A 64,583-nucleotide genomic window follows, 5' to 3' on the forward strand; every position below is an offset into this window, starting at 1 on the left:
TTAATGACAGCGTAAATATTCAGCCTGACTCTGAATAGGTAATTAAAGCTGACTCTTGGCCAGATGTTTTCCTTTGTTGCCTGGCGTGGAGCTGAGGGAAGAGCAGGAAGCAGCAGTGCCCGCTGTCCCACTGCCGGCTGTTCTTGGCTTTGTTAATTGTATGAGGGATCCCCATGTACTCAGTGTCCCCAAGAAGAGAAGGTGACTCCGATGTGAGCAGTGGAATGAGCTGCTGTCCCACCAGCCCAGCGTGCTCCTTCCCTCCCTCCTCCTCAACAGTTTAGAAAATCCCCTTGTGCAGCTGATTTTGGGAGGTGGGAGAAATGAGCTCTGCATTTTCCCTGGATGAGACAGTGGATTTCAGGGGGAGACAGTCTTTTAAGTGTGTACAGGGTGGGTGAAGGCTTTTGACATGAGTCAGGTGTGCAGATGTGCTTTAACTTTTGTGCCACACCTTCCGTCCTCAGAGGCGATGAAGCCCACAGGGAACAGAGCAAATGCCATGAGAGCAAGAAACCAGGGATCAGAGCTGAGTAAGCACCTGCAGTGCTGGGGGCTTTGCTTCACAATTCCCTGGTCTTCAGGGGTTTCACGGGGATCCCACCTTGTGTGAGCGGACTTGGGAGAACCTTGGGTGCATTTTAGACTGTCCTGAATATCAGTGACCTCCTGAGCTCAGGAGTCAGCAAGATACCAAGGCTGTGCTTGGTGTTAATGCCTTTATTTATTTCACATGAAATGTTAGCACTGCTTTCAAAATATGAATGGCTGCTGAGGGTGGCAAGTAAAGGAGAATTACACCATGAAGCACGGGTGGACAAGAGGAAAAACCTTTTCTGGCTTCAGGATTGTTCATGGGAGGGTACCAGCCTTATTTTTACTGTCTTGTGTTTGTAATGGCTTCTTACGTAGTTTGGAAAACTCTTAAACTTCATCACGGATCAAGTGACAGTAGGGGTGTCTCTCTCCCAGGTCCTGGAGACAAGTAGCTGAAAATCACTGGAAACAAGAAGTTCTTGATCTGACAGCACTGCAGACCCGTGTGGGAGAGTTCACTCCGAAGACAAATATAAAGAATCCCATGCCGTACAAACCATCCCGTAATGCATGATGTCGGGGGACCCGTCCGTGATTCCTGAATGGGTTAGCTGGACCTGCACTCCCCTGCCAACCCGGGGGACAGCTGGGGTGACCTCCGCGCCTTCTCACGCTCCGTCTCCGCGGGACTCCAGCACCCCTTCCTGGCGCACAGGGCGGAGCCGGGGTGTCACCTCCGGCCAAGGAGAGGGGTCTCTTTCTGTGGCTGTCACCGCGGAGGGGTTTCCGCTTCAGTGGCCGTGAAATCCGCATCTGTGGCCGGGCCGCCCCTCGCAGGCGGCCCCCCCGCCGGTGCCTTCCTTGTGCGGCTGCGGGAGCGGGCGGGGAGGGGCGGCGCAGCCCCGCAGCCGGCGCGGGCAGCCCGTCAGCGCCGGCCCGGGCGCGCAGCCTCTTCCCCTCGGCTCCGCACCGGCCGCAGGAAGGCGCAGCGGGGCGGGGACTGGAGGAAGCAGCGGAGCCTCCCCCGGGGTGGGCAGCGCAGCTCCGCCGCCGGCCCGTGCCCCGGCGAGCGCGGCGGGAGCGGGCCATGCCGGAGGCGGAGAGCGGTGCCGCAGGTGAGGGGGCCCCGCCGCAATGCAGGAGCGCCGCCGGAGGCGGGCGCGGCGCGGCCCGGCGGGGCGGCCGCGGCTTACGGAGGGAAGCGGTCTGGAGCCGGAGGGAGCCCCGTCCGGAGCGGCGGGAGGCGGGAGGCGGCAGACAATGTCCCGGCTGTGGCCGCGCAGGCGGGGCAGGGCAGGGCCGGTGCGGCGGCGGGAGGCGGCGGCGCGGAGCGGAGCCCCCTCAGCGCCCCGCGGAGCCCCCGCCCCGGGCAGCGCCGCCGCTCCTCCGGCACCTGGGTCCCCGGGGAGCCGCTGCCGCACCGCGGGGGGACCCAGGTGACAAAACAATGCGGCGGCTCGGCCGGGCGGGGGCGAGGCGCGGCGGCCGCCCTGCCCGGCGCCGGGGCGCTGCGGCGGGCGCGGCATCCCCGCCGGACGGGCCTTTGTGGCTCCCCGCGGGTCGGGATCTCTCCCTTTCCCAGCAGCGGCCAGAGGGAGGAGGGCGCGGACTGGAGCTCAGGGGCTGCTGCTGACATAGAGGCAGCACCCCTGTATAGCGGGAAGCCTGGTGCACTGGAAAAGAAAGACCTGGCAGCCGGGTGGGAGAGACAGCGCTGTGTGGGCTGAGCATCCTGGCGCAGCCCCGGGCACAGGGAGCTCCCGGCGAGGTGCAGGGCTGGGGGAAACCCCACCCGTGCCGCTCTACCGCGGTAAGGGGGCCACATGTCCCCGATTCTGCAAACTTGACTCGGGCTGCGCTGAGTCTTCTTTTGCCTGAAACAAGGATGCTGTGGGTTTGATCCCTTTGGGGTTACACTGTGCCTGATAGAAACAGCAGAGCCTTTGCAGGACGCGGTGGTCTCTCCTTGTGTGGGAACGGAGCTGGGGGAGGGAAGAGGGTTCCTAGGATACAAATGGTATGGGTGAATAACCCTAAGGGAAATGCAGACTCAGCCTGATTGCATTCGATCTCTCCATGCCTTCTTCCTCACTGTATGCTGCAAAGGCTTGAGGAAACTGTAATGCTGAGCCAACGCTGCTGGCAGAAATGTATGGGGAAACTTAAAAGATTAAGTTTGATTATAGTAGGATTCAGGGAACATTTTGAATGACATACCTCAATTTCAGTGTAAGTGGAATAAAAGAGTCATAAAGTGACCATTAATAAAACCCAAACTAAATCAGAATATGCTACTTAGAAACTAGTTGAGTGTTCAAGATGCCCTGCTGGGTTCTTCCCTGTCCCTGCATCTAAATGTTCTCTCAGTGCTTCCTAAATGAAGTCTCTATTGTGTGTTTGGTTTGAAATAACCTGTAACAATTTTCTAGCATGCAGCTGACAAAGGGAAGAATAGACTGACAGATTCATTTGTCTATCTGATGACAGGGTATCACGTTTTGTTTTCTGCCAAGTTGCAAGGTTGGTGCAATGCAATACTGGGATGAAGTAACTTGTGACATAGGGAGAATCTGTGCAGGAGGGATTTGGTTAGAAGACAGAAGAGCAGGTAGTAAAGCAATGATTTGTGATGCCAGGAATCTTTATGTTCTTTCCATGCGCTGGAATGCTGAGGCTGTCAGAGGGAAAAAAGGCTTCAGGGATAAACTGTGATTTAGTGTGTGTTATATTGACAGTATGGAAGCTGCAGCCACTTCTTGCAGCACAGTACAATGCGTAGAAGAAATGCCTGTTTGTAAAATAGCAGAGTGCTGTATGCAGTGCCTGCCCATCATCCTTATAGCCTCACTTAGCACAGCACTGCGGTAGCTGCAGCTTGCTTAGTGAGGTTGTTCCTACCCAGGAGCTATTGCATGGAAAGCATCTAATTATACTGAGTTTTGGCATTTTTAAAGCTTTTGCCTTGTAATTGGGTAATGCTGGCTGAGCTGACAAGTTTTCCTTTATGACAGGCACCCTGTAAGCTTTCAGGCTGAATGTTTGGTTCATTCCCATGGGGACAGCAGTTGGTGTTCAACACATCTGCCCTGCTCTGTACCTGCAAAGTCTCCCCAAAGCTTCAGTCAGCTGTACAGAGGCCCCAAGGGGTTCTGTCCAGAGGCATTTTCAGCCGATGCATTTCTGGGTAAAGGGGCTTTATCCTGGTCCCCAGGGAGTGATCAGGATTTCTGCCAAATGCAAGTGTCACCAGGAGCTGGAAGAGGATGCTGCAGCCTTGGATGTCAGCTCAAGTTAAAGCAGCCTCTGGGAGGCCAGTTCAGTGCAGCAAGACCAGAATGCTGCCTCAGCTATAAAAGACCTGATCCCTTCATGAACATGTCGGGGGTTAGGATATGTTTTGCTTTTTAACTCTGTCACTGGTGGTTGGGGTTTTATGGGACTTGACTGGTGTCTCATCTTGTGCTCTTTTCTGCCAAATGCTTCTTTTGTTGGTTGAGTTGATGTGACCTGCCGTGGCCAACTTCTCCCACTTTCATGGCAATGCTTTTGAAATTTTTTAGGCCCCTTCTGGACATCATATCTGCTGTTGCAATTAAGTCTGGATTTCTTTTCTTTTTCCTTTTAAAGTTACATCTGGTCAAATATTTTAAAATTTCTAGTTATTCTTCTAAGCTGTTCCAGGGGATTAATTCCTTTTTGCTCCCCTCTACTATGATTTCACCTGTTCTCTCTACAAATGCACAAAGCAACCATCTCTTTCTTAAAAAAAATCTTAAGAATATACTTTTTACTTTAAAACAATAATATTAAAAGATCCCATTGTGTCAGTTTTTTGTACCTGAATTGGTTCTGCCTTTTGACGATGTGTCAGATGGGATTTCACAAGTATTTGACTTCAAAGAGCACACCATTTATGGTTTTAGAAACTTCTCCCTGTGGCTGTTTTAGTCTATAGGTATTGTGAAGAAGCAAATTGGCTTTTTTTAATATTTAAAAAAGCTGTGCTGGCTCCCAGTAAATGATAATGGGAAATGTGAAAGGAATAAAAAGCAACACACGCAAACTACGCTACTTTTGATTAGGAGAATGAGAATAGTCATGACCTTAATTTGGTATGAAGCAACATGACCTTTTTGGGGAGTTTGCATCTGTTCCTTTTTTAGATTTTCCTTAAGTGAACTAGCTGTTGATATTTTCCTTATACAACTTTAGTGAAATCTTTGTCTATCCATAGATGGCTTTTTACATCATTACTCAGCTTCTGTATGGCACTTGTCACGTTTCTGTTAAACAGCCTGGCTGGTTGAAAACAAGGATGGGGTGAAGCTGCAGGCTGCATCAAATTGGTGTTTCTGCAGTGGAGGGAGAGGTGCCAGGAGGGTTTGGAGTCTGTTTCAGGGCTGAGCTCTGAAGTCCATCGGCCGTGGCTGTAAGTGGTACACTTGCTTCACACATGTTCCACTGCAGAGTGTGCAGCTGTTTGGTGCTGTAAGGTCACAGATGTTGGTGTTGCTCTGAGGGAATGCTGCTGCCAAGGCTGAGCCTGGGTGATCTGGAATGCCTGTGACAGCTCTGCAGGCTTCACCTTCCTCACTGTGACAAGTGTCCTGGCTCCTGGGTCGTTACACCCAGTCTGCCTTTTCTCAGTGACCAGGCACATTTTTGGTATTGAGAGAACATTCCATGGCTCTCATTATTCAAAATGTGTCAGCTTTGGCCCATTGTGCTGTGCTGTTAAGAATCATAGTGATAGACATTTAAAATAAACAAATGCAAGTTTAAAATTTTGCCGTAACTGCTATTAAAGCAGTGACTTTGCAGTGTTTTAACATTAGTATGGCAGTGGTGATCTGTGTCAGTAATCAGTATTAAAACAGGAAATTCCTTCAAAGGCTGTCTCAGAGGGATTTGAGAAACGTTTTCATGTAAATGAACAGGAAAATGCAGTCAGTTCTAAGAAGTAAGCAAATAAATAAACGAAACTCCTCAGAATATGATGGCCAGAAAGCCTAGAATGCCTTTGTTCTTCGCTCAGGACTGCACGAGGGTGTGTCAAGGACACCAGTGTGGCTTTGTGAGCTGTGTTGGTGCTCCCTGGCCTTGGCTCACTGCTCTCTACTGAGGCACTGGGTGCTCCCTGGCCCAGACAGGAGCTCTGTTGTACAGATTTGCAGGCTCTGGGCACAGGGATCAGTTCCAAGGGCACCTGAATTTACAAGAATGGGAGACCTGGAGAGGATTTTGCTTTTAGCTTTTAACTCAACACTCTAAAACTGTGCTCTGCAGATGCAGTTTCTGAGGAATATTGAGAGAGATTTCTAGTAATCGTCATCAGTTGGAGTCCAGAAAAGTGTGGATGTGAGTGTAGTTCAATAATAGTAATTCCATGTCATCTGAGGGAGTTAATCCACATTTTCTCTCTGAAGAAAATCAGCTCCTATTGCAGGAGCCTGCCCAACCTGCACTAGTTTCCTTGGGGAAGGAAGCAGAGATAAATTATTCTCTCTTTGCTACTTCCTTCTCCCGGAGGGAATGGTCTGGGAACACAACTTCACTTTGTCCATTTCTGCATACATCTTTAGCACATGTCAGTGCTATTCAGGACTGGTCTCTAGGGTTGAAGCAGCTTCTCTCAAAGGGTTTTACACTCTTGAGTACTCTATGTTCCCTGTCCCGACGAGGTTCTGTGCATTTGTATCCATGCGTTGTTTTTTTTTCCTGTTCCCTGTGAGGCTGGAAGAGTGAATATTTGGGTGTGTCTTTCCTCATTACAGGGATTAGGCTATTTCTCTCTCAAGAGATAATCACACTATTAAAACAACAATTCTTCAGTGTATCCTTGCCTCCTGCTTTTGTCATTGTTTGGGAAATGTGACCATTTGGTGGGTTTCATTATAATTTGAGCACTCTTGGTGCCTTCTCTATGATTAAAGATTAAAATACCTGTGGTTAGACTGGCAACTAGTCCCATCCCTTAGTGCCAAACAGAGCCAACAAATTTAACATCTATTTCTCAAGTTTCCATGGATACCTGAGTAGAGCACTGGCAGTAATCAGAACGGCAGGGCATGCCATTTACAAAAGCTTTCAGTATTGTCACTATGGAAGTGCTGCATTCAAAAATCCACCTTTTGTAGGAGCTCTCTTGCTTACTCAGCTACACTTCTGTTATGATTTCAGCCACAGGAACTCCTTTGAAGGTTGTGCCAGGGGCTTGTCACCGTGACAGTGTAAATTTGCAGTTAGTTTTCTGCTGGTCACTGTGGTCTCTGTGGATGCACTGTCATGGGACTTGAACATAACCTGATGGCTGTTAGTATAAAAACCTTTGGAGGTGGATTTTGGTTGGTGACTGCGTGATCTTGTGATCTACTCTACAAATACTAATCAGGTAATTTCTTCTTATAAGGTATTTTTTCTTTAAGCTTTCCTTTAAGCCTGGTAACTATGTATTTTCAAGACCATCAAATAAAAAGAAAGAAAATCTTTTTTTTGATATAGCACTGAAATGTTGCTCAGAATAAATAGCCATAGACTATGGTTTCATAGATGACTTTGCTAATGACTTGTCAAATGTGATACCAATTTTTGCAGTTATGTCACAGTTACTATTCTTTTATTTTTCCATCTTTGGACAAAATTGGTTTAATAGGCTTGAAGAATATGAAGGGATTTAAATACAGCATCACTCATGCTGACTACTATAAATAATGTCTATTCTAGTTTGGCTTTTCTTTTTACCCTGCCCCCTGCTTATCCTTTTTTTTTTTTTGGTGAATTGATGAGGGTGGTTGGTTTTCTCTTGTCAAGACTCTATAAATGTGTGAATCATGTTAAGCCTTCCAGAAGATTGTCAAAATGAAGACAAACATATTCAAATTTTTTCCCAATTCATGTTTTAAGAAAAAGGTGTCACTACATTCATCCAGCTTGATGCATTGCGAGATACTGTTTGAATCTAGGAATGTTTGAAAAGTAAATAACCTTTTTTGCCTGCTAAGTAAACAAATGCCCCCGAAAGTGTTCTTATTCCTGTGTGCTGGATGCACAGTCTGAAAAGCTGAACAGGGATTCTTGTTCTTTGTAATATTCCTTTGAATATCTTGATTTAGAAGGGTGGGATTGCATTCTTTTCAGGATACAATTGCATCTTGAGATGTTTCTTAAATAGAAACTTGTAGTAAAACAGGGGTTTATAACTTTAATATTTTGATCTTGTTTTTTACAAAGAAAAAGCAGAGAACCAGACCAGTTTGAGCTGGAAAATGGTGTTTTTCACAAGGAGAGTGATTAACATCACAAATGTTCTCTTCTATGAGTATGGTCCCGGGAATTAGAGCATCATCTTGGTAGTGCCATTCCTGACAACCTAGCAGTGAACCAAGCAGAGGAGGCAGATGAGGACAGACGTGATGATGAAGAAGCAGCAGGAAGCTTTTTCCAAGAAGGTGTCTTTTCACCCAAGTTCTGTACAGCTCGTGTTTTGTTTTCTGTTCCTTACATGTTCCTGGAAGCAGCGAGGGAGGAGGTGAGAGATACAGGCAGACAGTGCAAGGAAGTGTGAAGGAAGCAAGATCAAAGGAGAGCTTGTTGAAGGAAGAGAGGTTTGGTTAGCGTGCACTGAAGGTGTCTCTTACAGAACTGTCTTGGGGAATATTTGGGAAGATCATGGTCTTTTTACCACTCTGAGCTGCCAAATCTGTTGTTAACCCACCTTTATCACAACATGTAGCCTGCATTTTGCAACAGATAAATCAGGACAAGTGTTGTCTCTCCTGGCAGTAGTGCATGGCTGTGCAGAGCTGGAATGTGGGAAGAGAGGGATCACTGCAGGGCTCTGCTGGTGAATTCCCCTAACCCTGAGCTCTGGGGCAGGAGCAGGTTTGGAGCATCCTGGAATCACATCAGGGCAGGAAATGCTGGAAATTCCCATCCTGGAATCACATCAGGGCATGGGGAAGGAAATGGGAGGGAAAAGGGAGCTGACTGATCACAGAAGCTGGAAAGCTCTCAGGTCATTCTGGGTGGAGCTGGATTTGAGACCTTATGGTATAGATGCTGTTTGAGTTTGGGTTTGAGTGGAAGGCAGCTTGAGGGCAGACTTTGCTGTTGGTGAGGACGTGCTGGGGCATTACAGACCCAGTGTGCAGGGAGGTGTGAGTGCTCAGCTTTAGCCCATCTTACCAAGCATTAGTGAGGTCACATCAAATGTAGGTAAAGTAGTTTTGCCTATGTCCTGTCAGATAGAGGAGAAGTGAACATAACCCATGTGGCATTTTCAGAAGGTTATTGCGAGTTCTTGCGTGTTTCTTTCATCTCAAATTAAGCTCACAGAAAATTGGTGGCGTCTTTTGGCCTCCCTTTGGTGCTGTGGCTCAGGAAAATGAATATTGTCCACAGAGTGAGTGACGGGATGAAACTGGGGTTGGTTTTTGATACTCTTAACAATAATGGTAAAATCTTAAAATTACTTTAGAAAGCATTCATAGTGTAGTAAAAATGTAATTCCTTGAGTCAAAGCATAATCATGATGGGAGACAATATAAAAGCAATAAATGGGAAAGGTCAAAGTTGTAATGACAAACATGTCTTATTTTTAGAATTCTATGCAAAATATTGGGAGATAATTTCTTTTACTTAGGAAATCCTTGGGCTCTATTTGGTATCAGAGCAATGAATTCCAGTTTTTTGGGGGACCAGATATTATGAAAGGGTATCAGGAAACTTGGATTTGTATCAGGGATTAGCTATGGCTGTATTCATGGAGGAGAAGTGTATTGCAGTCTTCAGGAAACCAGCTGGATGCCTACTGGCATTTTAAAACAAAGAACTCTAACTCCATTTCAGTCATAACAGTGGTGCCATTGGTTTCAGCAGAAACAGAAGGTTCTTACTTCTGATATGAAAAATGGGATCTTTTTATTATGCATAAGAACATTTTAAGTGGATTTTTTTTATTTGCTTCTCTCCGTCTTTTTTTTATTGTTCAGTAATTGTTTTAAAAGGCCATCTTTGTGTTTACAGTAAAATGCTCTAGGTTGTCACGTTACATTTGGAAGCTCTGACATTTTGTGCTTAATGCAAAGGAAAATCTCAGCAACGGGGAAAGCTGAATAAGGTTTTCTTCATCAGTGCAGCAATTACCATCTAATAGCAATATGGTGAACCCTTCTTTTCTTGTGCAAACATCATTAGGAAGGTTTGCTTGTGTCAAAATTATTTTGATGCTCAAAAGGTTATAATCTTTTGAATGAAAAATAAAGGGTTTATTCCATTCTTTTGTTGCCTGATGGCTCCTCTATACCCATGTTGGTTCAGTACATCCTTCTTTTTCCGTTTTTTTCCCCTTCTATTTTCCTAAATTTTAAATCCATATATAGTGCCTGAATGGGAAATAAAGAATTTGGCTAAGATTTTGGTATTACTAACAACCTGACTGAGAGCAGAGCAGTGTATATACACATAGCAGCAGTCACCTTTACCACGTGCTGGATGACTGGAAATTCCAGATAAATGGCCTTGAGATATGTGCAGGTGTTTGATTTGTGAAATGTTCAGTGTGTCCATGGTGAATTCAGTTAACATGGATTTATTGGAGCCACAAGATCAGCTGCATCAGTGACATTTTTAGTGGGTCTAATGCATCCCAGCTTCCCTTGTGCACCTGGTTCATCAGCCTACAAATATCTGAGTGCTTGGATGATTTGGCATTTGGAACGGTGGATGTGCATTATACAAATCAAAATGAGTTATTGCAGCTTTCCTTTGGAGCCAGGGTGGTGTCCTGCAGCCATTCTCACTGGGGGTTTGGGAGAGCTGGAAAAGGCTGTGCTGGGACCCACTGGTGCCTGTATGGTGAAAGCACTTAGTGAAATACTGGGGAATGGTATTGATCCTGTTGTTGATTCAGAAAATTGTGGGAAGAGTTGGTGTTGGGTTTGTGACCACTCTGCCAGGATAGAAACATAAATTAACTTGTGTTGATTGGGATGTAACACACACTGGTGTTGTGTTCTTACAGAGGTGATAGGAGTGTGTGGCAGGGGCTCTCAAATATTCAGAAGAGAGTGATGACCTTCCAGCTGCCATTAACTGATCTTTCTAATTAAATAATAAGCTTGGGCCTGTTCTCCCGATCTATCAGAAAATCTGATTCAGCTGAACATGAAATCAGTGAAATATCCACGCTGCATCAGCAAAGTTGTTATAAATGTTCTGGACTTTGCTCTTAGTCTGCATTCTTTGACACTTAAAGGTTAATCGTTCGTTGCATTTTGTCAAAATCTACAATGTTGCTGATCATTTACTGAAAAACAGAAAGAGCTAAACAGATTAGGCATTGCAGGAAACCACAGAAAATAAACTCTTGCATCTGTTTAGATGAAAAGAAGGAATAATTTAAATTAAATCTGCTAAACCAGCAATTGGAGCTAATGTGATAATGGACATGATTTCATTATTAATACAATATCTTCTGATCTCATAATTTTACCAATTCTGTAAATGTTTGGGAATCTGCAAATGAGGGCCCTTTGAATTGTTAAATAAAACTCCAAAGTCTGAGAATGAGAGCCTTCTCTGTTTTCCCTTCAGCTTCTGATCGCCTTAAAAATACACAAGGTGTTCTTTGGCAATTGCTTAGGTTAGGACTAAAGTTAGAAATCCTAATGTGTTCAAATTTAGTCTATACAAATTGATTGAAATTATCCAAGCCATATTCCAGGTTAATGTTCATATCAGGAGTAAATATAAGAACTTTTATTCAAGAAATTTGAAGAATTTATTCAAGAATCACATTTAGAGAAATATTATTTTAAATACTGGTTTGTTTGAGGAGTTATTTTATTTGGATTCTAAATCAGATTCCTCCATTCAATTTGGTGTGTAAATTGGCAAGAATTTCAGTGTTTATTTAATGCATGCTGTTTAGCTGTGTTTTTGTCATATCATGTAGTTTGACAGAGTCAAAGATCCTTAGTAAACATGGAGATAAAGCTGGAACTTGAGCTATGTAGAACATGACTTGATTATGGTTTTTTGTTGCAGAAGCCATAATAAGTCATTCTAAGTCATTCTGCTTTTAAGGACTGTTCCAAATACCCAGTTCCTATCCAGGACAGTCTAGGCATCATTTTTCAGTTTCGTGATTGCAAATCAGGTTCCTTGCAACCCTTTTCCCATTCTCTGGCTTGCTTTTGTTTCTGTCAGATCAACCAATCACAGTGCTTTAGAGATAAGAATTTTTAAATATTCTGGAATATCCATGCATTTACTGCTCTTCAGAACACAGCTGTAAAAATTGTTACACATGCACATTTTTTTTCACCAAGGAAACACTAGCTCAACGAAATATGAAAGCTCCTACATGGACAAATATATTTTAACACTGTGCAGTTCAGATGGGTTAGATAGTATAATGTTGCAAATATCCTAATTTCATTTGCTTTTAACAGTAATTTCACTGCATGTTGAGAAGTTTTGGCATTAGATCCAGGATGCACTGTATAATTATTTTATTTAGCTGGGTGTTTGCAGGAGGAGCCGTGAATGCAGTGCAGGATGGTCATGGGTTTGGAAGGGTCTTTTTTATTAACTTGAATCAATTTTTGGTAGGACACTACCCAAGTTAGTGGTTTCATTGGATTAATGTGAATATTGCTCTGCATATTTATTCACTGCTCTCTGAGATATGAAAATGTGTATCCTGTCACACAGAGTTTTCTGACTTGCACACAGAGATATAAATAGCTTTTCAAGGCTGATAGCTGAAGACAGGTTGGCAAATGCATCTCAGAAACACAGAATAGTTTGGGGGGTTGGAAAGGACCTTTAAGATCATCTTGTTTCAACCCCCCTGCCATGGGCAGGGACATGTTCTTCTATCCCAGGTTGCTGCAAGCCCCATCCAACCTGGCTTTGAGCTCTTGCAGGGATGGGGCAGGCACAGCTTCTCTGGACAGCCTGTGCCAGTGCATCTCCACTGTCAGAGTAAAGAATTCCATCCTGATGTCTAATGGAAATCTGCCCTTTTCATTTTGAAGCCCTTACCCTTTGTCCTGTCATTACATGCCCTTGTAAAATGTCCCTCTCTGACTCTTTTGTAGGCCCCCTTTAGGTCCTGGAAGGTGCTCTGAGGTCTCCCTGCAGCCTCCTCTCCCAGCCTGTCTCTGTGCAGAGGTGCTCCAGCCCTCTGATCATCTCTGTGGCCTCCTTGGACTGCTCCAGCACACCTCTGAAACATGAGTGCCGAAACAGGTAACCAAAAGCATTAATGGCAGAGTGAAACACTGAAAACACATGGTTTGATATCATTTTGTGCTTCAAATCAGCATCCTGAGTGTGGGTAAAGTGCTGGTTTCCAAAGGTGTTGAGTCAGTGTTGCAGTGTCCTGGTCTGCTCAGGAAGTACTGGTTTAAGTCCAGCTGGGAATGACAGCAGGATGCAAGGAATATATTTTATTAGTAATTGTGGGTTTTTTTTCTGTGTTGAAATACTGTTCTTCAATTCTAAAATCAGTAGCATGTTGCTGGTGCAAAAATTAAGAGGCAAAAATTGCACAAAGGAGGCTGATAACAGTATCTGTTCCCAAGAAATCTTAATGAACCGAGCAGATTCTGTGCCTGTCGCATTTGGCCTGTGACTTTTTGTACTTCACTGCAAGAGCAGTAACTTAATATATTCCTGGAGAACTTGTGTAGAAAATGCAAATACTGTGCTTCTGCAAATGCTTCTGAAAATCAGGATGAACATGCATATATAGCTTCAAGAAATAAATGAAGTTACAGGAACAATATTTAGATTTGGATGAAGATTTTTTTTCCCCTCTGGGCAAATTATCTCATACTTGCCCACTGCAGGATATTTGAATCTTCCCTGGGAAACAACACATATTTGATTAACTTTCTTCCCTACCTAGCTCTAAGGTTTTGCAGAGCACCTCCAGTGTCATCTTGGAGTGATGCTCTGAATTGTCAGTCATGTCTAGGAATGCTATGGATGTATGCATGTGTGATGCATCCAAGTAGGTGATAAAAATACACGGAAATGTATTATTTAATTATTATTAATGTTCAGAGGCCTATTACATCATTCTGCTTTACATCCAATTATAGCCTGTATTCTGTACAAGAGAAGCCAGTAAGCACTCAGGGTTTAAATTTTGGAGCAGAGGGCCATGAGCAGAGGGTGTGTGATACCTTCTCTACATTCTATTTTGATAAACTATTGCATTCTTCAAAAGACTGCAGATTATATTTAAATCCATCTAAGCCACCAGTGCTTAATTGTTTTAACCCATTTTCTTTTCTATCATCAACAACGTAAAAAAAAGAATGAAAAATAAAAAGAATGCATTACAGTATTTGTCACTCGTTTGGTCTGTGCCTTTAAATGAAGTTTTAGTATTGTATGCCGGGTAGAAATATTTCTTTGATGACTTGTTAATAATGCTTTCCTTTTTCCCAGCTGGATTCTGTCCTGCAGTAGTATTAACAGCTGCAAGATGTTCCAGTGCAGAGTGTAGGGGAGGATAAAAACAGAGACAGAATAGGGAAAGTTTCAGAATAGAGGCTCAGGATGGACGAATTGCAACTTACTCTTCCTGCTTTCTCCAGTTGCTCTCAGCTCCTCTTTTTCTTGTAAATGAGTCTGTCTTTTGGATCTCACAGCTTGCATTTAGTTTCTGCATTCATACATTTAAATCCCTGGTAGTGTGTGGTGCTCAAGCTGCTTTTACCAGCTATGATCTTCAAATATATTTAGGAAGACTTTTGAGATTGTACATGACAATGTAATAAAAGAATGTAATAGTCATGAAGGTCAGACAAACATTTTAAAATCAAAAGAGCAGTTGTGTCTTAGCATGTTTTAAAAGCAAAGCATGTGCTTTAGATGCAGCTGTGGAATTTGCTTTGTGTTTTAGCAGACTCTTTACAACTAGAAAACAGTTTAGCAGTATGCAGAGTAACTGTTGTATCTACTCACTCTGCTTGCAGACACTGATGGGTGTTTGTTTCCTTTTAGATGCAGTTTCCACATCTGCTTACTCATCACCAGCCAAAAGTTTGGGAGACCCTGGAATCACTCCACTGTCTCCATCACACATTGTGGTAAGAAATGCACTCTTTACCTATACTGCATGCCTCCATTTCCTTCTCCTGCCAGTTTAGTGGGACATAATTTCTTTAGGGTTGTAATTTCCTCCAGACTGACCCTCTTTATGCTATCCATAGTATTAAGTGAGATTTTGGTCACACTGGAGTTGTTGACAGAGTTCTGATTCTTTTCACTGGGCTCCTGGTTTGCTGGTTTTTTTTGCTAAACTCATAGACTTGCTGCTGCATATTTTTATATCAAACACAGGGGGCTTCTTGATCCTCAGGGTTCCCAAGATCTGTCCCTGTCTTTATCACTGATTTGTTTAGGCAGCCCCTGAAAAGTCTTCTTCCTTTCCAAAAAAAGGAGAATATATAGGGTGTTCAACAGGAAAACCCAAATTCTCAGAGAAAAGAATCTGCTCTGAGAGAAAGAGAGAGAGAGAGAGAGGTAGAAGCTCAAAATAGAACTACCTAGTTTTATCTAGTTTTATTTCTTAAGGAAAACAGCCACTTCTGTAAGCTTTTAGAACCACGAGCATGTCCCATAGGTAGTGTGTTTTAATCTCTTGTACATCATGGTGTTTTTGTTGATAAACTCCTATTAAAACTAACTCCCACCCATTTTTATGATCACCTGTGTGATTTGTAACACAGTACACGCACGGTGTATTTCATGTTACTGCAAGGGATTGTGTTCAGAGCACATTTTTGTCTTTGTCAGCCTTCTGCCTCAGCTTTCCAATTCAAGTTCAGAATTGTGTAAAAACCCATCTTCAGGATTTCCAGTGCTCTCTGTCATAGTTATTGGTTCTTATTCCCATTTTCTCTGTGGACTCATTTCTATATCCTCTTCTGTCATGCTGATGAATTGCATCATATTTCAGTTAGATTTGCTTTTTGAGGAAGACATTGTCCTAGTTGAAAAACTTTATTAGGAGAACCCAAACAAATCTTTTATGACTGGAGACCAAAACTTGTTGCTCTTGTTTCTCCATTTCAAGTAGCAGCTATATGGAGTGATCTTGGAAAATGCAGGGATCCAACAGAAATGTGCAGGAAGTGAGAGGCGTGGAATTAAGAGATCTCTGAGGAATATCATGGAATGCTGCCCATGGACTGAGACCATGTGGCAGCTCCTCTGTGGAAGATAACAGTTCCTGCAAAGTGTTCCTGGGAGTACAGGCTGAGCAGCCCTGGTGCATTTAGGGCAGCAAGGATGGTGAAGGGTCTGGGGCATATTGCCCTTGGCTGTGCTTTTCAGGGAGTGCAGGATTACAGGTGAAAGGCAGGGAAAAGGATTGAAATTCATCATAAGCAGCTGAACAGCTGCCCACATCCTAGCACAGGAATGCAGCATGCAGTGCTGGCTAAATAGGTGGTATATAAATTCTTCTTTATAACGTGGGATATAAAGCTTATTGCTGTATTTTGGGTGGGTTTGTCTCCGTTATTTTTGAATGGTAATAGTATTTCATGTTCATACTTATGATATAGTTAACTCCTAAACCCACCAAATCCCAAATATATCACATTGATGGACAGACTCTTCAGCTGATCAGTTTAAGAAAAGAAACAACAAAAACCAATCCCAAACCCTTCAGTTTTAATAATACAGGATAAGAAGTATTCCAAAAAGGAGTATGAAGGAAGCTTTGATTAGAAAATGATGTATAAAAGGATCTAGCATATATGTTGAGTCATGTATTAAATTCCAATTCCATTGGAATGTGCAGCTTTCTGGTATCAACCATGGTCACAAAGGCAAATTTAGGGAAGTCCTCATTTTCACTGAAGAGATGAGCAGGTCTTGCACAGCAAAACTTCTGGCAGGTTAAATGATTGTGCCCAGTGACTCAGTGTGTATTCTGCTTCTGCTCTTTAACAGAAGGACTCTGATGCAGATGATGCTGTAGAACAGTTATTTCTTGTTGTTGTGGCTATTGATTTTGGCACAACCTCCAGTGGCTACGCCTACAGCTTCACCAAGGAGCCGGAATGTATTCATGTAATGAGGTAAGGGCTGCAATGCAGCATTTAGTTTGTGACTCTGATGACATGGGTTGCCTGCAGTAGCCATAGAAAATATCTACAGGAGCCTGAAGTGTCTGGATTTGTCTGGCATTACCACAGCATGCAGATTTCTCATGATTATGACTTTTTGTTGCATCTTACTGTATTCTGATTTGCTTTAGTATTTTGCTTATTTTGCCAAGTTTACAAGATGACAGAGTAAAAGGAGGAATCTGAGTCTTCAGAAGTGTTCAGGGAGCAGAGTTAATAATTAAGTCGGGATGCCCTTATCTCAGAGACTGATTTTCTAAGGGTCATGGCAGCCAGGAGCTGCCCATCCCCTGCAATCACACTGTGTATAGTTGGGTGTACAACACCTGGTTACTTGCACTGGGAGTTTCTTTGGCTGATTTAAGCTTTGTGGCATTAAATCTGAATCAAATCTGTGATAATGATCAATTTATATTGGGAAATAAGCAATCAAAAGGCATGAATGTGAAAATGAAGGTTTGATGTGAAATTTGTGTTATATGTATGTAAAGAACAGGCTTTAGATGCTGTGATGTAGGGAGTTTTATTTTTTTATTTCTAGCTTAAATAAGCACAATATAAGTCTATGCAGTCACAAAAACTGTTATGGCAGCTGCCTGAAAGGTTTGCCCTCCAAACCACTGTAATAATACAGTATTTTTAAAAGTTCTTTATAACTTAAAGCATATGCAATTCTTATTAAAGTATATTTGAAATGACAATATTGTAACAAGAGCAAGATATAGATAATTTTAGACATAAAGTATATATGAAAAGCTCAGCCACAGAGGGTCTTGTAAGCAACACTGCTGTTACAGAAGTAGGTACTGTGCTGTAGTGCTGAGAACAAAAGGTCAAAAAGCCCAATTTGCTGCAGTCCAGTGTGATATACTGCATTTTCTTCTAAGCAAGGGTAGTAGCTGAATGCAGCTCCCTAAATCTCAGCAGACACTATTGATTTTGCAGTCAGTCTGCATAGTTGGTTTGTGTATGGCTGCAAAGTATTTCAAAGACCTGCTGCAGCTGAGGGATTTGAAATACTCTCTAAAGGGAGGTAAATTTAGGACTGCTATTCTGCCATGCAGTTGCACAGATTTCTACCATTTGCAGAGGGACATGTAATGCTCTCCAGGTCTTTTCTGCATTTCAGCCATGCCTTGTTCTCTGAGCAGCACAGGAAAGTGCACAAGGCTGGAAGTCAAAGGACACTCCCTTGTTGCTGTCTCCAACAGCTCTCAGGGTGGACAGCTTGGAACCCCAAGTGTTTGTCAATTCCTATTCTCTTTTGGCAGCAAGTAATTAATTAAAAATTTTAAAGAACTTGGATGGAATGAGGGAAAACATTTCTGAAGCTGTATCTGAGCAAGCCTAAATTGTGTTGAGAACAACTCTGTATTGCTCCTATAAATGCTGGAGATTTTACTGTGTGGAGTCACTGCTGTTTCTGGGGAAGTCCTTGAGGTGCCTTGGAGTCAAACTTTACCTTAGGACCTGATTTTGCTGTTGGATTCACATTACAGATTAGATTCTCCTTACCAGGCTTCCTGCTGTCAGTCACTGGGACATTGAAATCCAGGTGCTGAGAGCATTTTCCAAGGCTTAATTGACATTTTGCTGCTTGTGGTTCAAAACACAACATTTTCTTCCTCGTACAATAATGGCAGCATGACTGTGATTTCAGACCTCTGTAGCAATGATATGAGATATTGATGTTGAAGGAAATTAAATAAATTACTTCATGTGTTTCCAACCAGAGGGGAGGAACTTTTATTTTGGGAGGGGGTTGTTGCATTCCTATTTCCAAGAGGTATTTCAAACAGTGGAAAATATTTTAATTTCAAGAATGATTTAAATTTTTTTTTAAATAGATCTTTCTGTCTGGGAAGGATTTTGGCAAGATACAATTGAAATGGACTTATCAAATAATATATTTAATATTTTTATAATATTTTTACATATATTTATATATTAATACTCATGAAATCATGAAATTCAATTAAAAGAATGGTATATTTATTAAGATAAGTCTTCAGTAGTTCAGAAGGTATTAAGGGGCTCAAACTGTATATAATGAGGCTTACATAGGGGATAACTTACAAATATTTCAGCAGAGTAAATGTGACTTCCCGCCGGCACTCGAGAATGTTTACATTAAAATAAAGCATACCAGTGGTGCATGGTCCTCTCTATTTCCTAACATTTTTTCCACCTTCCCTCCTTAGTGTTGATCCTTTCCAGATCCTTAGATTTCTGACTGCCTTTTAACAAAGCTGCTTTTCTCTAAAAGGGTAAGATGGGTTTATTTAGAAGGTCCTGCTTTGGAAAAGATGAACACACAGGGCTTTAGCACCAGGTTTGAGTGCAGTGGCAGCAGTGCCGTGATTCTTGTAATTAGGAGGCAAAAAAGTCATGGTTTTGACTGTGTATGTTTATTTAATGTGTTTCCCAATGCTGAAAAAAAAGAGTTTATAAGCATTGACTGAACAAAGTTCTTTAAGCATATATTTAAATGTATGAGTGGCCTCACTCATCTCGGCATGTTTTGAGTTGGGTGTGGGTTTGTAAATGTTCATTGAATTACTTCACTTCGATTGCAAAACACTGGTTACTGTTCCATCAGTTTTAGGTAGTACAGACAGCTGTTGGTGGTTGCTCCCAGCTCTGGTACAGGTAGCTGTGGCTGAAATTCTTTTTGCAACACAAATGTTACAGTGAGTGCTGTTTGCAGCTTAACTTGAGACTGGAGTAAGGCACCTGAGCTGCCTTGGCCATGAGCTCAGCACTTCAGTCAGCAGGGCAGTGCCAGAGCCACACAGAAAATTTGCTGCTGTAGAACGAGTTAATAACATCTCATTTGGAGGGAAAACATGAGGTATTTACACAGCTCTGAAAAAACTCCTCTTGATTTATATGCACTTACATGAAGTTACAAATGTTTTGGCTACTGGCTAGATAGCATCCAGCTGAATGGGAGTATTTCTGAAATGGAGAAGAGTAAATGAAAAAATGCATGTGGCTGTGAAACAAATCACAGTCTGTCCTTGGAAGGAGGGAGAATGTGGTCTCTTTTCAGTGCTACTTCAACCTCCAGGTTTTTCCCCTTTCCCTCCCTTCCTGTTTGGCTGTAATCATTGGGAGACACACATTTGCCTTTTTTCTGCATACACGCTGCTGGTAGCACTCAGTTGCATTTTGATGACCTTAGTGTTTCATTTCCTTGACTGTGGTGCTGCAGCTCTGGATCAAATTCTCATCACTCTGCACAAGTCACTCTTTGGTCTGCCTTAGCCAGATGGAAGTCCAGGCAAGGGCATTTCTCTAACCTCTGTATAACCTCATGCTTCTTTCCTCACTGACTCTCCTGTCTCTATTTTCACTTCTAGTATACAGTTAGATGCTCTGTGCCTATAAACAGGTCTATGTTATTTATATTTCTGTTCAGAAACTCCACTTTGTATCAGCCTAGGAACTCATATGTCTGCACTTGAAAGAAATCTACCTTGATTCTGTTTGAACAGTTTCTTTAACTGTGATTCTGCAATGCAAAAATATCCCCCCCATGCATTCACAGCAATTCTGGCTTGTACAGGTTTATACTTTTGTTAGGCATTTCCTTTTTCTTTTTATTTTTCCTAATTATTACCATTATTTTGCCTGTATTGGTACCATGAAAGGAAACTGCAAACAAAAGTGTTGCAGTCCTACTGACTAAAATCCTCCTGTAACTGGAGGGAGGCCAGGGCTCCACCTGGCAAGAATATTTCAACCAGGAGTTACCATTCCCAAGCTTTTGCATCTGCCTCTTTCTAGAAAAAGCATCACACAGGAGTATTTTTAAATCTCTGATTGCAAATAGTGGTCATTCTTCTCCTCCTTCCTCACTGTCCTTTCTGTGACTGAACAGTAATACAAGCTGAGAGCTTTAGAACATGCTGAGCAATTACTGTGTCCAGTTTCCATCAGAAACTCATCAGGAACTGAGCATCCAATTCTCCAGGTGGCTGTGAAAATTTCATCCTGCAGCACTGAACGTAAATTTGTCTTCGTTTAAACCGCACCTTAAGTGTGCTTTTTCCGGAAAGAGAAAATGTGCCTGGCCATAATGAAAAACAAAGAAGCATTGTTATTAGCCACAGCCTATTTATGGCATTTCCCACCAGTGACTCAGAATGAATCATTAATGATTCCAAGCAAAAATGATATCAGTCTGTCTCCTCTCTGCCTGCAGCGGGTGTGTGGGATTTAACAATCTGGTGGAATAGCAGTGTTTTCTGCTCATGAGCTGTGAGATCCCAGCTTCTTCACATTGGAACCATATGTTTGCTGTAACACCTACTCAAAGATTTTGGAGTTGACCAAGTGCAATTCTAGCAGCAGGTTAGAAGAAATGACCTGGAGCAGAGCCCTTGCCAGCTGATCATAGCTCAGAGGCTGAACAGAGGAGCTAGGCAGATTTAGGAAAGTTTTTTTTCAAGTGGATGAATGTGGAAATCATTCCACTCCTCATCATGCTGTTTCTGCTTTCAGGACAGTGGAATTGTCTTCTGCACTGAAGGAAGTTCAGACATGTTATTCTGCTTGTGCAATAAAGAGCTTTTGCTCTGTTTGATCCAGTGGAATGGTCTGAAGGGGTCCCAGCCCTTCAGAAGATCCCATTCTTTGTTACTTTGCCAAGTACCAGCCCCTTAGATTGCAGTTTTCTGTGTCAGTTTTCTGCCTTGGTCTGGAGGTCAATTAATTTTCAATGGATTCAACTGTTTCTGAGAGTGAAATGGAAATTACTTTTTCTGCATACTCTTCCTATGTCACATAAACAGCTACCACAGAGCAAGACAGATTTTTTATGCTTCAGAACGAGGGCTTTGGCAGGAGTATGTTCTGAAAGTGCGTTTGCTATCTTTAGAAAAAGCAATCGACGTGTAGTTTAATAATGAATGCAGTTGCCTGTGTGATCTTAACTTGGCTCTTGTTTGAGCTGTGTTATGATTATGTCTGAGAGCATAAACAGATTTTCCACTGATTCCTTTTTAAGAAAATATTTTCTGGTAAATGTTTGTTTCTCATACAGAAAGTACTAGTATATGGTGGGGGGAGGAACAGTAATGTGAATTTCTTCCATTCTGCTTTTTTTTTTAATGGAGAAATGAAAAGACAGGAATGCTCACAGCTGTTTCTACAACTTTCTACTGTCTGACCTTTTTGTCCTGCCATGCCCCCCTTCAGTTCCTGCTGCTGGGTGTTCCCATATTCAATGTTCTTATTTATTTCCTTATTTATTTCCTTATCCGTTCTGTGGAAGCAGCTTTAGGTTACTTTTGCCTGAGTACTTTCATGGGTATCCCCCAAAGATACCTTCACAATCTTGATGAGATGGGATAGTTTTATTCACTAATAGTGACAGAAATATTTTGGTGCCTTTAAGATCCTTGGAGGTCAGGGAAGTCTGCATCATTTTTGACAATTTAAAACTCATACAGCATTTTGGGCATTTGAAACACAAAATCCATGAACTTCAGATGAGTAGAAAGTGCAGTGCAGAGAGCTCAGCATCTGCAGGCATGGGTGCCCTCAGAGTTTCAGGTGTCTAGGAAATGAAGCTCATGATCAGATGCTGCTTGAACTGGCTTGTCTTGTTTCAGAGAATATTCTGGGACAGAAATGGGGATTTAATCAACCTCCCCATGGTGATGTTAGCTGACTTAAGCAGATCCCCAACTCAAAATGGGAAAAATGTCCCTTGCAAGTAACCATTCATGAAGTCTGAATCACAATTGGAAAGGACATATTTGGGTTTTTATTAGTAGTGTTCTTGGATAATTACTGATTTATTTTTTTTCTCTACAACATTTGTTACATGTGTTGGCTTAGGTAGAAATTTTAATTACAAAACTGTTTCCTCAGTTTTGTATGGCTTACTTCAGGGAACCTGTGTTCTTATCTGAGTGTGATATATCCTTAAGAATTATACACTAACCACAAAAATGTGTTGACTTACCTGAAATGAAAATTGCACTCCTTTTTTCTTAGGTGGGAGTAAAACCACTTGATTTTGGTATTACAAGGTTTGAAATTATTGTCTTTGGAGGGAAAAGCAATTTGTGCAATTTGCCACTACATGGCTTTTTCTCATGATACATTTTTTTTTCCTGCTGCTCTAACCTCAAGCATCACTTACTGGAGCTGTTTCACTTTTTGGCCAGGCGATGGGAAGGTGGAGATCCGGGTGTTTCCAACCAGAAGACCCCAACCACAATCCTCCTAACACCAGAGAGAAAGTTCCATAGCTTTGGCTATGCAGCAAGGGACTTCTACCACGACTTGGATCCCGCTGAATCAAAGCACTGGCTGTATTTTGAAAAGTTTAAGATGAAGCTGCATACCACTGGTGTAAGTAATACCCAAACTGTGTTTGCTACTCAGGTTGTTTTCCTCTGAACACTACGAAATTTTTGTCAACTAGAAGTGAAGCATCTCTACCTTTAGAGAGGAAATTCAGTAAATTAAACTCTTCAGTCAGCATTATGATTGGTATTGTTTATTACTGCATTTGGCAACTGTATCTTGCCACGTTCCTTGTAGATCTTAGAAGTTCAGTATCTGCTTTGCTTAGAACTTCATGTCCTCTCTGAGGACTCTGCACGAGGTTGATTTGTTCAATAAATCTGGTCAGCAGAAATGGGATATGAGGGCCAGACTGAGCTCTAGAGTATCCAAGCAAATTCACCCAGAATTCCCTGCCAGAACTGCAAGTGCTATTAATTTGACATTATTCCCACTGATTGTGTTTTTGTCTTTAATCCATTCTAGAGGAATTTGGGAATTGGCCAGTACTTTCTGTTTTGAGGTGTTTTCTGGTTTCATCTGTTGGTGGGAAACCAAAAATCTGTATTTGTAATTCTTAACCTGGATTCAATATCTTGCATGTGCAACTTTATTGCAGTTATTTACAGATGCATCTATTGCAATTGTGTAATATTTGGTGCATATTTCTTTCTCTGCCCACAGTTCTCTGTAGTAGGCATGGTAAGTGTTTAAAAACAAGGTCTAAAATAAGCAAAGTGTCATGTTCCAGGAAATTCAAGTGATGAGTTAAATCCTCTTCAGAATAGTTTTGTCACTTTTTCCTAATCAGGTGAATAATGAAGAGTTCACTATCCTCAGGCAGTGGGAATTAATTTGATGTTTGCCTTTTTCTTTTAATAACTTCCAGTTATTTTTTTTCATGCAGAATCTTTCCATGGAGACAGACCTGACAGCTGCAAATGGCAAAAAAGTCAAAGCACTTGAGATATTTGCTTATGCTCTTCAATTCTTTAAGGAACAAGCATTAAAGGTGGGGTAATGCTTCCTTATCAAGATTTTCTGTATTTATAACTAGTGTAAATATGACCTTAATATTTTTAGCCTTGCCAAGCTTTGACCTAAGTTGTATTTGATGTAAACAAAGCAAGGCAGGTGTAGAAACTCTGGGCACGCTGTGGACTCTGGAGAGCTCACAACAGCCTGAAGTCATTTCCCCTTGCACAGGTCAAGCTTGATTCACTAATAGCATCACTGTGATGCAGAGTTCTGAATAGCTTTTTACTGGCTTAGGTATTTTCTACTGTATTTTTAATGGGAAAAAGAAAGGTAGGTTTGACAAGAAAATTTCCATTTCTGATTTGAAATGTTGCAGTGCTCATTTCTTACAGTGTTCTTTTTGGATCGCAAGATTGTTTTTCTTATTCTCCAATGGAATGCACGTCCCCAGTAAACAGGTTTTGATATTTTAAATCTCTTGTAAACAGCCAATTGTGAGTTAAGTAAACACTGGCTTTCCAACGTGCCACTATAATGTCAATGTGAGCAGAGCAATTCCTGGGTCAAATCAGAGTATTCATCCAAGCAAGTGTTGTTTAAAATAGCCTTTGTGGTTAACAGCTAGCCTATTTTTTTCTGAATGGGTTTAATTTATTTTCTGTTGAAATCCCAGTCTATTCCTTATGGCTGCAGAGAATCAATCCTGCCACTGCAACTCAAATGCTTCATCTTGTCAAAGACATTTTCAACTACATTTTGGGGGGGTTGGTTGTGGAGTCACAGACTTGGACCTGTGCACAGACTGGGGATATTCTTAGCAAATATGAATGTTGGATAAAATCCCATATATTTGTTGTGCTGCCTGCTCAAGGCTATATCCTTTTCCTGATGTTAGTAACTAAATCCCTGGCATTTGTGAGTGAATCCTGGAATGAATCAGACAAGCCATGCAAGTGAGCTGTTCCCTTGGACTGTACTGTGTCTGTCTGTGTGCCCTGGGCAGTATAAAGGTGCTACTTTTTCAGCATGGATTTTTGAGCTGCAGCATAGCTAAACAAACACAACACCTTGGCTCAGCACATGCAGAAACATTTTTTTACATTCTAAAGGCCTGTTGTCCACCTTTCTGAACCTTTCTCTGTTTGGATGGAGATTTGGATAGGACATATGGTAATGACATTTTACTTGGAACCTTGCCCAAAACATGTCAGTATATCACCTAATTTGCAAATGCCGTACAGACTTTCCCCTTTTTTAAGGGGAGAAAAAAAAGGACAATGAAAGTACTAAACTAGTCTTGAATGTTTGCTTAAAGCAAAATTTTGAAGGATCAATCAGTCATTTTTAAAGGGGTTAACTGTAACTTCCCCTTGTTAACTGCATTATAAAAATTTGATTTAAAGGTAAGTGGTGTATAAAGAAGTCATTGAAAAATCCAGATTGTAAAACATAAATGTTCATCAGTGATACCCCAAATATTTTGCTGTGTATTAATCAAGATGTAAGTGTGAATTCTTCAAGCTAACAGCAAATCCCACACTGTGGGTAAGAATGTACATAAATGTGCTGTAATAGTCTGTAAATTGCTACTTTTACAAAAGCCAACTTTTCTACTTTATTTTGAGCAGTAAACTTTTCTATAGGCCTCCTTGAGAAAGCTTCAACCTTAATCCCACCTTTTGGCACGGTAAAGCGTTCTTGGCAGGTTGGGAGTAATTCTGATTTGTAGCATGGATGTAACAGGAAAAAACTGAAAAGAGGGTTATTGTTATCAGAGCCAGCAGAAAAGAATGTTTTCCTGTAGACACCTATCATTTTGCATTCACCTCTATTTTCCTTCTTTTTCCTTTTTTTTTAGGAGCTCAGTGACCAAGGAGGCTCAGACTTTGAGAACACTGAAGTAAGATGGGTCATTACAGTGCCTGCTATTTGGAAGCAGCCTGCAAAGCAGTTTATGAGACAAGCTGCCTACAAGGTAATACTGCAGGCTGAATGCAGAAATGCCCCTTTAAAGCCCTAGTTTATAGGCTAAATGATAAAATGTATTTGGGGCAATTTAGTATAAACTGTATAAATACAGTCTAGAAACGTTGACAGAGGAGTTAACTCTACCAAGCAGTAGTTGTAGGTTATATGTATTAACCTCTTAAATGCCTTTTTCTTACTATTTACTTTAATGTCTTGGTGTCCCTCACTGCAGACTCTGATATTTTAGTCATCTTGGACCGTGTATTCCTGCTGAATTCAGTGCACATGGAACAGATGCAGTTTTGAGACCCTAGGGAAAGTTGAGTTTAAAATACTGGACGCAGTTTTGTTTTGTTACTCTCTTTAGGTCATCACAGACTTTTAAAGTTTAAAAAAAAAAAAAAAAAGGAAAACGGAGGGAAAGAAAAGAACCTCCTTGGTGGGACTTTTGTTCCAGTTCCCATTTTCCCACAGTAGGAGTGAAAGGACTGTGAACCAGATAGTCTGGATATAAAATTAAATTCAAATATTATTATCACCAGTAAAAGGTTTATCTGGATTTAACTCTTTCCCCCCCAACTGCCCCTCTGGACGTGCACTTTCCATATGCATGTCCTTTATTTCAAATTCGGTTTATGTCACTAATACATGAGATGTACACATTCGTCTTTTCATCAGGGTGTTCATTTTTAGTTTGGGTTTTTTTTTTTAGTCAGAGACTTGCGTAACCCATTGGCAGCAGCCATGCAATGCACAGTTTGTAAAATATATTCTAGTTCATGAGTAATTTGCAGAGTGCTCCTGGGAAGCACCCAGATTTTTCTGACTCTGTTTCCACCTATCTCTAATGTTGAGCAACGTTTTTCTTAACAGTCTGTATTGTGGGATTGCTAATGCTAGTGCCAGAAGCAAAACACTCTTAAAGTTCTGATGGAAGGACACGGTTGTAGGTAAATCTGAAACACTAGAGACCCATTCATTCTCTCTGTATATTGTTGTCTGCCTGCTGTCTGTGTGCATGTGTGCTCGTGAAGTGGGAGCTGTGCAAGGAGCAGGGCAGGGCTCAGGTAGATCTCTTGGCATTTCTCATTTGTGGCACAATGGAATGTTGTTAATTAGTGTCTGTGTCTGTGGTTGTGTCTGTGGTTGTGTACTTCTATGGGCAAGCTTGACAAACAGCAGAGTTTGACAAGGCTTTTAACTCAGGCTCTGTGATCCACTGCAGGAAAACTCGAGTTTTAGGAAATAATTCATGTTAGCTTGACACGTGGCCGATTTTTTTTTTTTCAAAGCAGTGGGGATGAAGAAAAAAGTGCAGAAAAGAGAATTCTGAATTGCCATTATGTCTTTCACATTCCTGTTGCTGGATCCAAATGTTCCTCATGGATGGATCAGAAGTTGCAGCTCTTGTTAGCTATTGGAAGATGGAACATCTTGAAAATGAGGGGAATCATGTAGAGAAGTGTGAAAAGGCATGGTAGAAACCTTGTAACAGAAGACACACTGAAGTACAACTACCAGTCTGAGCTGAGAGTTAACTTGCAGAAAATATTAATGAGCTGTGGAAATCTGCTGAGCAATCCGTGTCAAATGAAGTAGCTCCAAGAGAGCTAAAGCACTAGAACAGCTTCAGTCACTGGTTCACAGTGGAAAGCCCAGCCTTTCTGGAATGCTTAAGGAGTAGTCTAGGCAAAGCTAATGGAATTAGTAAAGTAAGAAGTGTTGGAAATCTTCTGTGCTCAACATCCATCAGCTTTTGACCAACCTATGATCTCAGTGCACCTCTGATGTCCCTTCATCTCTGCTTTGCCTTGAACAAAACGCTGCTAACCTGGAACTCCTCATCTGCCCTGCATTGTCCCTTCCAGGTGCTGTGCTGCCTTCTCCCTGAATGAGTAATCTGTGTGTTCCCTTCAGTCACAGTTCTTCCTCTCTCTTTCCATGCAGCCTATCAAAATCCTGCTAATTCTGTCTGCATGACAGCTTTTCCTGCCTCTGCACACTGCTGAGCTTTCATGCAAGCTGTCAGTGATTTTGCATCTTGGTTACTGCAACATCATTTCCTTGGCTTCAGCAGCTGTAGGCTGGCCTGGTTTGTATCTGTTCAGAACACTGCCACTGAGGAGTTTTGTAGCCTCACATTTGACAGGGCATCAGCCCACATTTCACTCCTTCTGTGTCATCTCAGACATAAGCTGCATGAACAGCTGTATTGCTCACTTATTTTCCTCTTCTGAAACCCTTTTAAAAACGTTTTTTACAAAAACTTGACTGTGATTAACCTACTTACATAGAAAAACTATTCCTCATTGCTTCTTGCTATTAATCTGCCTGTCTGTATCCATCTTCCATGCTTTTTGCATCCTTAACAATTTTTATAGCTGAGCTATTACCTCTTTCAAGCAGGTATTTGTTTATTCTTTCTGGGGCCTTCTGAGGGACTAAGTCTGAGGTTGTAGAGAGTTGCATGTCTTTACAGATGATTTTGCTGAATCCAAATTACTTTATTTCTGAATAGCAGTTCACAGATGCTTTTTCCTCTCCCTCATGCTTAATTCCTGTGTGTCCAGAGATGGTTCTAAAGCTCTGGGACACTTGCTGAGGTCTGGTCAGAACTGGAGAGAGCTCTGTTGCAAGAGCAGAATGTCAGCTCTGTAGGGCTCACTTATCTTTAAGTTCCCTTTCCCAAAATGTGTCTGCAGGGTTTGTGTGCATTGAATCAGTATTCACTACATCCCTAGTAATGACTATAGTCATATTTGCCATTCTCCCCACTAGTAAAATATAAGATACCATAAATAATACCAACTTTTCTTGTTTCTGTGTCCCAGTTGTTCTGCTTCACATTCTTTGGGCACAGTAACTGCAGAGCAGGATCTGCAGGCTGGAATTCCTTGAACATGCTGATAGGAAAAAGGTCTTAAGGAAGAGTTTGGAGTGTGACAGGAGTATGTGAATGCAGAAGCTGTAAGATAAGAAAGTAAGACATGGCATAACAAATGCACTCAGGGCAGGGCAAAGGAAAGGGAAGGCTGGTGCTTTTTCATAAGCTTGCCCAAAATACTTTCAGACATCAGTCAGTTGGTCTAATCTGAGATACTGAGGGTTCTTTTCTTTTTAATATGAACTCTTGGGTTTTGAAATTGAGTTTTAGAGCTCTGAAGTAGATTTATTTTTCAATTACAAATAGCAAATAAAATCATTTGCATAGTAAGCTCATATAAACAAAAAGAGAGGCAATCTAGGTTATAGGATTAGAGCATGTGAGCCTAAAATTCCAGAGGCTTTATTTAACCAGCTCTTATGCTGAACATTTGTTACTGTTTTCCCATCAGTTTTGTCATGGAATGTGCACAATGAGAATTATTTAACATGTATTCCGTGGTCAATGACATTACATTGATCAATATTGCTTTACTCTGGAGAAACCTTCAGAGAAAAATAAACAAACTTGGTGAAAGAATAATCTGACAGCACAAGAAATTCCTTGCTAATAAAAATGTGACATGAAGTATATTTGATTTTTAAAGAGGGGCTTGGGAGGCTTAACCAGATTGAAATTTGTGAAGCTACTCTTATTCCCTCATAAGTCAGTTCTTCTGTACATAAAATACATGCAACTAAAATTTATTTGTGTAGGGACAGTGTGACAGGCTTCTGCTATAAGCTGCATAAGAAGGTGTAAGCAGCACTAGGGAGCTGGTTATTTTTCTGAAACAGTACTTGTTAGTGAGGCAGACGAGGCAGAAGTGTGGTAATACATCAACCATCCTGATTATTTGTAACTTGTAGGGGTCACTTTTGAGATACTAAGATCTTTTTAATCATGAGGATTAAATTGTCTATCGAGTGATGTTGGAGAAGATTCTCCATCTTATAGCTCTGTTTAATTAGGAAATTATAACTAATTGAAAGGTGAAGATTACAGAGTGGAAAATGTGTACTAATTGATCTCTGCTCACACATTTGAGTTCCTCAGCCAGGTTCACATGAAGGTAGAGGCATCTGCTAATCCAGTTCTGGACATTTCTGTTTGTCCACTTTTGTGGCACAAGTTGGAGCATTTGGAGTTTTTTCTTTTACTGAACAAGTTAAACAAGAGGTTTTCATAGCATTCTGTGTGAGAGTGAATCTGTGCCTGTCTTACAAAGTTCTGAAACACATTTCTCAAGTTCTTAGAAATTGCCTGAAAGCAACAGAAATAGCCAAAAATGGAATCTTCATTCTGCCTGGTGGAGAGACTGGGCTAGGTGGCATTTACCAGCCCAAAAAGAACACCATGGTCTGAAAGGCTGTAAACTACAATCATTAGTGAGGATAGAAATCCACAAATGTAACTCAGTGTGGACAGGGTCTAAAACTAATGGGTTTGATTGTAATAAGTTCATAGAAAAGGTCAATAGATTGGTCTAAAAGGCATCTTAGATGCCAATATTCAGTTACAGAGAAAAGAAATACGAGCTGAAATTGGAAATGTAGTGAAAAATATTGGGGCAAAATCAGAAAGCCCAAGGTACAGAACAAGATGTAACTTACAGAAAATAGCAAGCAAGTATTTTTCTCAGTGCCAGTCCTTCTCAGTCAGGGCCACTTGTGTCTTTTTAGTAAAATCAGCCTGAGCCATAAGGACCCACAACGAAGATGTTTCTAAATAAAGGGAAGGAGAGAGCCTGAGACATTAGGAAGAGACTTAAGTAGGAAGAGTCAGGTTTTGCTGTTGTGGTAACTGGTGCATGCCCTGGGAACAAACAGCATTTCTAGAGTATTATAACATGAAAAATTGAAAAGCTTATGAGAATTTAATGGCTTCGTTTTTCTAATGCACACTACTCATCAAACTTGCAAGTAATGTTCTGCTGCACCTTGGGGGATATAATGTAATGCAGCAAAAAATTCTTGGTAATGCCACTTGGAGCTGAGCTTTCAGTTACTGCCCAAATGTGATCTGTGGCAAGAGTCCCTTGGGAAGGAGCTGCAGCAACATCACCCAGGAGAAATATGCACCAAATGCCACTGTGGTCCCATTTACCTTCAACTTGTCAAAAAACATGACTTCTACTTGTTATCATTCAGCAATATGTGACTCAGCTTTAATAATGCTAATTTGGATTTATTTGTGCTCCCAATACTTGACAAAATTTTTGAACAATGAGAGGGCAGAGGTGCAAAAACCAAGCAATTTGTGCAAAGAAAAATGGGTGATTTCAGTCTCTTGTGGTTATTCCTTGCCTAATAAATGATCCAAGATTCTTCTCCTTGGAAAATTGTGTCTAGGATTACTTCTGAGACTAAAATGTGATAGACTGGGTCTAATGTCCTAAGTAAAGTCTGCTGCAGTTACTGGTATTCTTTCATGTCTCACAAATACAAGAAGTCCTTTTCTCTGTCGTGATGACCCAGAAAGCTTCTGCCTCGCCTGTGTGTAGCAAGAAATTATCTTTCTTATGAGCAGTTAATAAAAGCTTTTTGTCAAATAGGCACAGGTAAACTGCAGAACTTTCTCCATGAATTGTGAACAAAAGTGTTGCTTCATGGTTGTTAGACAGTAATCATAATTCAGATATTTCCTGTCTTATGTTCCACCTCCCTTCCTAAAGGAAAAAAAAATAGTTTTATAAATTAAAAAGGGGAAATTGTAATGCAAAATCCAAAAGACCCAGTAAGTATAAAATTTATTCATAGATTCAAACAGTCTACAGAGTCCCAAAGAACTCCAAGCTCAGGTTGAAAATAAAAGAATAGATAATAAAAGTAATGTATAAAATATGAATATGGAACTGCTCAGATAAAGCAATTTGTACTCTTAGCTGGATAATAGCAACACCATAAAAATAAATTGAGGTGGCCTGATTGTGTTTAGCAAAGGCATTTATCTCAATCAGCCAGCCTAGCTGTCTGTAACAAACTGGCTCATCTAATCAGTGGCCACACAAATGCAGCAGTTCTGGCTGTAGCCAGTGCAGCTCCACAGATTCATTATTTTAAGTGTGCTGAAAATAAAAGTCACACTTCATTATGGTTCCAGGTGCTCCATTTGTTTTCTGGCTTTTCAGAATGAGATAATGACATAGTTTTCAGGCAGTTATTAAGAAGGAGGAATGTTCTGTTATTTCTTACCACAGGAATAGCTTTACTGACAGAGTAGTAAAAAGAAGCAAAATATCAAATGGGTTCTGCTTTGGCCCAAAGTAACTTGCTAAGTAATGTTATCAGGTATGTGCATGCACAGACAGCCAGGGTGACTATTCAGAGCCTGAGCACCCCTCACTCCAACAAACTTCAGCAACAGCTCCACTGAATACCCTAGTATTGATTGGGTCCTCAGAAGTGGATGCTTTTTCATTAGTGGGTTGCTTCACAAAATTTGTTCTTAGGGATTTACAAAATGTTATGTAGGAAGTTAGTAGCAGAACTGAATACAAAATTTAGGTTTCAAGTCCATGTCTACTACTTGTATCCTCACGTTTTTAAGCATAAAGACCATTTTTACCTCTACAACCAATGAATGAGTTAATTAGGAACCGAATTTCCTTCTCTGCCAAGACAGTGGACTGAGGCAGATAACTTATTTCGAAAGCAGATTGTGTTAGTGTTGTAAACTCAGCTTGTGCATCATTGATGCATTGAACAAGTTGCTCTCCATATGTTGCATCACTTTTTAACATGACTCATGGCTGATATTTAGGATTACAGGACTGCTTGAGGCTGTTGTGCTCTATATATTTTTAGCTTTAAAAATAAAAAAATGTGCTTTGACAAATGTTTCCTTTTGATTCCAAGACACTTGAACAAAAGTTCTAATTACAATCCGTACAGAAACCTGTGAGGCCCTGAATTACTGCAGGCTTGCAGCAGTGAGGCTGGTACTGGTGTCACCCTGTCAGACAGGATGGGCTCCCTCTCACTGATGCACACAAGGATTTGACACCAGAGTCACGAAGACAAGGAGATAAAAAGTGTGTAGGTCCTTAGCCTTTGGGAAGGATTCCTTCCTGCACTTCTGGCCTTTCTCAGTGTAGAGTACCTGCTGCATCTTAGAGTCGTGGAATCATTAAGTGGGAGTGTTGGTGGGAGATCATCTAGCCCGACCTTCCAGTTGAAACAGGCTTATTGGCAACACTGCTTCAGCAGTGGCTTTATTGAGTCAAGTTTTAAAACTCCAAGGACAGAGGTGCCTTTCTGAGCAGCTGTTCACATGCTGCATCACCATCTTAGTAAAAAAGGGGTTTGAATACCCAGTTTGGACCCTGCTGTGTGCAGCTTTTGTCCCTCCTTGTATCTTCTGGCAGGATTGTGAAAAAGTTGTGTTCTGCTGTCTTTGGACCTGCCCTTCAGAGAGCTGCAGGCAGCTGTTCAACTGCTCCTTGGCCTACAAGAGTTTCTTCCACCATAAAACTGATTTTGACTAAGTAAAATGCTAATCTAAACCTCTTGGTCCTTCAGCCTACGTGGTTGTGCACAACTCTTAAAGGGGGAGTAGCATTAACTATTAACTGGAATTAATTTCTGTGTTGTCTGGTAGTGTTCACCAAACACCACTATTGTCTAGCTGTACCTGTGCAGATGTGAGGTACTTTATTATCATCTCTCCTGGTTGGCTCAGATGGGAGGATGTCACCCAAAAACCCCTTCCACAGGAGCTCACAGCTGGCAAGTTCCCTGTTTGAAGTGAGAGCGGTGGTCGGTTCAGCCCAGGTGAAAAATGTGGGAAGGTTTTGAATTTTCTGTGGGTTAAGTTCCTTTATACAGGCTGCTGGTATGGGCAAGCCCTGGGAATTTAGAAAGCACTGCCAAGCCTACACCCTGGTATTTTAAAAGCAGGGAAATAGTATAAATATATAGTGACAATATTTGTTTCCTCATGGCAGAAGGGAAAATGTCTGAGGCCCCAAAAGAGCCCTCTCAGGATAAACTCAAAATCCTAAGGAAGGTTTAAAGGCTGATTTTTACTTTGGATTTCGTTCTTTTATGCCTTTCATATTATTTCATCATTTATGTCTGTGCAAAGTGATTAAATGAAAACTGTTACGGGGGTCTCTTAGCTTCCAGTTTGTGCCCCTCCATTAGTGGCTCTTTCATCTTCCATAGCTTGTATCCCCCTTGTCTGCAAAATGAAGTTACTACTACTTTACCATGGCCTGAGATGTCCTTTATGCTTTCTCAAGCAGTTTTCTTACAGAGAGATGAGTATTTGTCCTGTCCCTGAGCTGCACAGATGGGGAAGCTGACACTGAAAGAATTCTGCAGCTGTGATAATTTTCCACAATGTTCCCACTTGTGAAATGCAAAGTATCAGTGACACCTGATCAGGCTAGGACGAAGGACAGCCTGTGCCACAAGCCTGATTTTAGTTCAACCATAATAGTAGTGTGAAAGTGTGGGCATTCATGTATTTCTGTTAGGTATGTGTAGTGAATGTTAAGAGAAAACAAAATGCTCTTGTTTCTGTAAAGCAAGAAGTGCCTCCATGGCACTGTAGATGTCAGATCTTTGCAGGATCAGCCACTGCGTTGATTGCATTAAAAAAAAAAAAAAAAGAGTCAATATTCAGTTTTCATCTAGGCTCTTATATCCAGAGTATATAATTTTGAAAATAGAGAAGCACCCAGAAGCTCTTCCTCCTGCCTTTGGCAAACCCAGCCTCTTTGCTGTGTCACCAATAGGAATCTTTGAAAATCCTGTTTATTTTGTGGCTGTTGAGCAATTTTAGGAATCTGTCTTTGAAGAGATAAGTGGGCAGAGCTAACTGGGCTGTCTAACCTCAGTCTGTTTACCCACGATATTTCCTGTACTGCAGCACTTCATCACTCTGCAGTCTAAGGGCAAAGCATCAGGGAATGTGATGGTGTAGTGATTTTCAAACATCTTTTTTGAAGCCTTCTCCAGGCTGAGGATTCAGCAAAAGTGCACGCTCTGAGCTTTTCCTGCAGCTTTGTGGTACCCACTCTCCCCACTCCCTGCCAACCCTGCTTCCTCCCCTCGGGTGCCTCTTTGGGATAATGCTGGGAGTGTTTTCCCATGTCGCTCGTCTTCTTTCCTGGCACGCTCTGCCTCCATAATTAGATCTCAGTCGTTTATTTGTGACATCCCAGTCTGATGGCATAGGACTGGAGAAAGTGCTAGCTAGTGAAAAAGGAGGAGGATTAGAGGAGCTCACTTACCAAGGCCCTAAGTGGATGGTGTTATCGTGAATCCCTTAACACAATGAACTGATTAGTTTAAACAGTGGAAGTTTCACAAGGCACTTAATTTCCAGCCCCTGTTTTGTCTTGCCTTGATTCAGCCTCACAATACTTTCTTCATGCAGTCTGCACAGTGCTTAACTTGCAATCATGCCTTTCCTATTGTTACTAATTATAATAAGTAACTTGGAAAATAGAAAAATGTTGATGTTAATTCTTAGCTTCTCTTGTTCTGGCTGAATGATGTTGTCCCTCAGAGCTTCGTTTCCTAATGAATCCCATCATCTTTACAGAGCTGTTTCATGAGATCCAACTTATAAATTTTATCTCTGCTTCCTACAAATGGGACTTTAGTGGTGAAACAGGTTTAAGAGGCTTTTCCTACCAATTGGAAAATGGATCCTTGTACTCATCTGGTCTGGAGCATTGCTTCTGAAGTGATTAAAATAGTGGAGTTGGTTGAGGTGACAAACTGGGAGAGAAGAATGGGGACCCAAGGCTGAGGTGGAGCTGTGGTGAAGCTGCTCCTGCAGTTCTGCATTGTGCTCCGTGGCAGAAATGGAACCTTGCTGGTTGGGGAAGAGTAGCATTTGGCTGTGACACTGAGCTGGAGTTCTGGGATTGTGGAGGGAATTCCCACCTTGTTGTGGCAACCTTAAGGAAAGCCTTTTAGTCCCTGTGCCTTGTTTTTCCAACTGTGTAATGAGAGTGGCTCTTTCTCATGTGTTTATCCGTTTATTTATGCTACATTTTTGTATCTGGAAATGCTTTATTAATTGTGAATGTAGTGCCTATAGCCCTGCAGTACTGAATTAGGTCTTAGATGAATAAAAATTATATTAGAGCAGAAAAAAAAGTAGAATTCATCTGATCAATTCTTTTAATAAGTTTTATAACTCAAAAGAACAGGTGTACTCCATGTAAGGCATGTTCCTTGTGTTAGAAATCAGTGGGCAGGCTTTTCTCTCCCCCCTTTAAAAATATATCTGATCTATCTTTCTGAAAAAATAACAAAAAAGGAACTTTACCTGTTGCTTTCAATAATTTGCAAGGATAGGAATAGGAAACAGGTGCCTTGTCAATGATGGTGTATTTCCTGACATTGCACTTCTTTTGAGGTCACTGTGGTGTAATAAATAAAGAACACCACTGGTGTTTTATCTGGCTATGGAGAACTGCAGCTAAATGCTGATGCTTCTAATTACAGCAGCATTCAGAGACAGGACATTTTCACCTAGGCCTGCCTTAAAAAGACTGACTACGTGGAATATTCTATTATAATGCTGTCTTTAATGTCATATACGTTAAATATTTTTTAAAAGTGCAGTTTTGATTTTTTTGTGTGTGTGTTTTGGCATGTGAGGCTGAGTTTTAAAAGCAGCATCCTTTAATCTGTAGTAACGGTGATTCTGCACGTGGAGTGAGTGAACAGAGTTCTCTGAAGTGCTCAGGACTGCTGTAGTGAGCTGCAGTCCAGACCTCAATATTTGCTAGTGGTGGATTAGTCTGGCAGCTGATGCTGTTCAGGGAATCAGGAATGTGTTGTGCTCAGCTGTGGCTCTCTCCTGGTGGCACCTCTCTGGCTATAAAAACAGAGCTGGTGGCCAGGGTGAGAATTCACCTGCGCCTGGATGGTGAAGTTATGCAGTACATGAGACTCTGAAGCACTTTGGAGTTTGCTGTCGATGGTGCATCTTGGCAAATGAACAGAACGCACACAGACCTGTGCTACTGCAGGGAGTGAGGTCTGGGAGTTCTCTTGTCAAAAAATGAAATCCTAGTCCTCAAGTATATGAGCAAAGTTGATTTTAGAGCAGTTCTTTTCATAATGTTCTTCGCTTCTTCCAGGTGTATAAATAAAGGAATATCTTCCAAATTAATTTAAGAAATTTTTTGTGCTCAAAGAGTTTTTGTAATCCCATGATGAGTTTTCCACTTTTGTGTTCTTGGGGCAACTGCTGTCTGCTTCCTTCATGTTCTATAAGTGATGACTGCTAATGAGCGTTCTGGGAGCAAGAAAATCCCCTTAGCAGGCTGGAGTCAAGACACTGCTCTGTTCTAAAGTCTGCTCTAAGCAGCCCTGGGCAAAAGCGAATTGGTGTGTCTGTCCCAGTGCCAGAATGATTTCTAGAGTGTTGAATATTGAGACATTGTTTAGATCTGTCCTGCTCAGGCCTGTTAATTTGTCAGTCCCTGGTCTGTATTACAGTGGTACTTGGGCAGCAGTGGGCAAGAACACGGAGTGAGGCAGACAGAAAGCAGAAAGTGTAAAACACAGCAAATTCCCAAATGCCTGCAATTAATAATTTTAACAAATGCATCACTGTTTCTTCATGTTGACTGCCTGCTGTTTCCACTCCTCTTTCTCTGCATGCTCAATATTTTTCTCCCATCTGTCCCTTGGCCGTAATGATGGGACAGATGTACTGCCTAAGTCTTCCTCTTGGAGCTTGTATTAAAACAACCTCATTGCTCCATTCCTCCTCAGCAGTGTTTATGTGCTCATGTTTCTTTGTCATCTCCTCTTCCCTCATTTTCTCTGTGCTGTGTATAGATGTACAGATAGATATGTAATGTGCTCTCTTTCATGGTCTAAGTAAAAATACTATTTGCACAAAGTATGAAATATTGCTACATAAATATTTTTATATATAAATATGTATGTGTGTATAGATGTAGATATATATGTGTGTCTACATATAAAAATATGTGTTGGATGCCTCGTACCTTTTACTGTAAAAGATTCTCTGTATGTTCTTTTTATGATGTGAAACAACACATTCTTCATTGTAGCTGGTCCTTCAAACTCTGTAAGAAAAGCTTTTAAACTAAAAACCTCAGCACTTTCTTCATGAGGTTCTGTTAGGATCAGCTGTGCTTTGAACTGTTAAAAACTGTCATTTCTGTTGGATGTTTTCCTCAGGAGATATTTTGGGTATGTTAAAATCATAGCTAGAGAGAAAAAGGAGCAAGAATAGCATCTGCTGTGCATGGAGAGTCTGAGAACACAGATCTGAGTCCATCCACTGCAGGTCACTGCCTTCCTCTCCTGACTGCAATGTGAAAAGTTCATGGTTCAGGCTGCTGCTGGAGGAGGGGAGGAAGCAAATGTTATTGTAATGGTAAATTTACTGTTTGCTTTTAGCAGAACCAGCCTTGGGAGTTTGGACTAAAATTCCCCCTAGAACAGATGATACGGCAATTCATACAATCTTCTCCCCACCACCACCTCCAGTTAGGAAATACCAGTGCATTCCATGTGTGTGCAACTCAATTGTCAACTCTGCAAATGCTTTACGTTGTAGCCTTTGGATTTTAATACCCATAGCAACAAACTATTTTTCCCTAAAATACAATTTTGTCTTTAGTGCGTAGGTTAGGCTGAGACTAAGAATTGTCTGTGCTGCTGACGCATGCCCAGTACGAGGAGCAGACTGAGCATTCTTGAATTCATCCACATGGCTAAATGTCAAAAAAAACCCACTTGCTGCTCAGATTCAGAGCTCTCACACAACACGATAATATACTTAATACAAGTGAAAACTGCAGCAGGGTAGTTGAGAGCTATTTGTTCTCCAGCCTGTATTGGATAGAGCAGGAAGTGCTGCCTTAGAATTGCAGCAAGATCCAGATTAGGCTTGTAGCAAAACTCTCTAAAGGAAAGACAATTTGTGTGGAAAAGCTCTGCTGGAGATAAGTGATGTTGAAGTGAGCTGGCATGAAACCAGCCCTGCTTGTGCCTGCTCCCTCCAGATGGGTCACAGGAGGGATTGGGTTCATCCTGAGGCACATCTTCAGCCCCAGCACAGCTCCAGGGCTTTATCTAAGCCTGCATCTGCCAACATGCTCACATCCAAGTGCTGTGATGGCAGCAGAGTCTGTGCCTAATTGATACTCTTCTTACACGTTATAGGGTTACTCTGGCTTGCTGTAAATCTGTATTTTCTAAAGTTCGAAAGTTTAGTTGCAAACATTCTTTTCCATATAGTATTTTTTCAATATGTGTTGCCACAGAGCTGGCAAGGTTTGATATGCTGTAGTATTTGAACAATATTTTCCTTCCCACACAGTTCTGCTAATTTTGGATCATGCTGTTTAGTCCAGTGGATGTAACTGAAGCAGAAAGGTTTGCCCAACAGCAATAAAGGCTGTAAAGTGACCATAATCCCAGTCATGGTGTGCTTGTAAAATAATGAGCAACCATGATCTAAGAGTTTAACTCTTAACTCTTTCTTATTTTAGAACTTTCTACCTTTTTTTTTTTTTTTGTTACCAACAGTGAGGAAGATACTTTCTTTAAGAACCTGTTTATCATACTTATTAGGATGGAGAGGGTAAAATGAGTCAGTAAATACAAAGAACAGTTTCAAGCCTCCAAGTCTTATGCTGGTACTACTTTTAAACCAACTTTACTTCAAGTTCCTGGCTGCAGGTGTCAATGAGGCAGCAATTCCCACAGCCCACAGTGTAGCTGTGTGAAAGAAGCCAAATTCTAGTCCAGGTCTGCCGACTTCCCATGTGAGCCTGCCTTCTTTTGGGAATGCTCTGGAGACACCACGATGTGTGTGTGTATGAGTTGAAGGCTGGAAGACTGACTGTGGAAGCAGAAAAATGTTCCTTTGGTTTTATTTGCTAGCAAGCTTTAGTGCTAAGGCAGTTAACTGAAAAGTAATGGCAAGTAACCCAAAAGTTGGCAGAAAGAGTTGAAAGATGTCTATTTTAACAGAGTATCGTTCAGTAGGCAGAAGTACCGGGAAGAAGATATTAAAACAGAGTTTTGTGAACTGTTCTTTGAATATTTTTCTTTAAGCCCGGTTCTGAGAGTTATGCAGTTACATAAGAACTTGTGGCTTTTTGAAAATATCTTTGTCTGAAGGCTGAAAATCCAGAAAGAAAATAGAAAGAATGGCAAATGCTGATTTTATAATGTGATACTCCTTTTAGGCTTGTTCTCATTACATTTTAGGGAACTTGCCCTGTTGTATTTTGTCTTCTTGAATATACTGAGCACTTTGAAGATGTTATAATAGCAAATGTACTTTAAAGCCATGGATTTTGAAATAAAAAATGTTGGTTGTAAGACAGAAGATGCATTACTGGCAAAGTGTACTGTATATTCCTATACAGTTAAACAGTGCAGGAACCTCATTTTGGCAAGGACTGTGAATATCTGGGACGTAAAGAAAGACATACTTAAAATATTGTTGTGGCAAGGAAAGACAGAAGGAGGCTGGAAGGAGGCTGGGGCCCCTGTTAGCTGGCAGATTCTCAGGTTAATGAGGAGTTCAGGTTTTAGGCCAATTATTCCAGGTTTCAAACCGATTTTCTTCGTTTCTCCACCTGTCATGTACACAAGTGCTTGGTTAGACACTTAGCATGGTAAGTGCATGCAAACCTCCCCGTTCCAGCCTGTGGAGTGGTGCTGTGCAGTGTGGGCAGGACAATTCCCAGATGCAGACCTGTAGCAGCAGCTCCTTTGTGGGGTGAACTGAGGGGTGACCCAGCGGAGCCCACGGGCTGAGGAGAGCCCTGTGGCCCTGAGAGGGTCTGCTGGGATCCCACCCCAAGTGTCTGATGCGTTCTCTCTCGCAGGCAGGAATGGCATCTCCTGAAAATCCCGAGCAGTTGATCATTGCCCTGGAACCCGAGGCTGCCTCTATCTACTGCCGAAAGCTGCGCCTGCACCAGATGATAGAGCTGAGTAGTAGGGCACCTGTCAATGGCTACAGCCCGAGTGACACTATTGGAACTGGATTTACACAGGGTACTTCTCTTCGTTTGCTTTGCACATTCTCATGCCTGAGTTTGCTTTGTCCCCCAGGGCTGGTTTCTCACCATTTCTTGTTGTCCTCGTACTCTTGAAATGTTTCAGGCTGGCATCAGTTTGCTTTTATAAACAGTTTTGCTGCTTAATCATAGTTAAGCTTGTTTAGATGTTGACCCAGCAGACATCACTGAATAATTTGGGTTGGAAAGAAACTCAAAACCCATCTAGTTCTAACCTTCTGCCATGGGCAGGGACACCTTCCACTATCCCAGGTTGCTCCAAGCCCTGTCCAGCCTGGCCTGGAACACTTCCAGGGATGGGGCAGCCCCAGCTTCTCTGGGCAACCTGTGCCAGGGCCTCAGCACCCTCACAGGGAGCAATTTCTTCCCAATATACACTTGAATTTTAGCATGCAGGTAGCTTTCTTGTCTTGTCTTGATTTGGATGTTGTGGGAGTCTTTTAGTATTTTCACAACAGCGTTTTTCTGCCTTAATTTAAGTTAGTACTTCATGTTGGATCACTTTTTTCATTTAATTTGTTGGAAGCAATTATGTGTTTGGTTATCTGCATTACTGAGGCAGTGCTAAATAACTGGATCTACAATGAAACAATCAGTCTGAGGTGTTCCAAAGTATTGGCAGATGCTTTTTGATGTTGTCTTTATGAAATATTATTAATGATTTTCAACACTCAGTGGAACACATGGCATTGGAATGAAACAGTGAATTTATCTGCATGTTGAAGAGCAACTGGATAATGCATTTCTGATTTATTGAGCTGGGATCTGTTGCTACTATCACTGTTTGAAGGGGAGGGACAGAGATGGGACCACTGTAAGTCACTTGACAGAAGGTCCTTCATCACCAGAGGTTTTTGAGCTTGGCAGCCTACTGAAACTGGAGGGAAATAGAAGAAACAAAAAAGGAAAATGGCCTGCAGCAGTAACATTTGATTGCTGCATAATGTGCATATTTCTCTATATCTCTGAATTGTAACAGTTGCCCTGATACTGATGGTAGTGTGACAATCTATCCTAGAAGGAGCTTTTCAGAAAAGTCTGTATTTTATCACATTTGCTAGATCAAAACAGTAGAGGCAAGTGGGAGGTTAAGCTAGTAGAGCTATTCCTGCACTTACCAGAGCATATTTTTCTTAGTTAGGCAGAGTGACTACATCATTCTCTCAAATCCATGGCTCTCCTAGCCAGCACTTTTCAGATGTGTTTAGTGTTTGGAGGCCCACGCAGAGTACAGGACACAATCTGTTTTCAGGATTCAGTCCCTTCAGGGCCCCTTGGCTTCTGTTCCCCTCATTTGTGCCCTGAACTATTCCAGTTCCATGTGATTTTACATGAACTCACTTTCAGACAACACAGGGATTTTCTTCTGGGAAAATAATAAAGGAGTTTATCTGGTTAAGGTTTTGAAGCTGGGCAGAATCTGGCAGATCATGGATTTCTGCTAATGGGCTTTTTCTTGGGTGGGGGTACCACTCTCATTCTTGACTTTGTATGGTAAAAAAGCTGTTGGGTATGAGAAAGGTTTCATGTCAAAATTAATGAAAACAAAGTTTGGAGCGAATTAATTTGGGGTTGGAATTAAAATTTCATAAAGGCATGGCAAGCACCCAAGACAAGCTGAGAACAGATTAAGGAGAAAAACCCTTTAAATATAAACAGAGAGAAGCGCTCCAAGGACCATATTATTGCTGTGAAGTCAAAACAAAAATTTTAGTGTTCTTAGTAGCAAGGACAAGCTTGCTTCAGTTGTAGTTAGAGACTGGCTCTTGTGTTCTCTTCTAGCCCACAGGAGGGAAGGAAAGGATTGCCATTGATTTCTGTGGGCTTGCTTGGACTTGGTGCTTGTTCTGTCATGGGATGCTTCATCTGAGCTCTCCCTGTGCTCCAAGTCAGTGCACTGAGGCTGGGGCAGCTACTCTGCACCGTGGGGTCTTTTTGGGAGGGTGAAGGAACCAGTGGAGCTGATGCTCTTTTTCCTGATGACAGGCACTATAGAAATAGGAAGCAAAGTGCATTTTGTGATTTTTGTGCTGGTATTTTCAGAAAAAAAAATCCACTCATGACAGGATGCCTCTTTTGTAGTGTTTTATGAAGTGTCTTTGAAGGTGGGTGATGATAACACAAGGAATGTAGGGTTTTTTGATCGTTCAGTTAGAGAGGTTGATTTAGAAGCATAAATAGCAGAGGTTCTCACTACTCTGCTTTCTCTTGACAGACTGTTCTGCATCTTTTAAATGTCTAAGTAGCAGTCTTGCAAGTTAACAGATTGTTATAATAGTCTTGCAAGATTACATTTAATTTTTAATTGGTGTATATTTTTAATATTGTGAGGGTCAGCCCTGGTGATCACTGTGTCATTAAGAGGACTGACATCCTGAGAGGCTGGGGAGGCATTTGCCTGAGCACTCAAAATGAGCAGTGGCTTTAGGAAATGTGGGAATGCGGTGTGGGAATTGTCTGGGAGAGGGCTGAGGCTGTCACCTGCTGGTAGAGGCTGCTGTGAGCACAGCTGGCTGCCAGCCCCCAACCCTGCTGCCAGCACACACTTTGCAAGCCAGAGTGTATTAAAAATCTGCAAGTCAGACCTGCTTATAGCTTTCTTATTAGATTATTACTCTATATGATTAGTTTGCATTATTTGTATTAGGTAATTAATATAGATTAAAAGACAGATAAGTGCATATAAGAATATCAAGGAAGATCAGGGTGGCCGTAAACCACTTTCCATTCTTTCCAGGAATGACATTCTGACATTCCTGGTTCCAGTGCAATAATTTTTGTACTTTTTTTTTGTTAAGAAGTGATACATACAGATCTTTCAGCCTGCTTGCACTTGTTTCGTGCAGTTTTTGATGTTATTTCTTCATGCTTTTTTATACAGTAACTATTTTTTCTGTCAATCACTAGGGAAGGAACACGTGCGCCGGAACCGGCAGAGTCGGACCTTCATGGTGGAAAATGTCATAGGAGAGATCTGGTCTGAGCTGGAGGAAGGTACAACAAAATTTCCTGAGCAAACTTTGCTCTCACTGGTTTTGATTGTGTTTCCCACAAAGGTGCTGTGCATTGCATTGTTCTCACAATAAAGGGGAAAAGGATAAAAAACACATGTTCATGTGCTGCTCTTAGTTACAAGTGCTGAATTGCAATTTTGTATGCTCTAGCATATAAGATTTATTAATGAGATGATGGAAAGCCAATGCAAGTAGAATATTTTCCTCAGAACAAGCTTTGTAAATATGGTGTAATATTTGGTAGCTCACTAGGATGTACACCAGCAACATGAGCAGTCCCACTTTTCAGCTGTGCTACATCAATAGCTTTTGACATCTGACTTTGATATTTGTTCTCAATCATTGTGTTATAATTGCTAGCAAAGATCAGGCCTTCAGCAGGGCCATTGCAGGCTCTCTGTAGGCCATTGCCTCCCTGGTGCCCTCAGGAGCTGTGGTTGCAGTGAGCTGGTGTGCTCACAGTGTGTAAATGCCCCTGGCTCTCCCCTTGGCGTTCCAGGTGATCGGTACATCGTGGTTGACAGCGGAGGAGGCACCGTGGATATGACTGTCCATCAGATCAGACTCCCTGAGGGACACCTGAAGGAGCTCTACAAAGCAACAGGTAATGCCACTCCCACTGCTTGCTTTATGTAATTAGATTGTGCATTATATATTAATGTAATGTTTTGGCTTGTCAGTGAAGGAAATGTTTGCCTTTATTGCATTTTACTGGCAGTTCATCCTGAAATGAGACCAGCACTCAAAATTAGTATAACCCAGCTGCTGGTTGGCTGAATCACTCATTTATAGAGGTAGTGTTACAGTGGCTATGAGGATACAGGAGGCAAAGGTAAGATCATGTTGTGTATTAGACCAACTATTACATTTAGGAAAGATCCTCTTCCCATGGACCTTCTCCCACGACAGTCCTGATGGCGTTTTTCTGATGTGCATGTGGCCAACTCGAAATGTCATTGGGATATTAAAGAATATCCAGAACATTAAAGCTGTGTTCTGTCTGTGCTACAGGTGGGCCGTACGGTTCTCTAGGTGTGGACTACGAGTTCGAGAAGCTGCTGTGTAAAATCTTTGGGGAGGATTTCATTGAGCAGTTTAAAATCAAGCGCCCTGCGGCCTGGGTGGATCTGATGATCGCGTTCGAGTCGCGCAAGCGAGCGGCAGCGCCCGACAGGACCAACCCCCTCAACATCACCCTGCCCTTCTCCTTCATCGACTACTACAAGAAGTTCAGAGGGCACAGCGTAGAGCATGCCTTGAGGAAGAGCAAGTGAGTGGACAGTTGAAACCATGTGGATGCAGAATTAACGGCTGGTAGCAAAGAGAAATAATTAAAATATCCTAATTATATTAGGACCGAAAGGTAATAGCGTAAAAGTGTAGTGCAAGGATGGGAAGATGGAGTTGCCTCTGGTGCAGTTTCCAGTTCTGATTGATCTCTTGCAAAAGCTTTTCTGTATAAGACTTGCACTTTTCAGGTATTGCTTTCTTTTCTTATTTTCCTTTTTTTCCCCCTCATTTATTTATTTATTTATTATTTTTCTTATTTTCTTTTCTTATTTCTGCACGCTCTTTGACTGAATATTGTCTCTTGCATGTTAATTAGGAGTGTCAGATCAAACACAGAATTTGTTGCCTAGAACCTTAGTTTTTAGCAGCCTGGGTCCTGGAAAAAATCCCAGATTGTGAGATGTATAAATATGTTTATGGCTTGAGGGAAGTTATCAACAGTATCAGATCACTGGAGAAAACATACACTACTGCATAAAGCTCTGCTAGGGGAAAGCATTCAGCTTTTGAAGTGGTGGCAGGCTTTTGTTTCTTATAGTATTTTACAAGTTTGATGATTTGCTTAATCGACAGGGAGATACAACCCCCTCCAGAGATTTCAATTCATGATTTTCAGTATCAAGAAGTCACCCTGAATAAGATCAGGAGCTGCTGTAGAAAAGAAAGTGAGCAGAAAGAAATGGACATTTTGCATCTTTGCAAATTTGCAAATGCAATATACATTTTTTGCATATTAAAGAAAACCTGGAGTTTAGTGGTGGAAAAGAGAATGAACAAGTGAACCTGTGAATCTGGGGCAGAAGGCTTGGAAGCTGAGAGGGGAAGACTTGATATTTAGAACTTACACCTTCATTTTTAAAACTAGACAGTGTTGAATGTAGTATGCAGACTGGAACTTCTGCATCTCTTTCAGATTTGTAAATGTACCTACTGTAAGCTTAAATGACTTGGCATCCACCTAAAAGTCACTTTCTAAATGAGACTGAGGTTCTGAAATCATTAAAAATTTCTGGAAATACTCTCCCTCACAAGGCCATCTCCTTTTTACTGGTAGTCTTAATGGTGAATCTTAGAGGAAATGCTAAATGTTCCCTTCAAAGAAATGAATTCGATAACAGGATAGAGAGAGTGTAAAGGTTGACATGTAATGTGCATGAGTAAAAGGGAGATTACTGAGCTATACAGCTGTGTATCAGTGATAGAATAGCATAATGCCTGTTTTCACTTAATAAATGTTACGCCTCATTAAAAATGCTGTTTTCTCTTCTGCCTCCTGAGGCTTCCCAACTTGCTTGTTTTCCTTGTGTGTTTCCAGTGGCTTTGGCCTGCTCCTGCTATAATCTAAGTGTTGCCCTTCTGGGGATGAATCAGTGCTGTTTCAGATGAGCGAGCACTGCATTGACTGCCAGCTGTTTCAGAGAGCAGTTGAGCATTGCTAATGCTGCAGAAGGCAATCAGGCAAAGAAAACAACAATTAGACAAGCCAAAATAATAATTCTCCTTTCAAATTTTACATGACTGCAGTTGGTATGGGGCTAGGGTGAGGTGGGGCACTTCCTTCCAAGGAAAATGCACGCAGATTCTGTAAACTCATTAGTTCATTTATTTAGTGGTGGTTGTTTTGCAGCTCAGCTGCAGTGTTTTAATGTTCTTTCTCTCTGCAGTGTGGACTTTGTGAAGTGGTCCTCCCAGGGAATGCTGAGGATGAGCCCGGATGCGATGAACGCTCTTTTCAAACCTACGATTGACCAGATCGTTCAGCACCTGAGTACGTATCTGTGTGATTCCACTCCTGGCTGAGCTGAAACTGCAGCTTTGCTCACCCAGTTCAACCCAGTAACAACCCTCCTGGTGTGCACCAGCTGTGGACAAGGAGTTCAGTTCTGAAACTTGCAGCTCTCTGGAAATCAACTAGGAAAATAATAAAAGTAAGGGATGTGTCCTGAGCACATACTCCTGCCTAGCTCTAGTGCTAATTACTGACTGTGATTCAGTTCTGTTACTGCTTAAGCTTCAATACTCTGTGCTTCCAGGGCTGCAAGCATTCAGAGGGCTGACATGCACTGAGAAACCCAAATCCTGCTTTTCTTTTTCCTGGTTCAGGCAACAACTAAATTATGCCAGAGTTGTAACTCGTTTCTGACTATTCCAGATATTAAGACCTCCAGTTCATTCCTCTCTAGTGGAAGGTCATGGTTGTTCATGACCATCCAAATCACTGACATCTCTAAAGCACAAATAGTAAATAATGCATCATGGTAAAAGTACTTCCAGGCATGGCTTAAGCAGCAATGAATTTATTTGTCCAGTAATGGAAAGTGACATGTGCTTATTGGGAAAGTTACTATTTAAGGTCTTCCTAGCAGAAGATGAAATTTATATCAAGTAGAGTAAAATGCTTGTGGTGAGAAAAGTTTTGCTTTCTACACATTACAAAGCACTATTTGGAGTAAATATCCAGCTTGGCTCATCATATGTGAGGGATTATTGACTAAATTTCAGAACTTAATAAGACAACAAGTACAGAGCAGCTTTTATGTGAGCAGGGAGGGAGACACCTAGGACTGCAACAGCTGTGACAGGTAACTCACTTGTTTGAACTAAAAGTGAGCCTACAACTGAACTGTAGAGTTTTCTTGAAAGTAGGAAATGTGGGCTTAAGTTAAGAAGGAAAATCTGTAAAAATGTAAAGAGGGATTATTTTGCAGATGGTATTTATTGTGGTTAAGATGCTGGGGTCAGAAATAATAAGTGAATTTGAAATGGAGTGATTTATCTGGAATGCAGTAAAGGGTGGGTTTTAAATGCCACTCCAGAAATGTTGTATGCTTTGAGGTGAATGAATTCATGGTGAAATACACGGGAGATAACAGAAGTGGGACTGGTGCACGCTGAGGGTGGCAGTGTGAGGGTGGCTGAGGGCACAGATGGGGCAGTTTCAGATCACGTGCATAGAACACTCAGTGCACTCAGACATTGGCATTTTCACTTGCACTGCATTGTTAAGGTGGATTTTAGTGAGTGGTCTCTGTTTCTGTTCAGGTGAAGTGTTTGAGAAGCCCGAGGTGACCAATGTGAAGTTTCTCTTCCTGGTGGGCGGCTTTGCCGAATCCCCCTTGCTCCAGCAAGCGGTGCAGAGCGCCTTTGGCTCCAGGTGCCGGGTCATCATCCCGCAGGATGTGGGTCTGACCATCCTCAAAGGAGCCGTTCTCTTTGGCCTCGACCCTGCTGTCATCAAGGTGCGGCGCTCCCCCCTCACCTACGGCGTGGGGGTGCTCAACCGCTTCGTGGAGGGCAAGCACCCCCCGGAGAAGCTCCTGGTGAAGGACGGCACGCGCTGGTGCACCGACGTCTTTGACAAGTTCATCTCAGCCGACCAGTCTGTGGCCCTGGGAGAGACTGTGACACGCAGCTACACCCCCGCCAAGCCTTCTCAGCTGGTGATAGTGATCAACATCTACAGCTCGGAGCAAGACAGCGTCAGCTTCATCACCGAGCCCGGCGTGAAGAAGTGCGGCACGCTGCGCCTGGATCTCACGGGGACTGACGCTGCCGCGCCCAACCGGCGCGAGATCAAAACGCTCATGCAGTTTGGGGACACTGAAATCAAAGCCATGGCTGTTGACGTTGCGACCTCTAAAAGTGTCAAAGTTGGTATTGATTTCTTAAATTACTAACGGCCCTTCCCCCCCACCATGGCCTGTTTGTGAGACTGATCTTCCACTGTTCCGTTTTTTGACTTTTGTCCGTCATGTCATCACCTTGAATTTCAGCAGGCTCTGTGAGAACAGCGAGTAAGGTGGGGTATGTTGTGTTTGTGTCCTGTGGTGACCAAGGACTGCATTTGAAAAACCCTTAAAAAGTTTTGGGAGCAAAAGTTCCAGAGGTAGTAAAAGTTACCAAGTTACTCAAGCATGCTTAAAGATCTACCTTTATAAAGTAAACACTGATTTATTGTTGGGTTCTGAAGGTTAGTTTAAAAAATACCAAGTTGTAATCTCTTTGCCTTGTTCCTCCTCATCTTCCTCCTGAAAAAACCTCACTAACCCACGTGGCTGTTGTAGGGGGTGTATCTGTGTGGGATATCTGTTTAAACAGCACCATCCTCTGGCAATGGGAACAAATTAGTAGTTTTATTGTATTATTTTGATTTTGCCCAGGGCTTTCAGAATTTAGAGTGCTGAAAATCAATGACTCAAAGAAATAGGATCTAAATTACTTAAATTCTGAGCAAAGAAAATCCCCAGAAATCCTTGAAATTATATATAGGAAATACAGATGTGTTCAGAGGGCCTAATATTGATTGCTCCAGTTTAAAAACAAGGCCTTTTTTGTCAAAGCTCTCAGAACAAGCTGTCAGATTAATTAGTTAGAATTACCTTCATTATACTTTGGGAAATAATATCAGAGAACAAACCTATTTCTCTTTTGGGTCTTCTACACTTGTTTTTATTAGTCTCCATCTGAAACCACAGAATCACAGAGTAGTTGAGCTTGAAGGGGACATCCATAGACTATCTGATAAAACCTCTCCATTCTAAGCAGTATCAGTCAGAACAAGTTGCTTTTTCCAATTCTTATTATCTCCAAATTGAAGATCCCTGAACTCCAGGCAACTTATTTGATAACCATCACTGCAAAAGTTTTTTCTTACGCTTAAAAAGAATTTCTTGAGTTTAAATTTGTGTGTGTTGCCTCTTTTTTGCTCCTTCACTAAATACCTCTGAGAATTCTGGCTCCATCATCTTTCCTGTGTGGGAACTAGACAGGAATGGCATTTGTGCCCATTCCTGGCATTCCCTGAGCCTCCCTGAGTCCAACAGCCCCAGCTCTCTCAGCCTCTCCTCCCATGAAAGATCCCCCAGTCCCTTCTTCCCCTTCACGGCCCTTTGCTGCTCACAGTGCTGTGTGTGTGTGTCTCTCTGGTCCTGGGAAGCACAGAGCTGGAGCTGGCACTCAGACATGGTCTCAGCAGGGCTGAACCTGGGGAAGAATCAATCTCAGTCCTGCTGCCAGTGCTGTTCAGTGCAGCCCAGGAGGCTGTTCTGGATGCCAGGGGCACTTTGCTGGCTCAGGCTCAGCCCTGCTCTGTGTCTGCCACGACAGCCGGGCCACAGCTGCTCCTGCTGCATGGGGTTACTCCTGCCCAGCTTCAGCACTTGGCACTTGGCTTTGCTGAACTTTCTGAGGCTCCTGTCTGCACATCTCTCCAGCCTGTCAACATCCCTCTGACCCATCTGCTTTATCAACACTTCCCCAAGTGATTCTATTTCTTTTCTTGTTCATTCCTGTGTTAATATTTGGAAGCACAGTTAGATGATGGCTATCCAGAAACATTTAAACAATTCAAAACATTCAGATCAAAAGTACCATAATATATTTTTGGTAGCAAACATTTTAGTTCAGTAAAATACATTGCTGGGTTGAATTGAATGGCCAATGAAGTGGAAGGCAGAAGCCAATAGAATGAAACTGCAAACAGCATTAAATAAAGCTTACCTTACCTGGCAGTGAGCACAGAACTCTTGACACAGGAGAAATGCACTGATGGCCATGGTAGCATGTTATTTTCCAAATAATGACTTTGTGGAAATGTTTCCTTAAGCATGCTTAACCTGGCAAATTTCTTTTGTAACTAGAATAGTTTTTACATTGCAAAATGCTACATGAGGAAAACTTCTGAAACCTACATTCTGTATCTGCCGTGAACTGACAACTTCAGATTCAAATCCTAATTCCACTCCAAATTAGCAGACTGGTACCAACCATCCTAAAATGCTGACACTTTCCAGAGCATTTATACAGAGCTGCCTGATTACCTGCTGGAATTCATTACATTTTCAAAACTTTGCAACATTAATTATTAATCTAAACCTTCCTTTTTAAAAAGTTGAGCATGAGGTCAATCCATTACTGACACTTTTGGGAGATTGAAAGCTTTATCAGTTATTTCATTAATTTATGTTCCAATCCTGCACTTAAACTTTCTGTGTTTATCCTGGAGTTTTGCCACAATAGAGAGCTGCAGAACTGATCCACTGCATTTTGTCATTGAGTTTTCTGTGTCTCCTGCAGAATTCCCTGGTTGAATGGGAAATGTGTTCTGCATTCAGCTTTAAAATAAATGAATAAATAAAGGACTATGGAGAATGCTAGTCACAGTATCCTGCTGGATACTTTCTATAATTACAAAGTGTGCTTGCTAGCAGTCGATTTCCTGCTGCCTGCTAAATGCTTTAAAAGCTAAATACTGGGAAATTTTTTGTGTGTGTTGCTTTCCATGGTTTACAAACAAGAGAAACTTTAAGATGAGTTATGAACAATATAATTTTATGTATATACAATATTTAAATATTGTACAGACTCTTTCTTTCTACAGTGCTATTTTCTTGTATAAAAATGCACTTTGCCTCTGTTGATTTCATTCAGCTGTTAATTTTAAATAACACAGTTTCTCAATCAGCTTCTGTAATTATAGGCTTTTAAAGATGGTAAGATATGAAATGTAAAAGGCCAATCTCATAATAATAGGAAAGAAATGTTGGTGTGTCAGAGAATACAACATTCTTCCTGCAATGCAAGTCATACCAGCTAGGCACATCACACAAATTCAGCAGTCTGTTGCTGGGGTTTTCATTTCTTTGTTTCAGATGGTGACCATTCCATCCCCAGCAATTCTTCATAATAATGGATGAATCCTCCTGTAAAACCAAAAATCACATTGTAAAATCTGGGTATACAGCTTCTTGACTAGTTTTTGGCTTTTTAATAAGGATCTTCTCTAGTTTAAAAAACAACAACAACAACAAATGAAAAACTACCTTCCAAAGCCAGGCAACACTCTTGTATTGTAGCTGCAGGTAAGACACAGTCTCTGTCTACCACTTCCATCTGCCAAAACCCAAAATTCTTACAGAAAAATAGGCTTTGCTGTCTTTGCATGCTATGTGAAGCTGAATCTGTCCAGTTCTGCACAGATTTGTTTTCAGTGGCCTTAACACAGGATTTAGTCTAATAAATGGCTGCCACTCCAGATTTCCCCTGTGAAGGGGAGGGGACCTGCACGATCAGGTGGCCCATGGACTTTGTGCTGTTTCCAGCCTGTCTACAGGGAAAGCTACAGGTGATTTCTGCAGCTCTTCTGAAGCACAGATCTCTGCACAGATCCCAGATTCTGATTCACCTTTTGTAGGATCCCATCTGGATCCAAGCAGGGGCTTGTTGCTGAAATCCCTGTAACTGTAAAACGTGGTTTACATATTTTTGCACTTCCTCTTTCAGTCTGATGAGAACACTATCAAGCTTATCTTTGCAGAGCACTGAACTACTGAACAAACTCCCAGCTGTCCTTGTTGCCCTCTTTCAGAATGGAGAATTAGCTTGTCTCTCTAAGGAATTAGAATTGTTAAGTAGAATACTATGCTGTGGTCTGTAGACTCTAACCCAATTAAACAACTTTACATTGTAAGAGGCATGTGGATGCCCATTTTGATAAAGGATGTTAGGCTGTAAAACTAATATGAAATTTCCTAGGGAATGAGGCATTTTTAGAATTGTAGTTGTGATACTTTTGCAGGACATTCCCCTGCAGAGCATTTTTTTGGTAGGGGTTTCAGATGACATTGTGCAACCTAATGTTGAAAAGACAACAAGGCCAGCTATCCATGGGGAAAGCAGAAGGTCTTGGCAGGAGTTTTGCTCTAAGCAGCAACTTGAAATTTGGGTCCAAGTTACTGAACTCTAGGCTGAAGTTTAGCAGCTAATTGTGATGGAATGATTAATTGTGCTAGAATATGATAAATGTGCAGTGGTGGTTAGGACAGTTTGTGTTGGTATGAGTATACCAATATTCATATACAGGAGTTTTAATGCATTATTATGAGAAGGCTAATTATATATTGCAGAGATTTAATAGCCAAGATAAGCTGCATATTTATGATATGAAGTGGCTTAAGCAGATGAATAGTATAAAAGTTGTTGGGCATAATGTCACAGTACTCACCTGCTTGAAATAGTCTTAAACTATATTATAAAACCAACCATTGTGGTCTTGTTCACCTCTGTGCAAGATAAATTCAGATTTCACTGATACTTGGAGCTGTTCACAACTTGTCTGGATTGTATCTTGAGTGTTCTTGTGTCTTCAATCATGTCAAATAAAATACCTTAAAACTAATTTCTCCTTTTGGGTGCTACTGTTCTTACGAAAATGGCTATAAAAAGAAACCTGATTTATTATGAAAGTGAGACAGGCCAAGTGGTTATGCTTGAATGTGGGTGCTCCTTCATGTGTGGAACTGAGCAGAGGTGACACCGACCATCTGTACAGCTTTAGTGCACTTGTGTGCCCAAGGTGGAACTGCTCATGACTCAGCTTCCAGCAAAGCCTGGTGTAGCTCTCTGAGTAAGGTGGAGTTGGTGGAGTTCAGGCAGAAAGGCTTTGGGCAATACCAAAAGCAGATCAGGTATTTTCTGTAATGGTGCTCTGAGAGAGCCAGGAAACCAAACACAAAATCTGAGGTATCAAAGAGAACTCTAATCTCTGAGGTCTTGTATTGTTAGAAGCTGTTTCATTGTTAAAAATGCATTGTCAGGCCGTGAAGCTGGCCAGTAACCAGGTATATTAGCATGAGAATGTGCCTCTTTGTAGATGCAGGGATGTTCAGTGAAGTCCAGCTGCACTGAGAAAGCCCTTGCACAGCAGTTTGTGCAGTGTTTCATTCTCTGCTGTCAGCTGTAGGCTGTGTCCCTCCAAAATTCAGCAGTGTTGGCACAAGCTCTGGAGGTGCTCAGAGGCACAGGTGACCTTGGTCCACGATGCTGCAAAGGTGCAGAGAGAACTGAGATGCTTTAGCAGCCACTACACCCAACTTCCACCTCTGTGCCACAATGAAGGTGTTTTACAAGTGCTTTATGACTATAATTATAAACACCATCCTAATAGGCTAGGTACTGTATTTAACTTGTAATGAACTTGATTTCAGCTAAACATTCAATTAATGTTACTAGTACAATGGGAAATATAATTACAGTCTTCAGAGACACATTAAGAACCAAATTTTGCTTTCGGTGTTCTACCACAGTGCTGAAGCTTCCAGGGGAGTTTTATGTGTGTGCATTCAGAATTTGGTCCTCACACTGGACTTTTCTAAATCTTAATGCTTTCTCACAGGAGTGTGTTAATATTTAAAGCTACAGCCCCATCTTGATAGAAGGGATTTTGTGTAAGTTACTGGTTCTACAAAATCACCTCAGTCCTTACTGAAATTTGCAGTTTGTATTCATTTGAATAGCTGTGGAATAAAACAACTTGTAGAAGGGCCCCCCTGACAGCAGTGTCCAGTTCTCTGTCTTAGGGACGATGGATTCAGGGCTCATTAACTCAGTCACGTAAGAACTGCTTGATTTTCAAGAGGTGCAGCCTGGGTAAATTAGTGAGAAGTGCAGATGCTTTGTGTGACTGGAATTTTTGCCCGTCTGGTACTTACTTTTTAATAGTAAATTCTGTTTTATTAGTTCTCATTCATGCCTTGCTGTGTTCTAACAATCAAAACCATTTTTGTGGTGGAATCAATACAGACTCACAATAAGGTAGTGTGCTTTTTTCCTTCAAGAGATTTAAACGTGAGTATTCAAAAAAGGAAGAAGTTTCCACCACAGCTTGTGCAGTTCACAGATGCAAAGATCTGTTTCTTATAGCAAAAACTGTCCTGTGCCATCCTTATTCCATGTATTGAGTCAGTGAAATGCAAACATTTTTCTGCAAAAGAAATTCTGTACTGGCTTTGGTTAACGTACAATTGATAGGTACTGGCTATGATTTTAAAGTAGTACCTATTTTCTCATTTTTCAGGGATTGTGACAGCAGGGAAAGGTTTACTAGATGCCATATCCCAGGAGCTCTGGCTTTGTGCCAGATCAGAAGTTACTGAATGAGACCATGGTGTTCATTACCTTGTGATGGCAAAAAAAATTAGATGGATTGCAGCCACTATGATCCTCCAGTCAGTGTCCACAGGTGAGCTGACACAGACATGGAGAAATGAAAAATAAATCTAAGCTTACTCTGGGAATATTGTGTGCTACAGCAGAGCCAAGACATCAAAGGAGCAAGATGCCAGATGGAGTGTAAGGAGACAAAGGAGCTGGCTGGAGAGATGTGCAACCAGCACCTGGGTGTGCTAGAACAGAGGCAGGGGAGTGCTGCAGCTGTCACAAGGTCAGGGATGGTTTCAAAGCAGAGTGGTGAGACAGAGCTGGGACTGCCAGGGTTTGTTAAACTGCAGCAGTCTGTGCAGTTAGAAAGGTGACTCTCCCTTTCCTAAGGGCAACAAGGAGTATTTCCTTCTCTTTGAGGATTAATCTCTGCACCTCTAGTAGGAACTTCCGTCTGCCATCAGCTGATAAGGGCAGACACCAGCCTGAACACATCCTCTTCCTCTGCAGTGCACAGAGCAGCCTCGGTGCTGCCCCGGTGCAGATTCTCACACCAGCGCCCTGCAGGAACACACACGGGCTGCAGCTGAAGCACTGCAGGGAGGGGACTGCTCAGAAGGTTTGTTTTTTGTCTTGTGACAATCTTAGTACATCTGTTTTCTCAGCTTGTGTCCCCCACCAACATTTTCCCTAGATGAGTATTGACTCCTCAAAATGAGTGGAGCTGAAGGAAATTAGCTCTAAGTAGAGCAAAACCAGCAGAGAAGGTGCTGGTTCTGCAGATGTATGCAGGAGTTGTATCTAAATGTGGTTTTTTCTACAAACAATGTTCCAGCATCCTTCTTCAGATGATTTTCTCCCTGTGTTCTGTGTGCTGGCAGAGGTCTGGATAGCAGTACAGTCTGCAGGGTGTTGTGAACACACAGCCCTGTCCATGAAAAATTCCTGACACAGTGGGCAGGAGAATAGATTTGTCTACTCAGGGAACAAGGTCAACGTTTCAGCCTGATAATTGTGTAAGGCAGCTGAAAAATCAGGTAACATCGCTGAGGATGTTGCAAAACACTTTAATGTTGTGGTTCTTTTGTTTTGTCTTATGGAAACAGATGAGATTGGATATCAGAAAGTGCCACACACTTACCAAGAATGTTACAGGACTGCAGGGATGTACAAACTGCACTGATCCTATCCCACCAAAAGAATTTTAATTTCTCCCCTTCAGAGTCAAGTAGCATATAATAATTCAGGTTTTTTCGCTTCTCTATTCAGACCCATCCAGTGTTTTTTGCTGACTGCAACTGCTCTGTCAGAGCATCACAGGAGTTTTATGCAGCTGGAAAGGACCTCAGGCATCAATCATATATTACCTTCTGCTGCAAAACAATGTTAGTTCTGCCTAAACTACTCCCAGCATTTGTTTAATCTGTTTTTAAAACTTCTGGTGCTGAAATGATGTCACCTGCTTGGGCAGTTTGTTTGTTGTTTCACTGTCCTCATCTGTCTGAAGTCTTACATAATGTCAGCTTTGACTCTCTGTGGTTGTCCTACCCCTAGAGAACATGGGAACAATTCATCTCATTCCCACCCTGACAGCTTTTGACACATCTGAGGACCAGTTTCATGCATGCCCTGAATCTAATTATTTAATTAAATCCCAGGTCCTTCCATTTTATGGACCTGTGATCTTTTTTATGGCTCTGTGGGAGCTTTGAGGATTAGGCAGTGGATGCTGGTTTCTGGCAGATAAGCATCTCATTTCTGGGAGGAGATTTGGAAACTGATGCTGAAGCTGTTCTGTGGGAACACACGTGCAGGACTCGTGTGGGGAGGAGCATTCCTCTCCAAAACAGCCCTGGTGAAGCATCAGCAGACAATGAAATGGGATGTGGGGATTTGAGGCACGTTGTGGTTTTGCCTTTTGCAAACATTGATTAAAGGCCTTCTTGTGTTTAAGCTCAAAGGTATGTGTTTAAACCTTGGGAGCTTGTTGCAGGAGTCAATGTTAGATTGGCTGGGTGTGTTCTGGATAAATGGCACTCATGAGGTAACCACAAGCCATGGTTGTGAAGCAGACTGTGAGATTTCCACTCACTTTGACCTTGGAATTTGCATAATTAAAGCATTTTTCTGGAGCTCCTACACTGTGGAAGTTCTGATAAACTGCTTGTGCTTTGCTGTGTGTTGAGCTTTTCAGCTGCATGAAAAGTGCTGCAATGAGAAACTTCAAAGAGGATGAGAAATCTCTGACTTCAAGAATGACTTGAGGGGGAAGTTTTGGCAGGGTACACTGAGCTTTTTACTCTGAACTGAAAATGCAGGAAGATACTCCAGCCACATAAAAACAAATTCAACTCTGAGTTAAAGATTAAATTGATCTGCTAGTCATCCCTACTTTTGACTAGATGTCAGCATCTCTGGGTGTCTAAGTCTTCTTACACACCCCTGTTATTAAAGTCTCTGGCTTTTCCCTGTGGCTGTTATGGGACATCCTGACCTTTGGAAAATGAAGATCTAAATGGAGAGTTTTGGAAGACAGTGCTTCAGACTGGTTATTTAATAGCTATTTTACTCAAATTGATGTCTGGGGAAGAATTGCATGATCTCTTGGGAGATTCCCAGTGCTCTGTCACTTAAAACTATGAATGGTTTGATGCCCACAGTGAGTGATAAACCTTGTGCATCACTATTTCCTCTCTGCTTAACCAGTGGAGAAAGCAGAGGTGCTGTGAACAAGAGAACAGCTCACTGTAGTAAAAACTCTGCACACAGGATTTGTTTCATCTGCTCTATTCTACTCCAAAGCTGAAATAAAGATTTTTTTACAGTCTCCATGCCCAAAGTACCTCACAGGAATGAAGAAGATTATGGGATTGGTACGAGCAACTTGGAAAATCCTAAAAGATCTGCCCTGTAGATGAGCAGTCCTGGTTGGGAGCACCTGAACAGCTGGACCAGTTTTGGATACTAAAGCAAAGCAAAAGCCACTGGAGAAACTCCTCAAGTTTATTGAACCTTCTGGGGGCTTTTTGTGTGTGAAGTTATATTCATCTTCCCAGAGTCCTATTAGCATATTCACCTACATTTAAATAATTAATTTCCTTGCTATACGCCAACTCTTAATTTTTTGTTCTTTCAGAATTATTGAAATCTGTGACAAGAGGTAGTGATATGAGGAAATGCTTGGTTTCTGGTTTGTTAATCAATTCCATAATATCTCATTCTTCACAATTGCTTTATTTAATAGCACCAATTTCTGCTTTCAGGGCTTGACTTCCCTGTTAAGCATTTAAGTTTCAGAATTTTTTTTTAATCTTTTAACCTTTATCCCTTTTATTTTTTTTTTCTCAGCCTATAATTTATTATACAGTCTCCTGTCAGAGGAGGAGGTAGACTAGGTGATTTTTACTGTATTGCAAATTATAATTATTATAGTTATTTGCATTAGTAATGGATTCATTCTTATCACTGAAAACAATTCCATTATCTGATCAGACAGTTATCTTCACACTGTCCGTGATCATATACTTTCATTAGGCACTTCTTTCTCTGGGGGTCAAAAGGAGAATTATTCTTTGGTGCAATCACTCTGCTCTCCACTTTTGACGTTTTTCCCTGGTTAAAAAGAAGTTTTTATAACCCTGTGCAGTAAACCCGCGCTGCTCTCTGCTGCTGTGCTGCCATCCTTCAGGGATGGCACAGGAGCGGGGTCCCCTCTGTCACAGCCACCGGGAGAGGATTCCCAGCCCAGGTTCTGTGCCAGGGAACCAGAGGTTGATTTTCATGACCCAGCAAAGAGATTTGGGCTCCTTTTGGAATTAAAGCAAAGGCTTGAGGATCTACAGTGAAGGGGAGAAGCCTCCTTTGCCCAGCCCTCCCTGCCCTCTGTGGGAGGTGGGGATTGGGAGGTGAGGGGTGGCACAGGGAGGGTGCAGAGGGGCAAACACATCCTCTCCGAGTCCTGCTGAATTTGCAGGGTTATAAAATGATCAGATGCACTGATTTCCAAACTGCAGGCAAGGGGGAGAGGAGAAAGCTCAGAAAGAGATGTGAGGTCAGGCCACAGAACCCCTGAGGGACCGAGAGCACCTTGGTGAGAGCTGGGGGTGGTGGAGAGCCCTCGCCCTTCCCTCCTGGGGATTCTGTTCCCCTCACCAAAAGAGAGAAGGCTGGTGTTTGGATAAAGAGTTAAAGACAGTGCAGAAAAGGTTGGTCTGAGCTGAGAGTTTGTTTAATTTGTTTTTGAGCACTCCTGGGCAGTTTCTGTGGTGTGACTTGGGCTGAAGACAGAAGTGCTGGGAGAAGGAAGGGGCAGCTCCTGCTCTTCCATCACCTCGGGCAGGACAGGCCTATCCTGTGTTTTGTATCCCATAAAATTAAAGTGATGACTGTATCTATCCCCTCTCCATGGAAAACCTCTTCTGAGTGAGAAATGCACTTAGGACTGTACTCTTTCCAAGGAGGGTAATCAGCACTCCCAGAGAATCCATCCTTTTTAAGGATGCACACCCCAAGCTGAGGCACCCAAGCCCGCAGTAATGTTCACTGCTGTTATTTTTCATGTGGAATTGAGACATAGGTTGTATAAATTATATGCTAAATTATGATAATGGGAATTATTATCTGAGCAAATGCATTACTGTGAAGGTTTAGATCCCTTTTTTTCCCTCTTCACCTCCTTAATTGGTTAGATGTGAAGCCATTATCTACTTAATGCGATTAAAGGTAATATTTTTCATGGGATAGACACACAACAATAATTCCATGGGCCAGAGCACAGAGGGACTTGAATGCAACTTTTGTCTTTGGGTCTCACAAAATATAGGTCATCAAAGTGATAGCAAGTGCAGTAGCCACCCAGTTGTTACTGTGTAATTGAACACAATTGACATTTAGACTAATTTAAAGTGTACTTTGCTTCTTATTTCTGTTTACAAGCAGAGTTTACAAGTGAGTGTCATGTAGGGCACTGTTAGTATTTTTTTTTATTAGAGCTGTGGAGCATCACATAACCCTCTCCCTTCCTCCTCTGCCCTCTGCTGACCTTTTTTTGACCAGTTAAGAATGGGGAAACATCTTACATTTTTTTTGTCTTCAAATTTTAGGGGGAAAAAAATTGCATCTGAACTTATTATGCATTTTCTTTGGCAAAAAAATGGTATCTTTTTCCAGTGAATATCTCTTTTGTCAAAGAAACTGCTCCTAGATTAAATCATCAACAAGATGATAACAAATTTAACCTTGTTTTTCCACACTTTAATACAACCACACACAGTATATACATCTGAAGGATGAGGGTGGGGCAGAACAGTTTGGGAATTACTCTCCAATCAAGAAAAAACAGCCTTTGGGGCAAAACACCATAAAATTCTTATTTGCAACCTCTGGGGACACATCCCAGGAAGGTATGGAAATAAATCCACAGCCATACCACCGTCAGCTGATGAAAGCCCTAACATGACAAACTAGATTAAAAAAACCCTCCAGGGATTCGGGAAGGAGAATTCATCAATGCCAAATTAAGACACGCTCAAATATTTCTTGGAAGATAGAACCTCATTATGCTACAGATTTATGGAGCAAAGTAATGACTGTGGACAGCATTGTCTAAAGACAACAATGAGCACTGCTATATCGCAGTAATAATTAGAGTCACACAAAATCTTCCATTTTTTAATTTTTTTTTCTCTAATTCTAAGATGATTTGTAATAAAGGGGGGAAATGCATTGCACACAGCAATCTAAAATGTAATGGAAATACGTGGCCCAAGTTGTTCCCATATTTAAAATATTTTAAAATTCTTCTTGTGATGCTGCCCACCAACAAAATAATAGTAATTTCTGGCAGGAATTATAAAACCTAAACTATAGCACAAAGCGTTTTTCACCAAATTACTCACTCTATATCCACAATTACAGCCCATTTTTTTTTTCTTACGCTGATAACAAAAGATACATTTTAAGATCCTCGCTGTGCTACTCTTCCTTTAATAAATAAAGTGAGCTTTTCAAAAGCTGAAAAATGACGCAGATAAAAATCAAAACATTTCTACATTTAAGGATGCAATCAAAGACTTGCCATGAATGGCGTGATATTAAAGTTAAAAAAAAAAAACCAACAATCAATTTGCTGTGTATTTTTGAGCACGGTTTGTCACAAATACCATTCCCAATAGATAAGAATGATTATATGGTAAAGAGAGTAATTTATATATCTCAAGCATTCTGCTTTTGTCACCGCCATCGTTAAGGAATTTGACACATTTGCAGGAGAACAATATATGTCAACTGAAATATATACCAATTAGCCCTAAATGGGACACTGAAATGAAGGATGCATGTGCATGCTATACTTACAAGTAATAACATGTGGTTTAAAGTCGCTCGCGTTTTCAAACAAGAATTCTTTTTATGTTGCCATTTAAAAAATCTAATATTTCAAAAGGTCAGGAATAAATAGCACCATTAGCATTAAAAGCTAGCTAAAGGGAAAGTAATTTGTTGTTCATTTAACATTGCATTTTATGTAATAGCTTTGTAAAGTGTTCGGGAGGGGGGGAGAGATTTTACTCTGCTAAAACAGGATGACGGCAGCTCCAGTTCATTATTAAAAGGAGATTTTTTATTGTGCTATTGTCAGCTTTAACGTCTTGATTCTGTTAGGTGTTTGTTAAAATTACATGGGCTGCTGAAGTGGCTATGGCAAAGGATAATGCTGAGAATATCATAACTGTCAAAACAATTGTGTAGGCAAGAATCTGCTCATTCCAAGGTAATGGAACAAAAGACAAAGGAGAAACTCTTCTGCAGTGTTAGGAAGTTAATAACCCTGGTGAGGTTTCCTGAGCAGGAGGCACGGAGATCAGGACACCAAATCCCAGGAGAGACAAACAGAGAAGGCAGAGGGAAGCAGGGGATGCCAAAGGGGGCACATGAAAACCCAGCATCAGACACCAGCTCCTCTCTCTCTGGTTATTCAAAAAGCCACAACTATTTATCCTCCTGGAGAGGGTTTGTGTGTTCTTCCAAGGACTGGATGAAGTGTGAAAGCCTCTGTTCCTGTGCCTGGATCCTCTTCCTCCTGCCCAGCTGTGGCCATGGAGCCATGGGAAGCCAAGGAAGGCTCTGCAGGAGCAACCCAGAGCTGGGCTCAGCAGAGCCTGATGCAGGACAAAGAACTCACAATTCTTGCATTTATTAGGCCTGACTTCATTATTCTACCACTGTAAGACTGACCACATGTGGGGAAAAAATGGAGACAAAATAAATGTCAGCCTTTAAGTGTCCTTCTGGGAGGGAAACACACAGAGAACCCTGCTGTGTGCTTGCTGCTCTTGCTGCTGCCTGAGGAGCTGCACAGGGAGAGAGGAATGTAACAGGGGAATACTCCAGGAATTCAACCAGCCTGCTGTCAAATATTCCCAGAGGTGGGGCACCTACCACCTCTCAGGGCAACCTGTGCCAGTTTTAGCACTCCTAAAATACAGAACTTCTTCCCTACATCTAATCTAAATCAAATAGTACCTTTTAATCTGGGCAAGAAGCAGATGTGCAATTTGGAAGGTTTTTAAAAATAAAAGCAAACCTGCATGTCTCTGACTAAAACTGAAATTGCTGGAGGATATTCTTCAGTTGTGTTACAGCAAGGAGCACTTTGGCTTTTACGTAAAGAACTCACTTCAGCCCAGAGCATGCCCATAGGTTGTTAATCTTCAGTGCTGATGTTTCTTTGTCTATTATTTCGTCCCCTATCTCCTTCCTATCACCCTGTGAGAGCTCCAGAATGCACTCAATTTAAAAACAAAACCAAAAAACCCATCAACAACAACAAAAATACTGCTCTTATTTTTTTTCCTTTTTTTCTTTTTTTCTTTTTTCTCTACTAGAGTAGTGCTCCAAGACAAAAGAAATTGGTTTCCACCTCCACCACTGCACAGAATCTTGCTGGGGAGTTGATGCACTTCAGGACAAGGTGTTCTAGGTGAGGAAAGATCACCCAGAGACAGAAAGAGCAGAGTGCCCCAGGCTGGGGAACCTCAGGAGAAACAGAGCAGGTCCCCAGGAGCAGAGGGTCTGTGGAGCAGTAGATCCCCAGGATTGTGTGAGGTTTTATCAGGGAGGTTGAGCAGCAGAGGGGACACAGCCCCCTTGTCCAGCAGAGCACTGAGGGACACGAGGCAGGATTACATGGGGACAGAAATGAATTTGGTTTTGTTGCCTGCCTCCTTTCCTCTTGCTTGAAATTATTTTGAAACAGGCTGAAGGAGGGGAATTCTTCAACAGGTTCTGGCACATTCACTGCTAAAGCTGCTCTAAAAATTGTGTCTACAGAGAGGCATCCACAGACTCAACCTCTGCCTCCCCAAACCAGCAAAACCCAGCCCAAAGAACTCACACCATCAGTATTACAGCTGCAGATTCCAGTGTTTGTGTGTGAGTAGCTTTTATTGGTAGCAAGGATTTGGGGATCCAAGGTGCTGTTAGCAAGCAGTCAGAGTCTGCAGAACATCCTCCCTCACAGTCCCAGACCCACAGAAACGGTACCTGAGGATAAAGGAAATGAAAATGAAAGCACCTTGAGCTGTCAGCAGTTGTTGGAACTATACGGGTGGATTTATTTTGATGTTAACACAACCTGATTTGTCATTTGAGACAGCTGAAGGGAACAAACTCTGAGCTTCTAAATTTGAAATATTACTGCTGGGGAAAGCATTGGTCAGCTGTATTCATCCTGCTTCATTGCCCACCTTAATTTAATGTTTCAGGTTTGGGGTTTTTCCCCAGATTTTGTGCTAGCATCTCTATAGGGAGGGCCACAACCACTTGTGCAAAGGCTACAAGTCAGTGGAAGAGTGAATTCCTATGTACAGAAATACAATTTTGTGTTCAGCAATGTGCTTTACTGACTGGAAACTACAGCCAGACTTAGGACCTCTGCTCTAAGGTGGGTTCAAGTGCTGCTTGGCTGTAATCATTTCACTTTGCTTGAAACTGTTTCTCCCTCCCATGTTGTCTTTTAAGTGATGGAATTTTAACTGTGTGTTTGAAAACAGGTCTAAAATTTAAACTCTACGTTCTCTTCTAGATACCAACTCATGATAAAATAAATAACTGATCGAGAAAACCAAGGAATTCCTGTTTAAAAGTCCAGGAAAATTAGTAAAACAGGATCAGTAAATCACACTTCTATAATGTGAACATCCAAGCCATACTTCACAAAGTCAAGAGAAATCAATTTCAGCCTCTTTCCCTAAGATTTATATAAAGCTTTTCAGTGCAGGCTCCAAGTGTTAGTGTTCCCCATTGGAAGGGTGGGTTTATTATCACCATCCTCTTTAGCCAGTCTTGACCTTAGTGGTCACCAGTGCCAGTGGAATACTTGGCTGGTTCCAGCTGACAGTGAATCAGACCCACAAATAATCTGCTCTTGTGGACAG

General features: G+C 41.7%; 2 protein-coding genes across 3 annotated transcripts in view; one reads left to right on the forward strand and one right to left on the reverse strand.

Annotated features, from left to right (window-relative positions):
• Positions 1–1,439: 1,439 nt before the first annotated feature.
• On the forward strand, positions 1,440–53,389 carry HSPA12A (heat shock protein family A (Hsp70) member 12A). Of its 2 annotated transcripts, none has more exons than XM_063405236.1 (13): positions 1,440–1,652; positions 12,642–12,792; positions 14,560–14,645; positions 16,519–16,646; positions 22,874–23,060; positions 23,902–24,006; positions 25,831–25,947; positions 40,715–40,886; positions 43,817–43,903; positions 44,423–44,527; positions 44,935–45,193; positions 46,878–46,981; positions 48,256–53,389. In XM_063405236.1, exons 2-13 carry the CDS (start codon positions 12,777–12,779, stop codon positions 48,888–48,890), a joined length of 2,001 nt encoding a protein of 666 aa, XP_063261306.1. In that variant the 5' UTR covers positions 1,440–1,652; positions 12,642–12,776; the 3' UTR covers positions 48,891–53,389. The 2 variants fall into 2 exon arrangements, with proteins under 2 accessions (XP_063261306.1, XP_063261307.1); XM_063405237.1 differs by lacking the exon at positions 1,440–1,652 and adding an exon at positions 1,681–1,973.
• A 9,709-nt stretch (positions 53,390–63,098) lies between these two features.
• The window catches only part of LOC134554587 (inactive pancreatic lipase-related protein 1-like), a 17,550-nt gene continuing 16,065 nt past the window's right edge, over positions 63,099–64,583 (reverse strand). Inside the window, exon 12 of the mRNA XM_063405238.1 lies at positions 63,099–63,690. Coding sequence (XP_063261308.1) covers positions 63,627–63,690 — 64 coding nt within the window. The 3' untranslated portion in view covers positions 63,099–63,626. The remainder of the gene's footprint in view (positions 63,691–64,583) is intronic.

Source organism: Prinia subflava, chromosome 9 (genome assembly GCF_021018805.1).
Source record: "Prinia subflava isolate CZ2003 ecotype Zambia chromosome 9, Cam_Psub_1.2, whole genome shotgun sequence".
Taxonomy (NCBI): Eukaryota; Metazoa; Chordata; class Aves; order Passeriformes; family Cisticolidae; genus Prinia; species Prinia subflava.

Coding starts and splice junctions, on each gene's coding strand:
- HSPA12A (XM_063405236.1), top strand. Junction 23,061..23,901: donor TGAAGCTGCATACCACTGGT/GTAAGTAATACC, acceptor TTTTTCATGCAG/AATCTTTCCATGGAGACAGA. Junction 46,982..48,255: donor CCAGATCGTTCAGCACCTGA/GTACGTATCTGT, acceptor GTTTCTGTTCAG/GTGAAGTGTTTGAGAAGCCC.